This window comes from Aegilops tauschii, chromosome 2 (genome assembly GCF_002575655.3).
Source record: "Aegilops tauschii subsp. strangulata cultivar AL8/78 chromosome 2, Aet v6.0, whole genome shotgun sequence".
In the NCBI taxonomy this organism is placed as follows: Eukaryota; Viridiplantae; Streptophyta; class Magnoliopsida; order Poales; family Poaceae; genus Aegilops; species Aegilops tauschii.
In genome coordinates this window covers 628313307-628385395 of record NC_053036.3, presented here as the reverse complement: position 1 = coordinate 628385395, position 72089 = coordinate 628313307, and the positions used below count along the sequence as shown (strand labels likewise).

The 72089-nt window shown below is 49.5% G+C and overlaps 1 protein-coding gene across 1 annotated transcript; it reads right to left on the bottom strand.

The window, feature by feature from the left end:
• Positions 1-34612: 34612 nt before the first annotated feature.
• Positions 34613-35756, bottom strand: LOC109746053 (two-component response regulator ORR3). Its single transcript, XM_020305170.4, has 2 exons — positions 35394-35756; positions 34613-35275 (listed from the first exon to the last, which is right to left on the bottom strand). Exons 1-2 carry the CDS (start codon positions 35635-35637, stop codon positions 34989-34991), a joined length of 531 nt encoding a protein of 176 aa, XP_020160759.1. The 5' UTR covers positions 35638-35756; the 3' UTR covers positions 34613-34988.
• Between the last annotated feature and the right edge of the window lie 36333 nt (positions 35757-72089).

Here is a 72089-nt window from a genome sequence, read left to right as displayed (position 1 = left end):
CAGAACAACTTTGGAGAACTTCGTACCACCATGCGCCTGTTACTTTCGCCTAATGATGAAGACATGGTTTTGTTGAACTCTTTGACACTAGACAATTTTCTGCACATCCAGAATTTACCAAGTTAAAAGAGCGTTGTCGTCGAGGCCACCCCGAACCCTATAAGCGTTGCCGAGGCCACCCCAAACCCTAGAGAAGCGTCGAGGCCACTAATATGATTCCTTGTTGTGATTAGCTAGCTAGGTCTACGTTTGCCACTAATATATCCACCTGCTGTCATGTTTGTATAATAATTGCCATGTTGTAATATTTGCAGAAACAATGGAGCACAGACGAGATGAGGAAGCAGAACAGGTGTTGGGGGACATAATCGTAGCCGGAACTGATGTCTTGTCGTATCTTAACGACAGCGATGGTCTGGAAGGACAGGGTGAAGAAGCAGGCTACGGTGATCGAACAATGGAGGAGGAGGGACATGATTATGATGGCTCCGGTGACCGAATGCCGGTGGAAGAAGGAAATCGTGACGAAGGCTCCGGTGACCGAACAGAGGAGGGAGCTGTTGCAAAGTCCAGCAAGGTATATATATTAATTAAGCCTGTGCTGACTAGCTAATTGATGTATTAATTGTTTTGGTATGTACATATATTAACTCTTCTTTCTTCTTTTATAGCCCTCCGGATCGAGCCAAACTTCGGTAACGAGACGAGGCCCGAAGAAAAGGTTGCGCTAGGATGAAAGGTTCACGATCACAGAAATCGCGCGCGATGGCCAACCGATTGCACCCATCCGGACCAAGGAAGCATTTTCTGCTCAGTGCAGGGTTCTTGTTAGGGATATCATCCCGATCAGCATCCACCAATGGCATAAGCCTAAGGAGGAAGACCCTGAGGTGTCTTATGTCAACGATAGGCAGAAAGATGATCTTTGGGACGAGCTGAAGGCAAATTTCACCCTACCGCCAGAGGAGGATCCGGTGAAGCCAGATATAGAGCCGTTGGTCATGGCTCATGCTCTTAAGAAGATGGCGGATCTATTCAGGAGGTGGAAGACTGAGCTGAAAACAAAGTTTGTCGACAAAGACAAGACTCCGGAATTCACCGGACGGTTTGAGAAGATCAAAGATCACTGGGACGCATTTGTGGCCCACAAGACATCGGACAAGAGTAAGAAGATGTCAGCGACAAACAAGAAAAATGTTGTGAAGAAGGAACTTCACCATCGCACGGGGTCAGGTGGCTACCTCAAAGCCCGGCCGTTGTGGGCCAAGGCTGAGCATGACCTGCTTGATAAAGGGGTCGAACCAGAGACATTGAACTGGCCAGACCGTTCAAGGACTTGGCTCTTCAGGGTTGGCGGAACCTTGGACCCTGTAACAGGGAAGTGCATTTGGACGGGACGAGCAACTGCAAATACCCGTCACGAAGCTTCAGGACTATATCGTCGCAGCGCAGGAAGGGACGTTCATTCCAGACAGAGAGAACGACGAGCTCACAATGGCCCTCGGGAATCCTGAGCACCCTGGACGGACACGAGGCACGCCAGGCTCCGTTCCATGGAAGGCTGGGTTTCCGGCGAGTGATCAGGGCACTACGCCTCCTTCTCCGGCGCGTGGCGGCACTCCGCCTCCTTCTCCGCCTGCGCCGGCGCGCCCGAGCAGCCAACCTCCTCCTTCCCCGCCTCATCAGCAAAGGCGGAAGACACCCGCCGCCGCTCCGGCTACTCCGGCGCGTCGTAGTCCTTCTCCTTCCCCTCTTAAGCAAGGAAAGAAGACAGCCGCAGCTGCTCCGGCGTCTAGCAGTACAGCCAAAGGCGGGAGGCAATACAGATTCAGTCCATCTCTCAAGCCTCTAGAGAAGTTACCATACGAGATGACAGAACAGGAAAATGCGGAGATCGTGAAAGCCCAAGTGAAGGACTTCTTTGCAGTGGTGAAAGAAAGGAAACATCCACCTCCGGAGAAGATAGATCCGGTGAAAGCGAAGCGCACTATCGATGCCCTGAAGCGACCACCACCTTCTCCGCTGCAATCCAACTATGATCGCATTATTGAAAGGTCATTTATCGAAGCGGATCGGTCGTGTAACGCCCACGATGCGGCTATATCTCCCACGTGTCGAGGCACGACTTAGAGGCATAACCGCATTGTGGTTTTGTCGCAAGAAGGGTCATCTTCACACAATCCCATGTAATGAACAAGAGTGGGATAACGAGAGTTGGCTTACAATCGCCACTTCACACAATACATAATATAATTCATACATCATCCAAAATCCACACATAGACCGACTACGGCCAAAATCCAAATGAAAATAAGATAACCCCAAATGCTAGATCCCCGATCGTCCCAACTGGGCTCCACTACTGATCATCAGGAAAAGAAACATAGTAACGACCACGTTCCTCATCGAACTCCCACTTGAGCTCGGTTGCGTCACCTGCACTGGCATCGTCGGCACCTGCAACTGTTTTGATAGAATCTGTGAGTCACGAGGACTCAGCAATCTCACACCCGCGAGATCAAGACTATTTAAGATTATAGGAAAGGATGGTGTAATGAGGTGGAGCTGCAGCAAGCACTAAGCCTATATGGTGGCTAACATACGCAAATGAGAGCGAGAAGAGAAGTAACGCAACGGTCGCGAAGCTAGAAATGATCAATAAGTGATCCTGAAACTACTTACGTTCATGCATAACTCAAACCGTGTTCACTTCCCGGACTCCGCCGAGAAGAGACCATCACGGCTACACACACGGTTGATGTATTTTTAATTGGGTCAAGTGACAAGTTCTCTACAACCGGACATTAACAAATTCCCATCTGCCTCATAACCGCGGGCACGGCTTTCGAAAGATAATACCCTGCAGGGGTGTCCCAACTTAGCCCATCATAAGCTCTCACGGTCAACGAAGGATAAACCTTCTCCCGGGAAGACCCGATCAGTCTCGGAATCCCGGTTTACAAGACATCTCGACAATGGTAAAACAAGACCAGCAAGACCGCCCGACTGTGCCGACAAATACCGATAGGAGCTGCACATATCTCGTTCTCAGGGCACACCGGATGAGACAGGCTATGAGTAAAACCAGACTTCGAGTTTCCCCGAGGTGGCCCCGCAGGCGGCTCGGTTCAGACCAACACTCGAAGGACCACTGTCCCGGGGGGGTTAAAATAAAGATGACCCTTGGGCTCGCGAAAACCCAAGGGAAAAGGCTTAGGTGGCAAATGGTAAAACCAAGGTTGGGCCTTGCTGGAGGAGTTTTATTCAAGGAGAACTGTCAAGGGGGTCCCATAAATCACCCAACCGCCTAAGGAACGCAAACTCAAGGAACATAATACCGGTATGACGGAAACTAGGGCGGCAAGAGTGGAACAAAACACCAGGCATAAGGCCGAGCCTTCCACCCTTTACCAAATATATAGATGCATTAATATAATAAGAGATATTGTGATATTCCAAAATATCCATGTTTCAACATGGAACCAACTTCAACTTCACCTGCAATTAGCAACGCTATAAGAAGGGCTGAGCAAAAACGGTAACTTAGCCAAACAACGGTTTGCTAGGAAAGGATGGTTAGAGGCTTGACATGGCAATATGGGAGGCATGATATAGCAAGTGGTAGATAGCGCAGCATGGCAATAGAGCGAACAACTAGCAAATCAAAGATAGAAGTGATTTCGAGGGTATGGTCATCTTGCCTGCAAGGTTCTCAGAGTTGTCGAAAGCTTGATCCTCGTAAGCGTACTCAACAGGTTCCTCGTTCACAAACTCGTCTTCCGGCTCTACCCACAGCAAGAACACAAGCAATGGAACCACAATCAATCACGGGAAATGCAAAAGCAACATGATGCAAAACATGCATGATATGCGGGATATGATATGCGATGCATATGCGTGCTCCGGAGGAAAAATAATGAACAAGGCAGTAACTTGGCAAACCAAGTATTCCACTGGAAAGATGAGATGATTTCGGTCAAAATCGATATAAAGATCACCGGAAACGGATGCACGGTTTGCAAATGGCAAGCAAAACAAGAATGACACGATTCTGCGATTAACAGCAGGATAGCACTTAGAAAGCATAAAGTAACTTTGCTACAGCACTCCAACATAGCAACAAAGCATATGGCAGTAATCTACAGGAGATGTTTGAAAAAGATGAACACTGAGCTACGGCTAGATCACAAGATAACAGGTTCAAACAAGCATGGCAAAAGTGCAAAAGATAACAGGTTCACAGACTTGGTGAAATTACTGGACATGGCTGAAACAGCATCAGGTAGCAATGTTCAGAGCAAGCAATCAACATGCTACAGGAACTTATCATAGCAAAACAAGGCATGGAATGAATCTACTAAATGCATAAAACAAAAGTCCCTTACTGACTATAAGCCAAAAAGGACCATAAGATATGATGGCAACTATGTAAACATAGCAAGTTTCGTTAACAGGTTTCAGACTTAGCAGAAAACAGAGCATGGCAGAAACAGAATTATGAGGGCATCTTGGTGAGCTTGATTCACTCACCACGAAGCAACGCATGACAAAACAATCATACCTACAGCACGATGGAATGTTTATGAAGCTAACCATTGCAAGATAAAGTTCATAGCATGAAAGGATCAACTACAACAAGCTTGGAAAAATTCAATATCATGTTAGAAATCTGCCAGGAATATTTTATAGCAAAAGTAGAGCAAGATTAAGACATGCTATGGCACTCAATAATTGCAAACAAGGATATGGATGGCTAGATCACAACTATATCTACAAAACATTCTTACTGAACATCACCAAAAGGAGCATGGATCTCACTGTAGCCACATGGATACATAGCAACAAAATAACAGCAGAAACAGACTTGGTGAAAATACTAAGTCTCTGAAATCAGAAACATCTCGAAGCCTAGTTTGCATGCTTGTGCTAGTCACCACATAGATCACAAAAATACATGGCATACACCTCTGTAAATATGGCATGTCATAGATCAAAACACTTGTAGAGCTCATGCCCATAAGATGCACACATCAAATGCAACAAAAATAACAAATCCTCAAGTTCTGATAAGTAACAGCAGGTAACAGCATATAGCACACTTGCACCAGAGATTTGGGCATCAAGATGGACTCAAATGAACATGGCATAATGGAACAAAATGAAGAGCATCTCGAGGCAAACATTTCGATATATCATGCACGCAAAACAGAGCAGTATGCACGGAGTTATGATGCGATGAACAGAGCCATATATTGCAATAGTTTCAGGACTTGGAGAATTTTCGGGGGGGGGGGGGGGGGGGAGAAAGTCAACCGCACTGGATCCAGATCGGGGCCGAGGCTCGGGCTCGCCGGAGCTCTCGCGAGGGAGGAGGAGGAGGAGGAGGCGCCGGCGGGGAGACGGGGCGCGGTCGTCGGAGGCTGGGCGCGGAGCCCGGCGCGAAGGGCGACCGGAGGAGGCGCGGTCGGGCGAGGCGCCGGCGGGACGGGCGGCGGCGGCGTGCCGCGGCGGCGGCGTGCCGCGGCGGAGGCGGGACCGCGGCGGCGGACGGGACGACGAGGGCGGCGGCGCGGGTCGGAGGAGCCGCGGGCGGCGAGAGGCGCGCACGGGCCGGGAGGGCTTGCCCCGGGCCCGGGCGGGCCGGCGGCGGACGGCGGAGGAAGCCCATGTGGCAGGCGGCGATTGGGCAAGGGGCGGCGGCGGACGTGTCCGGCGGCTGAGGAAGAAACGTCCGGCGGCGCAGAGGGGAAATGATCTAGGGTTTGATCCGAAATTTCGGAGGGGTAGGTGTTTTTATAGGTAGAGGGAGCTAGGAGACTCCAAATGGAGTGCGGTTTTCGCCCACACGATCGTGATCGAACGACCGAGAGCATGGAGGTGACTTAGAGGGGTTTTGGGCTGTTAGGAGGGGGGTTTTGCTGCAACACACAAACGGCTTTTGCGGTTACCCGGTTAACCGTTTGAGCATCAAACGACCTCCAAATGGAACGAAACTTGACAGGTGGTCTACCGGTGGTATACCAAGGCCACTTGACAAGACTCGGTCCATTCCGAGAACGTTCAACACCCGCTCACGAAAAGAAACAAGAGGGGTGCGCCGGTGCATGTGGGAGTGCCGGATTGCAAAACGGACAACGGGGAAAATGCTCGGATGCATGAGACAAACACGTATGCAAATGAGATGCACATGATGACATGATATGAGATGCATAACATGAACAAAATGCAAAACAAAAAACAAAACCCAACCACGGAGGGAATATCATAACACATAGCCGAAAATGGCAAGAGTTGGAGTTACAAATAGGGAAAGTTACATCCAGGGTGTTACAACACTCCACCACTACGAGAGGATCTCGTCCCGAGATCTAGGACTAAAAGAACTCCGGATATTCGGAACGGAGATGGTCCTCGCGTTCTCAGGTGGCTTCTCGGTCGGACTGGTGCAACCACTTCACTTTCAGGAATTTGATTGACTTGTTGCGAGTCTTGCGCTCAGTTTCTTCAAGAATAGCAACGGGGTGCTCATGATAAGACAGATCTTCTTGGAGGTCAATCTCTTCGAAGTTGATGGTGCGCTCAGGAGTCTAGAAGCACTTGCGAAGCTGTGACACGTGGAACACGTCGTGCACGTTCGTGAAGTTGGAGGGAAGCTCAAGTTGATAGGCGAGGTCGCCTCTTTTGCCAATGACCTTGAAAGGACCCACGTATCTAGGGGCAAGCTTCCCTTTGATATCGAAGCGACGAGTGCCTTTCATTGGAGAGACGCGGAGGTAGACATGGTCTCCGATCTCGAAAGCCACATCACGGTGCTTGCTATCATAGTAACTCTTCTGGCGCGATTGCGCGGCTTTGAGATTTTCACGGATGACTTTACACATTTCTTCAGCCTCTGTGATTAAGTCATTGCCAAGAAGTTGGCGTTCACCAGTCTCTGACCAATTGAGAGGAGTGCGACACTTTCTGCCATAGAGAATCTCGAATGGGGTCTTGCCCGAACTCGCTTGGAAGCTGTTGTTGTAGGAGAATTCGGCATATGGAAGACAATCTTCCCATTTCATGCCAAAGGAAATGACACAAGCCCTGAGCATATCTTCAAGAATTTGATTGACTCGCTCGACTTGGCCACTAGTTTGAGGATGGAAAGCTGTGCTGAAGCGAATGTTGGTGCCCATGGCCTTCTGGAAGGAGTCCCAGAACTTAAAAGTGAAGATGCTTCCACGATCTGAAGAAATCAATTGTGGAATGCCGTGCAAGGAGACAATTCTGGAGGTGTATAGCTCTGCCAACTGAACTGCTGTGATAGATTCTTTGATTGGAAGGAAATGAGCCACTTTAGTAAGCTTGTCGATGACAACGAAGATAGCATCATTACCACGCTTGGACTTTGGAAATCCAGTCACGAAGTCCATTTCGATATGATCAAACTTCCATTCTGGGATAGCAAGAGGTTGGAGGAGACCAGCTGGTCGTTGGTGTTCTGCTTTCACCCTTCGACAGAGATCACATTCATTCACGAATTGCGCGATTTCTCGCTTCATTCGAGTCCACCAATACGACTGCTTGAGGTCATGGTACATCTTCGTACTTCCAGGATGAATGGAAAGAAGAGAATTGTGCGCCTCGTTCATAATGACTTTCCTTAGATCACCTTTAGGAACCACAATCCGGTCCTTGAAGAATAAAGTGTCTCTGTCATCAATGCGATAGCACTTGTATTTGGAAAGACCCTTGTCGATACCACGTTTCACCTTCTTCACCATGTTATCAAGAAGTTGTGCCTCACGAATTTGATCTTCCAAAGTAGGGGAGACTATGAGATTGGCAAGAAAGCCTTGAGGAACAACTTGGAGATTCAGCTTGCGGAAAGCTTCACAAAGATCCGGTTGGAATGGCTTGAGAATTAAGCTGTTGCAATAAGCCTTCCTGCTCAAAGCATCTGCAATGACATTGGCTTTGCCTGGTATATTCAATACTCGGATTGTACTCTTGAATCATTTCGACCCATCGAGTTTGCCTGAGGTTGAGGTTGGGCTGAGTGAAGATGTACTTGAGACACTTGTGATCGGTGAATATGTCCACTTTTCTTCCCAACAAGAGATGTCTCCACGTTATTAATGCATGGACAACTGCCGCCAACTCAAGATCGTGAGTGGGGTAGTTCTTTTCGTTGGGCTTTAATTGACGAGAGGTATAGGCCACAACTTTCTTCTCTTGCATTAACACAGCACCGAGACCTTGAAGAGAACTATCACAGAAAACTTTGAATGGCTTGGATTCGTCAGGAGGAGTCAAGACAGGAGCTAAGACGAGTTTCTCTTTGAGAGTGTTGAAAGCAACGTCACACTCAGGAGACCAGACATACTTCACATGCTTCTAGAAGATGTTGGAAAGAGGCTTTGCAATCTTAGAGAAATTCTCAACGAATATTCGGCAATAGCTTGCAAGACCAAGAAAACTGCGAAGCTGTTTGACATTCTGAGGAGGTTCCCAATTCACAATTGCAGACACCTTCTCGGGATTAACAGCGATGCCCTTGGCAGAGATGATATGACCAAGGTAAAGAACTTCATCAAGCCAAAACTCACATTTGGAAAACTTCGCATAAAATTGATATTCCCTGAGCTTGTCGAGCACCAATCGCAAATGTTTGGCAAGATCCTTCTTATTCTTGGAGAAGACCAAGATATCATCGACATACACCAGGACGAATTCATTGGTATAGGGGTTGAAGATGAAATTCATCATTCGAGAGAATGCTGGAGGAGCATTGACAAGCCCGAAAGAGATGACAGTATATTCATAAGAACCAAAGCTTGTTCTGAATGCTGTCTTGGGAATATCTTCTTCACGAATGCGAATCTGATGATAACCCATACGAAGGTCAAGCTTGGAGAATACTTTAGCACCTTTAAGTTGCTCGAATAACTCGTTGATGTTGGGAAGTGGATACTTGTTCTTGATTGTCTTCTTGTTTAATGGACGGTAATCGACACAAAGTCGGTCCGTGCCATCCTTCTTCTGGACAAAGAGAACACCACAACCCCATGGAAATGAACTCGGTCTGATCAAACCCAGACGCTCTTGTTCATCGAGTTGTTTCTTCAATTCCTTCAGCTCCTTGGGTCCAAGCTTGTATGGACGCTTGCAAACGGGTTCCGTGCCAGGCTCTAGATCGATAACGAACTCAACTGGCCGGTGAGGAGGCATACCCGGAAGCTCTTCTGGAAGGACGTCTTGGTACTCACAAACGACTGGAATTTGAGAGATGGCATTCAACTCGCCCTTCTCATTGAGAGAAAACAACCGAATGGTTTCATCACGAGTGGCATAAATGATAACATCCTCAGAAGAGTGTGTCAATTGAATTTCCCTGGCAGCACAATCAAGTTGAGCTTTGTGCTTAGAAAGCCAGTCCATCCCGAGAATTAGATCAATATCCGAGTCACCAAGAACAATTGGTTTGGCCAGAAATTTATAGTCGCCCATCTTGATACCGACATTCGGAACCAACATGGTAGATCTCAAACGCTTAGCCGAAGAAATAACTTGCATTGCTCTAGGTAATTCCTCTGTGTCAAAATTGTGCTTCGATGCAAATGGGTATGACATGAAAGAATGCGATGCACCAGTATCAAATAAGACTTTTGCAGGAATATCATTAACTGAGAGATTACCCATTATCACATCAGTAGATTCCTCCGCTTGAGTTGCATTCATCATGTTCACCTTAGCAAACTTGGGATTATGCTTGACCACTGCATTGCTGGAAGATCTCACAGGAGGAGGAGGCGGAAGACGCCTTTGGTTGAAGCACTTGTTAGCATAGTGACCTTTCTGCTGACACTTGTTGCAAGTCACCTCTGAGAGTGGACGATGATAAGGAGCATTCGACTTTGGAGCTTGATTCTGAGACTTGTTCTGATAGCCAGGGTTGGATGAGTGGGAAGATCCATGGTCACCTTTGTTCTTCTGCTGGTAAGGCTGACGAAACGGAGGAGGAGGAGGCAACCAGAACTTCTGTTGCTTAGCAGCCACTAGTGAGGAAGAAGAAGACTGAACTGCGTCCCTGACTCTCTTCTTAGAAGCCTCACACTTGAGCTGAGCAGCCTCTTGCTTCAATGCCATATGGTAGGATTCATCATACTTGGTCAGCTCAAAAAGCACGAGAGGTAATTGCAGATCTTCTCTGAGGCCACCTCTGAATTGATAGATCATGATCTTTTCATCAGGAACGTCTTGCTTAGCGAAGCGAGCGAGTTTCTGAAACTGAGTATTGTATTGATACACGGACATGCTGCCTTGCTTGAGGTTGCGGAACTCCTCACGCTTACTCTCAACAACACTTTGTGGAATGTGGTGAGCTTTGAAGTCTCGACGGAAATCATCCCAGGTAATCACACGACCTCCTCTGGAATCATTGTATTGTTGATACCACTCGGCAGCTTGATCCTTGAGTTGAAAAGAAGCGAACTTGACAAAGTCCTCAGGCCTGACATTGCTACATTCAAAATGCTTGTTGATGTCCACGAGCCAATCATCGGCATCTATGGCCTCGGCACAGTAGCTGAAAGACTTGGGCTAATTTGCGAGAAACTGGTTGAGGGTAGTGAAGTGAGGCTGATTGTTGCCTTGGCCTTGATTTCCTTGATTGCCTTGCCCCTAGGTGCGTTCTTGCAAGAGTTGCAAAATCATCTGAGCATTGGCGTTGGTGGCTGCCATGATAGCTTGCCATGCGTCCGGAGGCGGAGGTGGTGGCGGAGGGTCCGCCTGACTCCCTTCATTGCGTTCCGGATTCTGACGCGTTGGCGGAGCCATCCTGAAGAGGGTGACATCCGTTAGCATCTTGATAGACAAATAGACAAGTTGAATCAACGGATTGAAATTGCAACATATAGTCTTCACAAAAAACATTCGAACGAGGATGAACGAATGAATTCCATAGTAAATCATCACACTTCCATTAAGGTGAGAAGCCACTTGATAAAGGATTGATGAATAAAATAAAAAGGTACGAGTGGAACAAATAAGTGGTAAGGATTACCCAATCACAAACCAAATATCTGCGGGAAGAAATGCTAAGAGCTACTTGAATCCCACCTATAAACTCCCGAAACTTTCTGGTTATGCAATCTGGTGTTGGGGATACAGGGGACACAAAATATATCACCCAAACTAGCAATCCCTAGATCCAGCTGTATCCATCCGTCAACACATAACCAAGAAACCTTCGGAAATCATGTACCTCAACCTTCGAAAAGCATCCGTTATACGAGTTATGGCAATACTCCCGAACTCCCGCCCCAGTACTGGGTGGCGTCGAGGTGATCTCACCAACAACTGCATAAAAGAGATTTTCGATGTCGGCGAAACTCAGGTATTCCAGAACTGCAACGATAAAATTGTGACGACGACACCTCGGAGCTCAACTCCCCGGGACACTGCCACAGCCCCTAAATGTCAGGAGGCACCAAGAACAATGTTCTCGTCACAAAAACATCGGAACGATTCTAAGATACCCGCGTGATCCTAATTTTTTTTTTGTGAAATTTGAGAAGAGAAGAGTCAAAACTTCTACATCAGGAGGCCTCACCAGAGCGACGAAGGGACTGAGGAGTAAAAGAATCCTACTATCCGATATATATAATCCTAAGACTCAAAACATTTTTGTTCTAGACTCAACAACGCTAGCGATTCGATCAAGCAGGGGGCTCCTAAGTCGGGGATGTCTCTGATTACCAACTTGTAACGCCCACGATGCGGCTATATCTCCCACGTGTCGAGGCACGACTTAGATGCATAACCGCATTGTGGTTTTGTCGCAAGAAGGGTCATCTTCACACAATCCCATGTAATGAACAAGAATGGGATAACGAGAGTTGGCTTACAATCGCCACTTCACACAATACATAATATAATTCATACATCATCCAAAATCCACACATAGACCGACTACGGCCAAAATCCAAATGAAAATAAGATAACCCCAAATGCTAGATCCCGATCGTCCCAACTGGGCTCCACCACTGATCATCAGGAAAAGAAACATAGTAACGACCACGTTCCTCATCGAACTCCCACTTGAGCTCGGTTGCGTCACCTGCACTGGCATCGTCGGCACCTGCAACTGTTTTGGTAGAATCTGTGAGTCACGAGGACTCAGCAATCTCACACCCGCGAGATCAAGACTATTTAAGCTTATAGGAAAGGATGGTGTAATGAGGTGGAGCTGCAGCAAGCACTAAGCCTATATGGTGGCTAACATATGCAAATGAGAGCGAGAAGAGAAGCAACGCAACGGTCGCGAAGCTAGAAATGATCAATAAGTGATCCTGAAACTACTTACGTTCATGCATAACTAAAACCGTGTTCACTTCCCGGACTCCGCCGAGAAGAGACCATCACGGCTACACACATGGTTGATGTATTTTTAATTGGGTCAAGTGACAAGTTCTCTACAACCGGACATTAACAAATTCCCATCTGCCTCATAACCGCGGGCACGGCTTTCCGGTTTACAAGACATCTCGACAATGGTAAAACAAGACCAGCAAGACCGCCCGACTGTGCTGACAAATCCCGATAGGAGCTGCACATATCTCGTTCTCAGGGCACACCGGATGAGACAGGCTACGAGTAAAACCAGACTTCGAGTTTCCCCGAGGTGGCCCCGCAGGCGGCTCGGTTCGGACCAACACTCGAAGGAGCACTGGCCCGGGGGGGTTAAAATAAAGATGACCCTCGGGCTCGCGAAAACCCAAGGGAAAAGGCTTAGGTGGCAAATGGTAAAACCAAGGTTGGGCCTTGCTGGAGGAGTTTTATTCAAGGCGAACTGTCAAGGGGGTCCCATAAATCACCCAACCGCGTAAGGAACGCAAACTCAAGGAACATAATACCGGTATGATGGAAACTAGGGCGGCAAGAGTGGAACAAAACACTAGGCATAAGGCCGAGCCTTCCACCCTTTACCAAATATATAGATGCATTAATATAATAAGAGATATTGTGATATTCCAAAATATCCATGTTCCAACATGGAACCAACTTCAACTTCACCTGCAACTAGCAACGCTATAAGAAGGGCTGAGCAAAAACGGTAACTTAGCCAAACAACGGTTTGCTAGGAAAGGATGGTTAGAGGCTTGACATGGCAATATGGGAGGCATGATATAGCAAGTGGTAGATAGCGCAGCATGGCAATAGAGCGAACAACTAGCAAATCAAAGATAGAAGTGATTTCGAGGGTATGGTCATCTTGCCTGCAAGGTTCTCAGAGTTGTCGAAAGCTTGATCCTCGTAAGCGTACTCAACAGGTTCCTCGTTCACAAACTCGTCTTCCGGCTCTACCCACAGCAAGAACACAAGCAATGGAACCACAATCAATCACGGGAAATGCAAAAGCAACATGATGCAAAACATGCATGATATGCGGGATATGATATGCGATGCATATGCGTGCTCCGGAGGAAAAATAATGAACAAGGCAGTAACTTGGCAAACCAAGTATTCCACTGGAAAGATGAGATGATTTCGGTCAAAATCGATATAAAGATCACCGGAAACGGATGCACGGTTTGCAAATGGCAAGCAAAACAAGAATGACACGATTCTGCGATTAACAGCAGGATAGCACTTAGAAAGCATAAAGTAACTTTGCTACAGCACTCCAACATAGCAACAAAGCATATGGCAGTAATCTACAGGAGATGTTTGAAAAAGATGAACACTGAGCTACGGCTAGATCACAAGATAACAGGTTCAAACAAGCATGGCAAAAGTGCAAAAGATAACAGGTTCACAGACTTGGTGAAATTACTGGACATGGCTGAAACAGCATCAGGTAGCAATGTTCAGAGCAAGCAATCAACATGCTACAGGAACTTATCATAGCAAAACAAGGCATGGCATGAATCTACTAAATGCATAAAACAAAAGTCCCTTACTGACCATAAGCCAAAAAGGACCATAAGATATGATGGCAACTATGTAAACATAGCAAGTTTCGTTAACAGGTTTCAGACTTAGCAGAAAACAGAGCATGGCAGAAACAGAATTATGAGGGCATCTTGGTGAGCTTGATTCACTCACCACAAAGCAACGCATGACAAAACAAGCATACTTACAGCAAGATGTCATGTTTATGAAGCTAACCATGGCAAGATCAAGTTCATAGCATGAAAGGATCAACTACAACAAGCTTGGCAAAATTGAATATCATGTTAGGAATCTGCCAGGAATATTTTATAGCAAAAGTAGAGCAAGATTAAGACATTCTATGGCACTCCATAATTGCAAACAAGGACATGGATGGATAGATCACAACTATATCTACAAAACATTCTTACTGAACATCACCAAAAGGAGCATGGATCTCACTGTAGCCACATGGATACATGGCAACAAAATAACAGCAGAAACAGACGGTGAAAATACTAATCTCTGAAATCAGAAACATCTCGAAGCCTAGTTGCATGCTTGTGCTAGTCACCACATAGATCACAACAATACATGGCATACACCTCTGTAAATATGGTATGGCATAGATCAAAACACGTGTAGAGCTCATGCCCATAAGATGCACACATCAAATGCAACAAAAATAACAAATCCTCAAGTTCTGATAAGTAACAGCAGGTAACAGCATATAGCACACTTGCACCAGAGATTTGGACATCAAGATGGACTCAAATGAACATGGCATAATGGAACAAAATGAAGAGCATCTCGAGGCGAACATTTCGATATATCATGCACGCAAAACAGAGCAGTATGCACGGAGTTATGATGCGATGAACAGAGCCATATATTGCAATAGTTTCAGGACTTGGAGAATTTTCGGGGGGGGAGAAAGTCAACCGCACTGGATCCAGATCGGGGCCGAGGCTCGGGCTCGCCGGAGCTCGCGCGAGGGAGGAGGAGGAGGAGGCGCCGGCGGGGAGACGGGGCGCGGTCGTCGGAGGCTGGGCGCGGAGCCCGGCGCGAAGGGCGACCGGAGGAGGCGCGGTCGGGCGAGGCGCCGGCGGGACAGGCGGCGGCGGCGTGCCGCGGCGGAGGCGGCGACCGGCACGAAGGCGGGACCGCGGCGGCGGACGGGAGGACGAGGGCGGCGGCGCGGGTCGGAGGAGCCGCGGGCGGCGAGAGGCGCGCACGGGCCGGGAGGGCTTGCCCCGGGCCCGGGCGGGCCGGCGGCGGACGGCGGAGGAAGCCCATGTGGCAGGCGGCGATTGGGCAAGGGGCGGCGGCGGACGTGTCCGGCGGCTGAGGAAGAAACGTCCGGTGGCGCAGAGGGGAAATGATCTAGGGTTTGATCCGAAATTTCGGAGGGGGAGGTGTTTTTATAGGTAGAGGGAGCTAGTAGACTCCAAAAGGAGTGCAGTTTTCGCCCACACAATCGTGATCGAACGACCGAGAGCATGGAGGTGACTTAGAGGGGTTTTGGGCTGTTAGGAGGGGGGTTTTGCTGCAACACACAAACGGCTTTTGCGGTTACCCGGTTAACCGTTGGAGCATCAAACGACCTCCAAATGGAACGAAACTTGACAGGTGGTCTACCGGTGGTATACCAAGGCCACTTGACAAGACTCGGTCCATTCCGAGAACGTTCAACACCCGCTCACGAAAAAAAACAAGAGGGGTGCGCCGGTGCATGTGGGAGTGCCGGATTGCAAAACGGACAACGGGGAAAATGCTCGGGTGCATGAGACAAACACGTATGCAAATGAGATGCACATGATGACATGATATGAGATGCATAACATGAACAAAATGCAAAACGAAAAACAAAACCCAACCACGGAGGGAATATCATAATACATAGCCGAAAATGGCAAGAGTTGGAGTTACAAATAGGGAAAATTACATCCGGGGTGTTACAGGTCGGGAAGTACTATCAATGATCGAAGGTTAGCAGAACGACGAGCTCGGAAAAAATTGCCCAGCTCAGCGAACAAGCGAACCAATCGTGCCCCCGCTCAAGGTGTCTTGCGATATCATCGCTAATCATCCGGAGATTTTGCCCGGTACCAATCTTGAAGATTACCTGCCCGAGGATGTACATTATGATACAATGGAGGTGGACAAACACAAATACCATTACGGGAAGCCTCTCATCAAAGATGAAAGATCTCTAACAACGATGATGCGAAGATTCCATGATTGGTACATGGAAACCTGCAGAGAGTCTGGGGGGAAGGATACTTTGACGCTGGGAGTTAAAGAGGAGCATGAACTCGTTGGAATTGAGCTGTTGTCTGTACCATTTGAGGAGTTCTTCCAGTTTTTTCAATCAAAAGGCCCTCGATAAATTAACGGTCACTTGCTACTGTCTGTAAGCACTACTTCTGTCATTAAGTCTATATATAGGTCAGCTCTTTCATTGCATGTATATATATAATTATCCTCACTATATTATGCAGATTGAAGATCGCCGAATTGAAGAAAAGACAAATCGGTGATATTGGGTTCATTAACACAAATCTCATAGATGCACATACTGTTGAATTTCATGCCAAAGATACCGAGGCCAACTTGCTACGATCGTTGGTAAAAAATCAAAACAAAACTATAATACTCTTTCCTTACAACTTCAAGTGAGTGTTACTGTCTTGTGCATATTCGGATTGCCTTATTAGTCGAGGTTATAGTAATGTAATTGATGAGTTATGCATGCGTGCGCAGCTTCCACTATATTCTCCTAGAGATTAAGCTTGAGCAAGGACTAGTAATCGTCTTAGACTCGAGACGAAAAGATCCCCAGGAGTATGCGGACATGACTGAAATGCTCGAGAAGTAAGTTAAATCGATCATTATCGCACCATATCGGCAACTTTGTTCATTTCCTGATATCAAGTAATTGTTTTCTTTGTCTGGCAGGGTTTGGAAAAAATTCACCGCAAAAGCTCCGAGACTGTCGGGGAAGCTGCGATTTGCACACCCGAAAGTAAGTACTACTAGCTAGTTCCGCGCATCTCCTAGTGATTCAAGCGCTAGTTTCATCAATACCATTTAGCATGCTTGCTTATCAGTTTGATTGACCTCTATTTCTTGTAAAGTGGTTGTGGCAGGAAGCCGGGAATGATTACTGTGGATACTACGTTTGCGAGTCCATCCGCCACACGACCTGTTAGCGGGGCTACTCTAACAAACAATATGAAGTGCGTAAGCAATAATATTCACAATTTTATTTTATTACCATCATTTGTGTTGAGTTTCATTCATTCATATATATGTATTGACCCCCTTCTTCAAATTAGATGTTTCGATGCGGGATGTACTCCTAGCACCAGATCGCATGCGAGCAATTCAAGAGGAATTGGCGGCATTCTTCCTTGACCACGTGATCGCTGAAGACGGAGAATACCATGTGGACCTTGACTTCGTATATAATTAGGAGATTATATTGTAAGCGATAATTATTGTATATATGTAGCCAGTAGTGTCAGATAGATATACAAAAACTTGTTGTTCGACCAATCTCTCAGAGAAGGAGAGGTCGATATCACTTCTCTCTGTATGCATATGTTCATGACGATCTTCTGTACTTAATGATTTCCTTCATTTGCTTACTAGCTAGTGTGTCGAGTCCTCTCTATACATATAGTACGTAGCGTCGACCAAGCACGGAGATAAGAGAGGACACTTCTCTCTATTAATTAGCTAGCTAACACAATATATGAAACACCTAAATTAACCCTACAAAACCCCCCAAAACCCCCGAACCACCCCTCCCCCCTTTCAGAAAAAAAACACAAACCCCAGCCCCTGAACTGCTGACGCGTGGTACCTTATTGGTCCCGGTTGGTGCTACCAACCGGGACCAAAGGCCCTCCTGCATGGGCTCGCCGCAGCGACCATGTGGAGGCCCATCTGTCCCGGTTGGTATAAGAACTGGGACTAAAGGTGTAGGGCTTTAGTACCGACCCTTTAGTCCCAGTTCCCCAACTGGGACAAATGGGCCTTACGAACCGGGACAAATGGCCCTTTTTCTACTAGTGTTCGGGGGTTATATCTTGCTAAATAGTTTTCATTTTTTTTCTGAGTATTGAGGGGACACCAAACCAACTCACATGCCAAGAAAGGTTGGGAGCAGTTCACATATGCCTTCATCAAGACAATGTCACAGAAGAAATCAAGATTAGTCTTTCTTCTCCGGGGAAACTTAGCTCAAGCGGAGATAAGGTAAGCACTTTCATCTGACACTCTAAAGACTGTAACAAAGTCATAATGAAACAATACACAGACATTCAGAGTACATACTTGTTATCTTTGGTCATTAGGAAAGAAGAAGCATTCAGAGTACACGCTTGTTATCTTTCTTCTTTAGAAACACAGAGAAATTCTGGGTACATACATGCTCGGTCTTTTTTGCAGATTGATTGATGAAACAAAACATCACATTCTGAAATCCGCCCATCCATCAGGCTTGTCTGCAAACAGATGATTCTTTGGATGCAGGTTCGTCTTCCTTTCAGTTTTGGTGAATCTTGTTCAATGTCTTTTTCCCGGGTATAAATGAAATCTCAAATCCACCCTCGAAGGAGTAAGTTGCAAAAAACCACCACAATTGGGGACCCTAATTCACAAAACCGCCACCATTCGATTTTTTTTAGAATACCACCAACATTGTGCTGACAGTTTTCACAAAACGTTGATAGCTCGATTAAAACCATTTAAGTGAAAACCTGATGAGTGGGCCCCAACGACAGGTCCACGTGGTGGAGGAAAGACGGCGCAACTACTCAACCCCGTTGATACGTCTCCACCTTATCTATAATTTTTTTATTGTTCCATGCTGTTATATTATCATTCTTGGATGTTTTACAATCATTTTATAGCAACTTTATATCATTTTTTGGGACTAACCTATTGACATAGTGCACAGTGCCAGTTGCTGTTTTTGCTTTTTTTTACTTAGCAGGAAATCAATATCAAACGGAGTCCAAACGCAGCGAAATTTTTTGGTCATTTTTTCTGGACCAGAAGACACCTGTTGGGCCAAAGAAGTACCAGAGGGGGGCTCCGAGGGGAGCACAACCCACCTGGGCGCGCCTGGGGGCCCAGGCGCGCCCTGGTGGGTTGTGCCCACCTCGGCTGCCTCCCGCACCGCCTCTTTGCTCTATAAATACCCCAATATTCCAGAAACCCTAGGGGAGTCGACAAAAATCAATTCCAGCCGCCGCAAGTTCTAGAACCACCAGATGCAATCTAGACACCATCACAGAGGTGTTCATCATCCTCATTGGTGCCTCTCCGATGATGCGTGAGTAGTTCATTGTAGACCTACGGGTCCGTAGTTAGTAGCTCGATGGCTTCCCCTCTCTCTCTCTCTTTTGATTCTCAATACAATGGTCTCTTGGAGATCTATTTGATGTAACTCTTTTTGCGGTGTGTTTGTTGGGATCCAATGAACTTTGAGTTTATGATCAGATCTATGTTTTTATCCATGAAAGTTATTTGAGTCTTTTGATCTCTTATATGCATGATTGCTTATAGCCTTGTATTTCTTCTTCGAATCTTTGGTTTATTTAGGCTGACTAGATCGATTTTTCTTGCCATGGGAAGAGGTGCTTTGTGATGGGTTCGATCTTACGTTGCTTGATCCCAGTGACAGAAGGGGAACCGACACGTATGTATCGTTGCCATTAAGGATAACAAGATGGGGTCTATTTCTACATAAATAGATCTTGTCTACATCATGTCATCGTTCTTATTGCATTACTCTGTTTCTCCATGAACTTAATACACTAGATGCATGCTGGATAGCGATCGATGTGTGGAGTAATAGTAGTAGATGCAGGCAGGAGTCGGTCTACTAATCTTGGACGTGATGCCTATATAATGATCATTGCCTGGATATCGTCATGATTATTTGAAGTTCTATCAATTGCCCAACAGTAATTTGTTTACCCACCGTATGCTATTTTTCTCAAGAGAAGCCACTAGTGAAATCTACGGCCCCCGGGTCTCTTCTTTATTATATTTTCCTTCGAGATCTATTTTCATTCACTTTTATTTTCAGATCTATATTTCCAAAAACCCAAAAATACCTTGCTGCAATTTTTATTTATTTAATCTTGCGTTCCCGCGAGATCTGTTTACCCAATCTACTACAATTTTACCTATCTTTTTACCCGTGAGGGATTGACAACCCCTCTCTTACGTCGGGTTGCAAGTATTTGTTCTTTGTGTGCAGGAACTGTTTATGTGGTGTTGCGTGGTTCTCCTACTGGTTCGATAACCTTGGTCTCATCACGGAGGGAAATACCTACCGTTGTTGTGCTGCATCATCTCTTCCTCTTTGGGGAAATACCGACGTAGTTCAAGCAAACATCACCCATCTCCTCGTGACTTTTCTCCACACGCTTTCGCGCCTCCGTACACGCGTGGGGGCCCACGGCTCCGACCAGGCAAGCTGCCGGCTGACGAGCCTCCTAGCACCACCGGCTTTTGCGCCACACAACACCACGCTCGGCCGCCTGCCATGGCTTCCGGCCACAAGCCAAACACGGATGGAGGACAGGCCTAGGAGGTCCCGTGCCGACCTCTGGGTGGTGAAGCGGCCTTCGCCGGAGTGCACGAGGGCGTCGGGACCAGACCACGGTGGGTGGTGCCGGACTGCAGGGGGTCGTCGGGAGAAGACTATGACGGGGATTCACCGCTTGCTACTGGACTAGGCAGGGGAGCACGAACTGCTTGAGTTCGTCGGGCATGGCGGAGGCCATGCTCGGAGCTCGCGGGGGATGGCGCTATAGTGTAAAATAGAGCAGGAGAGATGGGGAGAAATCGAGAGGAGCTCACTCGATGCAGCTGGGGAGCTCAGTGGGCTCGGGGCAGGCTTGCAGACGGCGAATCAAGGGCGAGGAGCGGCCGGTGCAAGCGGCAGAGAAAGACTCGATTCGTCCATCTCCAGGTGTCCTTGCTCGAACCCGTCGGCGAGGGATACTAGCGTGAAAAGATGAGCTTAGGAACATAGTCTGGCAGCGGTTCGTCGGCGGTGGCTACGCTGGCTACGACCGGTGGCGAGGCAGTGCTCTCGGGCGGCTCAGAGGAGACCCGCGGCAGCGTGCATGACGCAGCCTAGATGAGGCGACAAGGTAGAAGAGAAGATGGAGGAGAAATAAGGGCGAGGGGGCGACGGCTTGGCTTGCCGGCGGCGACCAGCGGTTCGACGTGGGATCCTTCCGGATAGGGGCGGCGGCGGCGGCTGTGCACACTACGTGCACAGTGGATCGAGAGGAGGAGGACACATAGATGTGTTTATTTATTATAGGTGAGATATCACACTGACATGCGGGTCCCACGTCTATTTTGACGGTTAGTCAAACGTCCTTAGTTTTGTTTGCCACGTCATCACTTATGATGGGACCTATATGTCAGTTTTAGCGTTAGCAAGTGCTTATACGTGCGATCAGTGGTTTTTGAAAACTGTCGGCCCAATGCTGATGGTTTTTTGAAAGAAAAAAAAATGAATGATGATGGTTTTATGAATTAGGGTCCCCAGTTGTAGTGGATTTTTGCAATTTATTCCCCTCGAAGCTAAAAACTGAAAAGGATGGAAAGATAAGAGAGAAACGATAAAGATTTCCCAGTTGCATGCCAGTATGCCAACTAGGGGAGATTTGGGTGGCCACAGGAATACAAAGGACGATTACCACTGACAATATTGAATTGCTATATGATATTTATCGCCGCTTGTTTGAGTGAGGCTAGGCAGTACGAAACCCCACTAATAGCTCGCATATGTCTCACCGTACATGTTCTTTACTAGTGGGTAATAATGATTTATCCTGTGAGCGAACAAACCTTTAACTCTACCTGCACCATTATCTAATGCTACTGTCCGTCCACGCCCCATGAACTCCCGTCGCTTTCGCCTTAAACTTTCCCAACTCGATGTTACTTTCGCCTTTTCACTCACTGCTGTTAATGGCTCTGCATAATACGGAAGATCGGATTAGATGGTGGTATCTGATGCCCTGTTTGTTCATGGGGCCTGCCGATCCGAGCAAGTCAAATCCTGTTCCCCCACCCCTTGGTGGTTATCTTTCAAGGATCCTCTGGACGCTAGAGCACTAAATATCCACACATTATGATTTGTCCTGTTTGTGTGTATATGTTGAACAGGCACTTTTCGAAGACGAATCAGATCCTGGAGAGGCTCGGGCTATCCGCCATCGACTGGCAGCTCTGAGGAACCATCGGAAGGCACCATGTGACATGTGTGCCCGACTGACTTGATAACCACCATTATGATTTTGTGGAAGCTGCCTGTCGTCGTCTTCGGCCATCGTTTTGGAGGCAGCTTGAACTCGATGCTGCTGCTGCTGGAAGTGAAGTGCCGCTCCGCTTGCTGTTGCACGTACTCCGGTCATACCCTATGATGATCATATACTAGTAGTTACGTTATGTACTCGTCGTGCCAAATGCTGGCTCCCGGAAAATGGTTTGGCCGTTTCGGTTGTCGTGTCTGAGTACGTGCAACTGCTCTGTCAGGCAGGCACTACTAGGTCGCCTCTGACGTAGTATCATTGTATAACAACTCGGCCGTGCTGTCCTTTTTAGGTGCTTATAATTAATTAACTTCTACTCCATTTGGGAACGATCCCTCGTAGATTTGCTCTCATAGACACGGCACCAACTCGTGGATCCGACGAAATCAGACTCCACTAATCGAGAGGTTGTCTGGTCCTTGGCATGCCGACAAGTACCTCTCCCGCGTGGTTAGCTGCACGTAATATGTGTAGTACTGTACTTTCATGGCGCCTACCTAACGTATCCGTTTCTCTGTACAGTACAGTGCAGAGGGTAAGTTTTGCATTCCGGAAAGTAGGATGGTGGAAACATTGATCCTGTAAATAAACATAAGATGGTGGAAACATTGATTGGTGCAACAGCATAAGCATTGGTTCTAAGGTCGGCCTATTCCTTGCACAGAAAAAGGGTTGCAAGCGTTTTGTCGTTAAGTCTGAAAATATGAATATGATTGACACAATGAAGAATGAAGGACATTAGGCAGAAGCGGCGGCACCAGTGGTTGACGATTGTTATTTCCTAGGTTGTGGTTTTTCTCTTGTTAGGCTGGAACTTGCTAGGCTAGCAAAAAAAATCCGTCACTAGGGACTGGTTTGAGGAGCCTATGAGTGATATTGTATCTTTACTTATTGATGATGTGACAATTATTTGTAATTAATAAAGTTGATGTTCATTTAAAAAGTAATCATAAGACGTGTTTAGATCAATCTTGAGAGAGATCTCCGCGTGAAAACTACAGTACATAGGACCGGGCCCGTCTCGTCTGGCTATATACTACTCTATTATCAGCGACTACGTACTGTCACGCGGTTCAGACTTGAAATAATCGTCACTGTCAAGAGCAGCGACCGAGTCAGTCTCCGTTCTAGAAGAAAAAAACCAGCTACCGAGTCAGTCTGCGTAGTGTCTCCCACTGCGCGCCCGCCAGCCAAATCTTTCAGGATTCAGCCGGACAAGAATCGGATCAGCGCCATTGAAAACGAACACGTACTGCCACCTGCTGCTGGTGGTGCTGGTGCCGGCCGCCATTAACGATCGATTTGGTCCATCAGCTCAGCAGCTACGCTACCCGTCCAATGCATGCATGGTGGCACGTGCGTGCGTGCGTGCTTGCTACCAAACGTACATACGTGTCACGTCGGCACCGATACGGCGCATGTACAGGCAGGCACACCCGTGAGCGATCTGAGTACGACGGCACGGTAGCATTCAGCAGTAAGTACAACAGTAGTGTCTTGTGCATTAGTCGCGGTCCTGTTAGCTCTGTGTCATACTTATATCTCGTTAACGAACCGAATCTTTAGTCATGGCGGCGTGGGGCAATCCGCCGGGACGGAGCCAACCTGCCAGCGCCGAGCGGCCGGCGGGGTCGGGTCGAGTCGGGTCAGGTCAGGTCGCTGCCGTCCACACCGTGACATCGATCGACGTGCAAGCTAGCTGCCCGTGCCTTCTCCAATATCGTGGGCGGGCCTGGCGGAAGGGATCGGGCTCGTGCTGCCGGTATCGTTGGCCCGCCGCCGGATTAATGCATGGGTACGGGGGGATCCCGCAGCGGGTCAAGTCCGGCGACCCTGAGCCCCACCCGCCCAGACCAAACGAACAGCGACTGCAGCATTGGCCTTGCACAGTTCGGCCCAGACATGGCACATGCCCGTGGGATCCGTCGCGCACAGACGCGCACTCGCGTCTTCCAACTTGGACCGCCGAGGGTTCGAGGTAAACCTCAGTCGATCCGACATTAAAAACCAAGCAACAACATAAAGTTACAGCTACAATCGAAGACGATAGAAGGAAAACACGAACAACTAAAGATTACCAACCAAATTAAAATTTGCATATTCTCGGGAAAAAAGTTACATCAAGGTCACTCAGAACCATCATGTTTTAGTTCTGCTCCTACTAGCATTGTATAGTCGTTGCACGTTCTAGTCTTGGTGACAACCGGTGGTGGTTACGTGAGCTCCTTTGTAGCCACACACCGAGGCGTAACGGTAACACAAACTACACCTTGCATGCATGGCCGCCATGAGAGCCTGTGAACGAGCCCAAACAACCCGAGCATGCAAAATATCGGCTTAATGATGGGCCCATCAGCTACCCCAAAGCTCCAACGCACTAAGAACAAAACATACCTAGGGAATTTGGAATTTAAGAACAATTTTCAATGCATAACTTTTTTAATTCACAAACATTTTTGGACCAAATAAAGTGGCACATCGAACCAGTGGTCGTCGTAGCCTCCGGTTAGACAGCACCTAGAACCTAATTTTGACCCGATCAGACTCTTCCAGACGGGGTCCAAAACATTGAAGCTCTCCTAGACCTTTATTCTTAGAAAGATTAGTAATTGTAAGGACTAGCAGTAAACTAGTAATCAAATAGGGAATGACTATGCGTCACTGGACTGAATCGTTTTTGTGACCAATCGATGCTACCTGAACAGTTGGATCTTCATCCGACGCACACTGTTCATCTTCTTCCTTGGGCTACCCTTCAGCCCAGGCCGAACCGCTAGCCTCCGCCGCCCGCCTCGCCGCCCCGTCCTCGCCTTGACCTCCCCCCACTGCCATGCTTGCCGCCGCCCATCCCTCTAGCCCCGCCCCCATCTAGTTTTCTTCTCCGGCGAAGCCACACCACCGCCCCACCACCGTTGTCGCCCACCATCGTCCCCACCCTGAATCCTAAGATAGATAGTGGGGTGATGACCGCGAGCCCCTTCCTTCTCTCCAGCGAGGCCATTCCTTCTCCTTCCTTCACTCAAAATCGACTGACCCAAAACTAAAAAGTCAGCTGACTGAAATGTAGCTAAACTAAATCACATAACAATCGGGCTTCTTTAACTGTATAACAACTACAGTAAAGTGAGATTGAGTGCTTTCTGTCCAGCAACTCGCCCCCATCTGATCCTTGCTAGATCTGCTCCTGGACTCGCTACCAACTTGAAGATCTACGAAATCAAACTCCACTGATCACGAAAACGTGTAGTCCTTGGCAGCAAGACAACCACATCACCAATCAACACACATCTCATCTCCTTCGTTGAACTTAGTAGCTGTGGCTAAGCTGGCAATGGCGTACACGTCTCGCCCCTACCTAATTAATGTACGTGCGTGTTTGTGTTTTCGTACAGCCGTTGGTTGCATGCTGGACAGGCAAGTCCATGAACCAAGCCTGCTTCTAGAGGACAGGCAGGACACGTACGTGAGCTCCATTTCCACACTGACATAGTTGCACGTAACACTTTTGATCCTTCTTTTTACCCTAACAAACAAAAAGTTAGCTTTACTGACGAAACTTCAACGAATCGCACCCCGACTCGATCGATGCAAACCGGTGCATGCATGCACGCCTTTGGTCCCGATCGACGTCCCCATCGCCTCCGATCTCTTCCGACGTCCGCCGTGCCTCGTCTTAATCATGAGATCTCGGCGTGAAACCTGCATTTGCACGGCGATCACGCGGTCCTGACTTGAAAGTGTCAGCACTCTGCAGAGCCGAGCACCCGGCCTCCGATCTGTAAGGAAAATTCGCCGCGGTTGAAACTTCCAAGGTGTGCCGCAGCAGCCAGCCATGGACCGGTTTCTGTCTCCCCCACTGTGCGTACGTATCCCGTGAGGACGACGGGTGTGGGTGACGACGGCGATGAGTACCTCCCCCCTCGTCTGGCTGGCGTCCTCGCCGAATCTTCCAAGATTTTGAGCCGGACAATCGGATCAGCGTCATTGAAAACACGCACCTGCTCTCCGGTGTGGGCTACGTCCGGCCGGTCGATAGATCGGCCGCTAGCGGCACAGGCCGCGCACCAGGCCAATGCACGAACGGTTCGGTGGGTGGGTGCGTGGTTGCCAGCAAAGGTACGACGTCCCACGTCGGCACCGGTGCAGGTCACATTTGCATGCACGCCCGTGAGCGAGCGAGTACGTGACATGATCGACGTGATCGGATCATTTTTCCAATAACGTGGGCGGGCGTGGCGGGATCGGCCTCGCGCTGCCGCTATCCGTAGGCCCGCCGCCGGAGGGACGGGCGGTGGATCCCGCCGCGATCTCGACCGCGGGTCAAGTCCGGCGAACCTGGCGGCCCGATCGAACCAGCCCAGTGGCCACCCAGCCAGCTAACGACCGGACCCCCACCCGGCATGCCATGGGCGCCGGCCGTGGTTCCCACGCCGCCACGTTCCCATCGTGACTAGCTGGCGTTTCCCGGCGGCGGGCCAGCTCCGGATGCATGATCCAAACCGAAACTCCCTGTCTGTCCCCTGGCCGTGGCCCGCCGGCGTCACGCGCACCTGATGGCCGATGGCCGCTCTATCCAATCCACTACGCCCTCGTCATGACTGGCTTTGATTCTCCTCGAGATTTGGGTGTCGACCGATCCGCTCCGCTCTACACATGGATGGATGGGATCGTGGGACAGCAACTACGTCGGCCTTGGATACGTGCATGCATGCAACAGGCAGTAGTGTAGTACGAATACCGGCAGTAAAATGTATGTGAAGACCGAGGCAAGCAGTAATGTCCGGAGCATAATCTGCAGTCCAACCTTGCATCACTCGACTGAGTACAGTAGTTTTTATTTTCGGCAGAAACAGCGTTGCGTGGTGGTGTACGTACACTGTACCTTTTCTTTCTTTCTTAAGCAAATGTACCATGTACACAATTGAAACCTGCCCTTAATACTGCCGCCCCTAGGACGCAGTAGTACCTGACCTGCGAGTCCATGTACAAATGCCGTACCCATAAATCCGGTTGCTTTCGGTGGCCTGCCTTTGCCTTTGGAGGATCACGGCGGAAGTACGTACAGTACTAGCTAGTAGACTGAAGCAACCACCGGCCGGCGAACCATTTGGAGTAAATTGCATAGAAGTACCACAATTGGCGCATTGGAAGCAGATTGATACCAAAATTGCTAATTTTTACGTGTCAGTACCAACTTTGGGGCGAGGTGTTGAAAAAGAGGCTAAAACAGCTATTTATACGTATTGACACGGAAACTGACCGGTTGGGCCCGCCTGTCAGGTGCTGACGTGGCATGTTTTTTGCAGAAAACTCCCTTGCTTTGTGCGTAATCCCATAAATGCTCAATTATTTCAGGAAAAAAGGCTCAAATGAGAGGGTTTTTTTTCGTTCGTAATTTCCACCACCGATTCAGACTCGTTTGAAAATTTAAGTCGGTCCCACTGGGTTATGAACTAATCTAAACAGAAAATTAAACTAAACTAAACAGGCGTAGGGCCCACATGGCAGTGGCACTAAGGGTATTTAGCCGGGTCATTAGTGCTAACTAATCCGGCGGCGCCATGTCAGCAGTTGACGCCGGCGACCAAAGGCACGGCGGTGGCACGCCGGAGTTGCTCGGGACGGCGCTACAGGCGGTGATTTGCAGCGCGGTTTGGAGCTACGGCGAGCTGGCGTCTGCGCGCATCTAGTGGAGCAATCAGTTTCACTGGGGGCGACCTAAATCGACGGCGGCGAGCTCGAAGGTGGCGGCCGGAGTTCGGACATCGATGGAAACGGGGCTACGGAGCACCAGGGGAGGAGCTGGTGAGTGCATCGTGCTCCTAGGGGTGCGCTGAGCGTGCTGATGAGCTCGGACGCGGGTGGCAGCAGCTGTGGCCGCGGCGGCGCCATGGACGGCGGCAGCGAGCTTCGGCCGAGGTGGAAAACACGGCTAGAGGACGAACGCGTCGACGGGGAGAGGGGCGAGGGCGTAGGAGCTCACAGCGGTTCCGCAGGGTTGGTCAGTGGGCTCGGGGAGGGGCCGGAGCAAGCGGGGCGGCGATGGAGATCTCCGGCGTCGGGTGGTTGAAGAAGACGGCGTGGAGGCGCTCGGGGGCATCCGGCGTTGCACAGCTCGACGAGGAGGAAGAGGGGTACTAGGAGGAGCTCTTGGGCATCTCAGGGCGTCGCCGGGATGGCGGTGTCCGCGGTGGTGGCGAGCGGCGGCGACGGAGGCGTTCGGGCGGGAAGAACAGTGGAGGGGGAGAGCGTTCGGGGGAGAGAGAGGAGATTCCAGGGAGTTTTTTTGCAAAAGACATGCTATGTCAGCAGCCGACAGGCGGGCCCAACCGGTCAGTTTCCGTGTCAATACGTATAAACAGCTGTTTTAGCCTCTTTTGCAACGCCTCGTCCCAAAATTGGTACTGACACGTAAAAATTACCAATCTTAGTACCAATCTGTTTCCAATGCCCCAATTGTGTTACTTCTATGCAATTTACTCAACCATTTGCCGCCCGTACGTGCGTACAGCGTGTGGGTGGCATCAGTGCAGTGGTATGGCGGCACGCGGTACGGGGATGCTACGTACGTAGCAGCACGAGCGTACGCGACGTACCCGCGATGCCTTAACTCGGCCACGGTCCGCGCGATGATCTTCTCCTTGTCCGAAGATCACACTGGGCCAGTGACCAGTCGTACTCGTCTCCTGGTCATGGGTTTTTATTATACACTTCTAATCAGGAATTTATGGCCCTGCTTAGCGTAGCGGTCTTGACTATTCTACGCTGTTTAGTGCCGACAGGAGTTCCAAAAAAAGAATAATGGGCAACGCGATTTCCGTTCCAAAACAATGGGTTTATATGGAGGCAATCTCTTCAACATTCTTCGTCTCAAACCTGGTGAAAATGTTCACGCGTCAAAAGTCCGTCATGCTCGCCCGGCACCTGAGGACGAGGATTGTTCCGAGAATCACGGTAGGCTCGCCCTGGCCTGTGGGACTTTTCTTCTCAGCAAGACAGAAACCAAACGAACTGTTCCAACAAAACTGGAGCACTGTTACTACTACGACCTCTTCTCCACAAACCAATCAATTCAACATATCCGACCATGACGGATGACACTCCAGAAGATCGGCACAGAATCAGATAAAATCAGTGACCTAGCCTAAACAGCCGCAGCATTCCACACGCCAATCTGCCAGTCCAATCTGAAAACTCTCTCCCTGATCATCTGCGTGTTTGTTTCTTCCAATTTAATCCAGTAGTGCGTGTCAATTCACACTGTCATGAACAGTAACCGTTTTGCATCACTAGTCATCCCCGGTCGAGGCGGGCTATGGTGGTAGGGAGGGGAAGCTTCTTTCTCCTCCGATTGGTGGTGACCATGCGTCCTTGCGGTGGCGTGGAGGTCCGGTTGGGTGGTCGTAGGTGGTTGCACGGGTCACCGGTGTGGTCGTGGCTGCTCTGGCAGCGGTGGGTTGTGTTCGGTAGCGGGGTGCGGTTGGTGCTAGTGTCCTCCCGTTTCTTGGGTCTGAACCGGCGGCTGCGGGATGCTCGCACGACGGAGGTGGCTGCGACCTAGGGCTCGTGCTCATGCGGGCCAAATTTGGGGAGTTTTTGCTTGGGGTAGGTTCGGTCCGGGTGGTGCGGTTGCTCTCCTCGCGGGCACGGTGGGGTGTTGTGGTGGTCATAACATCGTTGCATCATCGGACCGGTCGACGTCGGTGGCCATGGACATGGCGTCGTTCGAGCTTGCCGGGCCATGGTAGGGGCTTGCTCGGCGGCGGCCGTCGACAATCACGGAGTTGTGTCCCCCGTCCATCGATATTGGATGGGGACACAGGCGTGGCTGCCACTTTCGACGGAGGCGCTCACCCAAACTCGGTGGCTGATGCCAGGCTAGGAATAGAGGGGGTGTCTCTACTCGTCCTACCTTGGTTGGGTGCGCTATGAAGTGTGAGGTGTACGGTGTCTCACGATAAGGAAACCGAGGCGGTGGTTTTGTATGGCGGGCTTCACGGTTGGCTTACATGTAGGCTCCGTGTTGTTGCGGTGGTGACTTCACCTTTTGCCCGTGTGGGCGGAAAGTGGTGTAGTGGCGGGAGGCTCTGGTATGCTCTAGCAATGCCCATATCTGGTGGGGATGGGTTCAGCCCTCGATGCGGCGGTGAACGGGACTGCCCTCGGTGGTGGTGGCGAGTGTTAGAGCGAAAGCTCGTGTTTCTGCCGCCGACGGCGGTGGCGCCCATGTATGAAGCTTCCTTCTTGAAGACATCGTCGTAGGTATCGCCCTTGTGCCAGGGCTCCGGGTGAAAATCTCTGTCTGGTCGGACCCGATAGCGGCAATGCTTTGCGCCGTCACCTCTTAGGGGCATTGTTATAGAGCTCAAGAGTCTTCGATCAGGCTATGGAGAGGTGTTAGGCTTCTTCCAGGTCTATTTGTATTTGTAACCTACTTTGTAAGGGGGCACCCCACCATATTGTATCATTCATCCATGTATTTTATTGTGTTGCTTTATATATAAAGCGGAGCGATGCCTATTTTGAGTCATCCCCAGTTCACCAGTTATCCCTCTTCGCTTGACACAGACACTGGCATGGTTGTGATATTTTCTTCCTCCTTTTTTCCAATAATGTGGGATCGACGGCCGAGCTCCCGCTGCCCGTTGGTCCACTGCCGGAATTTTTTTTTTAGGTGATCCACTGACGGATAAGTGGATCCCGTGGTCAACTCCAACGAGCCTGGCGACCCCAAGTCCAGCTCAGAGAAAGCCGACCAACTGGCTTTCTGGCCGACGAACTGAACCCTGAATTGAACTTGGCCCGGGTGAAACATTAAAAGTTTAATAAATTGAAGGCACAAATGCAATTTCGTTCAACTAAAAATCAAGATACTAATAAAACATCAAAGAGCAAAAAATTCTTAGAAAGTGCTCCTTCCGTTCCAAAGTATAAGACGTTTTTATATTTTGATATAGAGGAAGTACTAACATAGACTGCAACTTAAAATGCTTATTTGATTCTCACCCGCTGCCTGTTGGACCTTTTCTTCTCAGCAACCAACGGAACTATTTCCACAAAACTAGAGTACTGTTACGAGTAGTACCACCTCTCCCTAAACCAATCAATTCAACATACCCGACTTTGACACTCGAGAAGATCAGCACAGAATCAGATAAAATCAAGGACCCGAACTGACCTGACCTGACCTGACCAAACAGCCGGAGCGTTCCACACACACACACCAATCTGTCAATCCAGGGGATCTCTCCCTGATCTGCACGTTTTCTCCGATTTAGTCCAGCTGCGTTCCACACACAGTTACATGTCACGTCGACGATGACACGCCATTTGCAGCAACAGTCTTGCATCTGTGGTTCGCCGGAAGGATCCGGCCCCGCGACCAAAGTCCGGCGAGCCTGGCGACCCCGAGTCCGGCCGGCCCGGACCAAAGCCAGCCAAGCGGCCACGCCCACGTTTCCCTCATGAACAGAACCGCCAGCGGGTGGCCGGCGTTTCCCGGCGGGCCATTTTCGGATGATCGATGCCCTGTCTGTCCATGCCGACCGTCCCGTCGCCTGGCCCCGCGGTGTCACACGCACCTGATGGCTCGACCCCCACTGGCCTATCCACCTCCTCCCTTTCATGATCGAGACTTTGATTCTGCCCGAGATCTGGATGTCGTCTAGGCACATGGATCGTGGAACAGCGACTGCATTGGCTTTTTTTTTTTAGAATCAACTGCATTGGCATTTGCATTAGTAGCTACACACATGCATGTACGATTGATGGTTCGCGTGGAGATGCTCGTGACTTGCAACGAAGGTCACCGGCGTCTTCCATTTTGGACCACCGAGAACATCTACGATATTAAAATATGTCAGATGAAAACGTATTTTTTTGCGGGTATATATGAAAACGGATTGATATATCTCTATATAACATGATCAAAATTGACAAAGCTTGGCTTCTAAAAAAGAGAAAAAAAAAACTGTCCTCAGTTTTCTCTCTCCTCCAGCTGCGTAATCTACTTGCGCCTGCCGCCGAGGAAAACCGGACACCTACCTGCGTTGCCGCCGACACCCTACACACCATCGATATGGCCATCAGCGGCACGCCACAAAACTATCCACCTGCCCAAACCCCCGGCGCACCGTCGCGTACCCCGCATCGCACCGCCCCGCCACACCCAACCACATCGCTCTGGCACACCCCGCCCACACCCTCCTCCCCCCTCCCCTCATCACTTCCCTCCACCGCATCCCTTCTACGGTGAGCATCTTAGATCGCTCAGATCCATCGAAGACCAGGGTGTCATCGGACCCTACGTCGACGCGAGGCACCGATGTTGGCCGTGCTCCTCCCGATGGTGGCAGATCCGTTCTGTCGATGCCCGTGTTGATCAATGCTGACGAGCCCAGAGGGGTTCGCGCCACTGCCCCCTCCCCCTTGATCTGCAGCACCGTAGGTGACACAGAGGTGAGAGCCGCTGCCCCTCCCCTTCCCTCGACTCGACCGGCGTGGCCCCACTCGGCGACAGGAACCCGTCGGCGTCGCCATCACCTCCCCTTGTGTCTACTTCGTCGACGAACCCACCACCGTTCGTGTGCAGTGCACTTTCTGATTTTGGACACAAGAAAATAGATGTCACGTGGCCAGTTTTCTGCTCAAATCTAGGTTCAGATGAACTTTACCTGGTTCTGAGACTTGAGGGACCAAATGTTATCCACAAGTTGTTGAGGGATCGAATGTTAAATTTCAGCAAACTTAAGGATGGAAAACATACCTTCTCTCTTTAAAAAAAAAACTTTGTGCACTATTAATTTGGCAAGGAAGACATTGCTTAACGCAGAAACACGCACGGAGATGTACCATGTACTCGAATCTCCCCATCCTGACATAGGCAGTACTACCACCCCGTACGCAGTACACGTACACAGCAAATTACTCCAGATGAGGTGTGGTCCAAACAATAAATCGGGTACATTTTGGTGGACTACCTTTAGAGCATGACGCCGGAATCAAGCAGCATCAAAGTAGATAATCGGCTGTACCCCGTACATACGTACGTATGTACGCATCGATCGACCAGTGAGACGCAGTTACTGTACGTAGGAAGCAGTACGCTACGTACGCGAGACGCGACACCCGCCGTGCGCCCCACGGAGTAGGTACGTGCCGCTCTCATAACTCGGGTCCGGCCCGGCCACGGGCATCAGTCAGTCCGTGCGATCTTCTCCGACTTTTCCTTCCTTCTTCCCCGAAGATCACGGTGGGCCAGTACCCACACTAATGGTAGTGGTCATGAGTTCATACAGTTCCAATCAGAACTTTATGACTCTGCCCCACGCAGTGATCTTGAATTCTTGACATTTCTCCGCTAGCTGTTTAATGCCAGAGCAGGAGTTACTGCTACCTTTTACCTGCTGCCGGTGCCCTATCTCTGAATTCCAACAGTTTAAGCCATGTGGTTTCACTTCCAAAACAGTGTTCAGATCTAATCACTCCAACATTTTTTACTCACCAGGTGAAACGTTTACCAGTGATAAATAAACAAACGTAGATAAACTGATTCTAGTAAACAATGTGAAGTCAAGGCCAGGAATGCTCACCCAGCAGCACAGGGTCTCGGTGGACTTTTCTTCTTGCAAAGTGCAAACCAACGGAACCACTATTCCAACAAACAACTGCTGCAACTACTTGTCCACAACTCAACCAAAGATAACATATATAGACGCACATACATATCCGACTTTGACATTCCACGAGACAGGACACGGAATCAGATAAAAATCAGAACCCGACCTAATAACAAACACACAGCTGCACGCACCAATCCGCCATATCTTCTCCCTGATCCGCATGTTTATTCCCAGTTTAATCCATCCAGGCAGCCACATGGTGGCCACATACAGCGCTCCCACACCTCACCTCGCCTCGCCTTGTGCGGAAGCAGAATCTGGCACCAGGTAAGCAGATCTCCGGGGAGATCCTTCCACAGCGCCCCCATTCATTACCATATCCTTCCATATATGCTCCGGCCTTTGGACCTTTTCAGTTTTTTATACGCCGCGTATAACAACAGCTCACCTAAGACAACCCACAGCCATTTGTATATGTACAATTACGAGATACGCACGTACGATCAAGATTGTGCTTCTGCTAGTATATTAGCTCGTCGACATCAGCATCAGAGCAAGTAATTATTAACAATCAATCATGGAAAATTGTATCGCGTGGCAGACAAAGCATGATTAGGGGCAGACACATGTATGAACAGCCGTGAGCATGTGGAGATTGATCAAGGAGATAGGAACCAGATGATGATAGTTAATTGCTGATTCATGCCAAAAGACTAACTCTGATTATGAAACTGTCAACATGTTGCTCTGATCCGATGCCATTTCATCAAAGCTTTCGACATGTAGCCAAGAGGGCAAAGTTCTCTGAACAACATTCATTCAGAAGATATCCTTCCTTTTGGTAGAAGGAATACTCTGTTTCGGTTTGTTCTTCTTGGCATCTCTGAAGAAGCAGAGCACACAAGGGGACGAACGAACTAACATCCTAATCTAAATCATCATCATCTCCTAGGACCCCAAAAAGTCAAGCTGTTGTTTGAGGCGGCAGCGAGCGGCGGATCTATGTCCATGGGAAAGAAGACCGAAGAAAAAAGAATTGAAAAATCCTGCTCTACTTAAGAATTAATCCTCCTCCGTTGTCTGAGGCTTGGACGGCTGATCACCGGATGCGGTTGCAGAGGCGGGAGACGTCGGAGGGGCGGACGGGCTTGAGGAGGAAGTCCTCGGCGCCCTCCTCGAGGCAGCGGGTGATGCGGTTGGGCACGTTCTCCGACGACATGATCACCACGGGGATCTCCCGGAGCTCCGACGACTCCTTGACGCGCTTCAGCAGCTCGTACCCGGTCATGCCGGGCATCCAGTAGTCGGTGATGATCATGTTCACGTCCGTGATGAGCCCCAGGCCCAGCAGCTCCAGCGCCCTCGTCGCAGAGTCCACGGTAGTCACTGCAACACAGAACAAGGCAGGTTAGGACATGTACCAAACAAGGATCGATCGAGTAGCCGTCCAGTTTCTTGAAGAATCGCCGGAGCTCGGCTCGATTGGATTGATTCGATTTCTCACCTCTGTATTTGGAGCTGCGGAGGATCTTGGCGATGACGGCGCGGTCGACGACGCTGTCGTCGACGGCGAGCACGTGCAGCTCGGCCTGGACCTGGACCTGGACGACGACCTCGTCGGCGTCGGTCATCACCGGCACCACCTTGCGGTCGCCGGCGGGGGCGGGCTTCGGGGAGGGCGCCACCTTGGCGGCCATGGCGGCCGGCAGGGTCATGGCCGGAGCCTGGGTGGGAGAAGCGGCGGCCATCAGTAGATCAAACTCGCCGGAGCAGCAGGAGCAGAAGTATGGAACGGCGAAGAACTCGTCTGAAGGATTGATGTGTTGATGCGTTTGGGTGTGTGTTGGTTGGGTTGGCCGCGACGCGCGGCGGTATATATACAGGCGCGGGGGGAAGCGGAAAATAAATGCGGGGGAAATCCTGCGAGATCTCGAAAGGGATCCTAGGCTCGCGGATCGAGTGAAACCCAGCCCCCGGTGGGTCCCGGGCCCGATCCGGGCGCGGATCCGCGGGCCCCGCGGCCCAGCCCGGGAGATCCCCGCCGGGATTTTCCTGCCGAGCCCCTCGCTTTCGCTCCGTCACCTCCTCTATCGCTCACGCACACCGTATGTTGTTTGCGTATCTTCTCCTCCCTTTTTCTTTTCTCTCCATCCGTTGGGGTGTGGGCAAGTGGGGAGGAGAGGAGATTTGCGTGCATGGGGCACGCACAAGCTGCATCGCTTTTTTTCTTTTTAGGTTTTTCTTTCTGTATGCATCTGTGTATCGGGCCGGCTGGCTAGGATTTGATTTGGTCTTCCCGGGCGGCAGCAGGTGATCCGTACCGGGTGGGCTCGCGGATTTGCTTGAAAATTGTGGATCTTTTTTGGGTGAGCGGCGGCAGGACACGTCTTGATTTCGGAGATTCACCCGTGATTCGTGAGATCATTCATCGGCTGGTTTGGTTTGGTTTGGTTTCCTTCCGTGCGTGGAAGGGTCACTTGCCCCTTGGATACCAGGAGCCTCTCCTCCTGCATCACAGCTGTTGGTGATCGATCTCACACGCGATCTCTTTCTTTCTTCCTTTCACTCCGAGCCCAGCCCACGTACGTAACGCACCATCAACGTCCCCGGATTTCATTCCGGAGCCGGGCCCGTGATCGTTCAATCCATCGGTGGAGAATCGAGGCCCGCACCGTGACATATCACCTCTGGATGGCAGCTGTACTGATCCCTTCTCATGCACGGCTGTAACTGATCTCACACGCGATCTTCTTATTTCTTTCACTGGGTACGTAACGCACCATCAACGTCGTGGCCCCTTCCGCGTGCGTGCATGGCAGGATCCCCGGATTTTATTCGCGATCGCTCGGGCGGGACGGGCCATTTACGCCGGCCGGGCGCCACCGACCGGTCGCTCGAAAGAATCGCGTCGCGTGATCTTCCATCGGCGGGACGAGGGGGACCAACAACGGCAGTCGAGCGACCCGGCCAGCACGCGTCCACGCGTCCCGTGATACGTTGCAGATCTTGGGTGCGGGGATCGACGACGACATCGACCGGACGGACGTCGGTGGCGTGGAGTCGACTAGAGGAGTACTGGTACGGCTCGTAGGCAGCGGCGGATGATGGTAGGGGTTCAGAGTGAGTGAATGTCCGTGGCAGAGTACCACCAGATTTGGATTCCGGATGCTGCTGTACTCGAAAAGGTGATCGCAGAATCGGTTGCGGCAGGCCGTGCGTCTGCGCCGGGATATGAATGCTGGTGAGGTACGTACGTGCCGGGCAGGACCGGATACAGGAACCTTCCTCGCTACGCAAACCGTGATCGCAGACGCCAGCTAGCTGCATCCTGCATTCGTGGGTGCAGATCTTTCTGTTTTTCGCAAGAGGAAACGTAGGCACGATTTTGGCGACGATCTCATCGACCAGTGGACTGGTACGTATTGGTTTTGTGATGAGATCGTATTAACTTCACCGTTTCAACTCAAACGACTTTTCTATCTTTGTCAAGGAGCAATAGCCGAGAGCTTTGACTGTTGCTTTAGGGGGTGTTTGATTCCAGGGACTTTTTTGTGTTGGGCCTAAAAAAAGTCCCTAAAAGTCTTTTAGGGACTAGAAAAAGTCTTAGGACTAGAGAACCAAACACCACCTTAGTACTTTCTCCGTCTCACATTAACTGCCGCTCAAAGGATATATCTAATCTTTGTCTAATATTAATTATCACTCAAACGGATGTATCTAACCATATGTCAGTTGAGTAAAATTCGGTGTATTAGATCAAGCGGTGGAGTATTCATATATTGGGGGCGTTATTAAATGGTTTCAACTAACACTACTTTTTACCCTGCAAAAAAACTAACACTACTTTTCTATTTTTGACATCGCGCAAACGCCAAGAGCTTTGGCTATTTCTTTATTTATTTTTGCGAGATTAATAGTAGTTTATTCCATCATGTTAGAGATACAAATCTTCGGCAAGATTTCCTCAATACATGGGGGGCCTCTAACGAGCCACACAGTCGTGGCTCGCTTAGAGCGACTGTACTTTGTCAGACAATCCGCAACAATAACTTTAGTACTAGTTGAATACCCATGTGTTGCCACGGGATGACATGTAAAATCTAGAACATAACTTATTGATTCAATGTGTTTTACTTGGACGGACAGGTTGGCAACTATGGAACAAAAATTGTAATGCATAGATCAAGAAATATATATTACAATATATTTTTCTGGGCAAAGGTGTGCGTGCAATTTTTGGTCATAACACGGGAAGACTTCATCATTTATACCATGCTTCCTCATCCGCCCCCTCCTGTTCTCTCATTCAACGTCATCTCATTACACGTCTGATGCTTCATCATCATCCATGAGCTTGTTCTAGTTCTGAAGATTACCATCTAGTGTCCATCCCCATAGATGGATAATAACAACAAATGTGCGGCTGGCCTCAGCTTCACCTCAAGCTCCACAGCACACACAAACCAAGGCTCTGCACTATGATAAGGTGCTCCATAACAGTGGACGATCTCGAGCTCTACATCACCTACAATGAAACCTCCTATATCATTGTATGTGTGAAACAGAAATGGTAACTGAGAACCTATCTAAGGAAGTTCCTTCGAACAATATTGCAGGCCATGGTGAACTTGTGTGATTAAGGTCCTTGAAAACATATTGTAGTTGGCCGCGCTGCTAACCTTCTTAAGGAAACTTAAGTAGTGCCTAGTTCATGATTCCCATTCAGTATTCGAGTTCATACGATTCAATAGAAGCTGACTAAAAGAAAATGCCATCTTCAAACCATATGAGCTACAAAATACATTTTAGCTACAAATTATGAAAATAGATTAACATCGATGTACAACCATCTAAAAGCTTTATGTAGTTTAATGATGAGCAAGAGTGCTAGACAAGTTCCCTAAAAAAAGAGTGCTAGACAAGTTCCATATCTTCATTGCATGACTATAAATTGGATACCCTCCCAGACTATAGCCTGGGAACCATCCCTAACTAAGAAAATGCTAATCTGGAAATTCTTTGGCTTTCATCACCCCTAATAAAAAAAAGTGAATCAGCGGGGTTTTTAATGGATTTGAGAAGTGGTTTTGGAACCCACGTGCATGTTACGAATGATTTTCCGCCATACTTTGTTCTCACTGAGTAGTTCGTATACCCATTTATTGAGAAGGGTGATGTTATTAATCTCAATTTTTGGGAATCCAACAACCACCCTCCCCCCACTCTGACATTTTTAAGCCGGCATAACCCATTTCACCTAGCTAGTCGATATTTCTTTGATCCATTATCGCACTACCAGAAAAATCAAAATCTAAAGTAGTTCAATATCCGCAGAACTCCTTTCGGTAAGTGGATGAATGGCAACAGATATAAATCCATATTGCTTAGGACGGAATATATCAAAACCAATCGCCCCCGTCAGACAAGAGGTTGGCCTTCCAACTGTCTAGATGTTTCTCAAGTCTCTCTTCCACATGCTTCCATTAGCAAAAATTGAACGTCAATAGTGAACTAGAGTACCCGGGCACCAAACTGGAAACTTCTCGAGCTGGCAGCCGAAAATCTCAGCATACTCATGTGCCGATTCAATGGGCCCACCAAAGCAGAAAAATCCACTCTTATGAAAAATAATTTGAAGACCAGAAAGCTCCTCATAGGCACATAATCTGAGCTTTATGTTTTTTTTTCAATGATTTAGTATTCGTTATACTAGCTGAACTCAAATTTGTAAGAAATTGAAACCAAAACTTGAGAAAATAACCGTGAAAAATCAAAGTCAAAACAAAAATGATGAGGTATCCGCTCCACGCGATTGACCAGCTAGCTAGCCATCAACCGGCCAATAGTTTTTTTCCTTCCTTTTTCTCTTGTTTTCCCCCGGTGAGAATATCGCTTAGTAGAAACGGTCACTGTCGTCCTCCTCGTTTTTGCTCCTGTTTTTCGTTGCTGAGAATACGTTTTTCTCCTTTTCTCCGGGCGCGCTGTCGACCGCTGCGGCTTGTGCGTGCGTGGCGTACGTCAACCACGAACTGACGTATACATATCTGATGGGATTCCCGCGTCGTAGAAACTTCTCACCCGTATCGTTGAAAAATCAAGCCGAAGCCCAACCACCGTCTAGATGTAAACCTGCATTGACCATGCTCTCTTCTCCTTCTCCAGACGAGACCAGTCAGGTGTGGAGCTGCCTTTATTAGTCAAAGGTTAAAGAAGAATAACGGAATGGAAAACAGCTTAGAATGATATGATTAGGCGGCATAATATAATTAGGCGCGGCCAATCAGTGAAGTCCACTGTTTTGCCTGTGCGCATCTCGCTCACATGGGACGGGATCATCCGATCATGCTCTGCTCTGCTCTGTGTGGCCATATGAGCTGCGATGCAGGTGTTTTTTTTTTCTTCAGAAAATGGGCATCGCTGCACGCGGCACGCAGCTTCGGGTGACACCCAAATCTCTTGCCTGATCCATTTGGTGAGTACGTACGGTACGGGACTACTACACGCCAGATCGTGAGCAGAATGCTACTGTGATTAAACATGGGACGGGCGCACAGGACAGGAGGATATCTGTGTTGACGCCGGAGATGATATCATCAGGTAGGTATTCAGGATGGCCATGATCTTTGGCATGTGGACGAACGTGCAGTCCTCCAGCCTTGTCATCTGCGGAAGAACAATAAAATAAACGGGAAGAATGCTACGGCTCCTACCGTTCTACAGTAGGTACTAGACTGTATCTTGTGATGGCCATCTGAACTGAAACTGTATGGAAATGTGAAAGATGAACATTGCGCTTGCAATGGCCATGGGCAACAGCTGCGGCTGCCGCCGCCGCCAAATCTATCGCTGTGTACAAATAGATTCGTGATGGATGTGAACGTAGCGTAGCACGTTTGGCCACCCCACCCCGTCTAGAAGGGCAGGCAGTGCGTAGGTGTGTACCACTTGCCAGCCAGACTTGAGCGGAGCACGGACAAGCCGTACTTATTCTAGTGTAGTATGCGGCAACATGCATGTCACGCATTCGTTCCCGAATCAACAGTGTACAAAAGCACACAGTAGTCAATAGAAAAAGCGGTTTGGTGACAAACGGGGAATCGTATCGTATCCTTTACTGGCCTAGCCGGGCCTCGTTCGGCTCGACGATCCCCCGTGCGCGCACGAGCAAGGCGATGACTACAGATGCGCTGAGCTGGGAGGGGCTGCCAAGTTGCCATGGAAAGCGATAAAGATTCTACTCCTTCTAGGAGCAAGTACAATAGAGCTGGGTCAGCGTGCTATAAGGAATAAACTAGTATATTTCTGCTTAGTTGGAGGACAGAGAAGAAGAGAGAGAAGGTAAGCGGGCTTTTCGTGAAGAGCCAGCTCTAGCACGTGCTCCTAGGCACTTTGTGAGAATGAAATATGGGCCACATAATAAAAAAGTAGTACACTCTTTTGATGTACTATTATACATGTTGGCTGTAAGATGGGTTGTAGATGACATGTCACTGGATTATAGCCAGCAGCTGGCTATACTATTAACCATGCTCTAAAGCAGGGGCGCGGCGCCCGGTACGAGTTCGGCGATGTTTGCCGGAGGAGGATCGGATCAGAAGAGCATAATCGTGCTCGTGGTGCGCATGTAGTAGCGCTTTGGAGTCTGAGGATGCATGCCTTGCCTGCGTGGCAGGTCAGTGCTCCCGGCCGGCCAGAGCGTCCAGCCTTGATGATAGACCACGCAGCGCGGGCGCAGCATGGCACGGAGGAGCGGGGCAGCGCGGCGCGGTCACGGGCGTGTCAGTATCGTCGCCGACGCCAGCCAGACGCGGGCCTGACCTGCCGACCGGAATCACCGATCTAAGAGCATCTCCAGCCGTTCGGCCCCCCAGGGCTCCTAAAAAGAGAGGCCTGGGGGCGAACCGGCGCTAGCTCGGCCCCTGGGGGCGACCTAGCTCCCAGTCACGCCCCCAGGATGCGGAAAATTCGAACTTGGTCGTTCCCGCTCACAAAAGACGTCACAAGTCCAGCGATCACAAGTCACAGTTCGGCAATCGGATGTAGTCTCGCGTACAAAAAATAGAGCGCCACAAGTTCGCGTGCGCAACGCATCACTCGGCGGGGTCGGCCTCAGGCGTCGATGGAGTCGGCGTGCGCGGGCTCGGCGGTGTCGGAGCTGCTTTGGTGCTGCTGGGCGTCGTGGAGGCGTCATCACTCGGGCTTGGCGTCGGCGTGGGTGTGCGCACGGGATTTGGCGTCGCCGTCGTCGGCAGCTGGTTCAGGATGAGGCCGCGCTCCGCCATGTACCACGCCTTGAGCTTCTCGTCGGTGCTCTGGAGCATGTCCGCCCCGCCCATCAGAAAAGTCAGGTCGGTGTTCCTCTTCTTCGCGGCGACGTTGGTCCGGAGCAGGTCGAGATTGATGGCGTTGTTCGTCATCAACGACGACCACCGCGCCGCGGTTTTCTCTTCACGCAGGACGGCCCGGGCCTATGCGTCGCCGAGGCAATGCTCGATGGACTCCTGCACTCGCGCGGTAGCGGCGTCGGCGTGTTTCCCCTTCTTGGCCCCTTTGTTGCCGTCCGGCCGCCCCTCTGACGCGCCCGGCGTCGACGCGTCCGGCTTGTATGTGTCCTTGGCCTTGTCGAGGGTGCGCCGGACTTCCGCCCACTTCTCACACATGTCAATGCGCTTGTAAACGTGGAGGTACTTGAACTCGGCGTCGTTGTTGCCCTGCCGATACAAGGCGAACATGCGCAGCAACTGCGCGGAGGAACAAACAGTTGGCGGGCGCACACGGCGAAGAGAGGCGGGAGATTGGCGTGCCATACCAGATCCTCAACGCTGGCGCCGCTCTCCGGGCGAGCCGCGACCTCCTCGACGATCCCATGCCATTTGTTGCACGCCCCCTGGATACGCCCCCAATCGTTCACCATCGCCTTCGCCCCGCGCTGCATGTAGACGCCTTGATGCGCTCCCAGTACGTCTCGATGCTCTGGTTCGTGCCGGTGGTCAGGTCGAGGCAGACGATTTTCCATGCTTCGGCGAGGCATTCCTCCTCCTTGGACGCCCACTTGATGCGCGGCCCGCTTCTTCTTCTTGCGCCTCCTCGCCGGAACAGTCGCCTGCTCCTCCTCCTCCTCCTCCTCCTCTTCGTCCTCCTCCTCCCGCTCCTCCTCGCCGTAGACGTAGCCGAGCTCGCCGTCCATGCCGCCGCTGAGATCCACCGTGTCGTCCGGGGTGACGAACCCGGGAGACGTTGCGGCCGCGGTCGAGCCAGTCGCGATGATGTTCTCCATGTCGGCCTCGGTCTCGTCGGCGTCGCCGAGGAGCGAGAAGGGAAGCGCACCACGGCGGAAAGGTGGCGTCGGGGAGGACGCGTAGGCGGGCGGCGAGTAGTTGTATGGAGGGTACTGCACGCCGGCAAAGGCAGGTGAGGGCGTGCGCTGGGCCGGGTGTGCATGGGGGAAGGTGACGTTGGGGTTGAACCCACCGTGCGCGTCCCCGTCGGCGTAGCCCTGCGAGGGCGATCCCCATGGCTGCGGCGACGGAGAGCCGACGCCTTGCTGGCCCCAGGGCACGTACTGGGCGTGGTTGCCGGGTGGATTCATCATCCCCGCGCGAGCCGCCTCGGCCTCGGCTTGCTCCGCCGAAGCCGCAGCCGCACGCGCCGCGTTGTCACGGGCCTTCTTGGCGATCGCCCTATTCCGCCGGTCGGCGGTGACAGCCTCCCGTCGCTGAACTTCCACCCTCCAGTCGGCGTTTGACATGCCCGGTGGCTTGGACGGCGGCGTCCTCGGCTTCCTCTGCTTCGGCTGGGCGACGGAGGCGGTCGCGGTTGCCGCGGCGAGGGGGACGACGTACTTCTTCGATGGCATGGCGGCGGGCTGGGAGGCGAGCGGGAGGGAGATTGGCGGGAGGAAGGGAGAGATTGGAGGAAAGTGGGGGGAAAAGCGGGAAGAAATGGCGGGAAGAGGCGCTCGACTCGCCGACAGGGCGGACCCACGCGCCCTTTTCGTTCGTGCCGGCGCCCCAGGCGCCTCCAGGGCGCCGGGTTCGGCCTGGGTCAGCCGACACCAGTTTCGGCCCGAGCCGGCGAAAAACGGGCTTCTGAGACGCGATTGGGCCATTTTTTGGCGCCGGCACGGTAAAAACATCTGAGGAGGGCATGTTGAGGACGCGCCTGAAGATGCTCTAACAATCCTCGGTTTTTACACCACCACCGTTCGTCTTGTCGGCATCAAAGGTTCATCGGGCGGCAGAAGGAAAAATCACGTGCGTATGATACCTCCTACTGGCCACAGTAGCCAGTAGAGGCTACACATGCTACGTACTGTCGCAGGCCGGTCGCTTCCAGATTTCCGGTGCGGAGATCGCCAGATCGGTGATGATTTCGACCGGGACATCGATGGCCTGTAGGCAGCGGCGGTTGATCGTACCGCGCGTGCTCGAGTGAATGCCCGTTGGGTACACTGTCACTGACAGCAGTACCACCGGATTCGGTTGATGCGGTGCTCCGGAAAGGTGGATCGACCGGAGAATCGGGTCCTGTGCGGCTGGCCATGCACTCGCGTCGCGTCACGACATGAATGCCGCCCATGTAGGTACTCCTACGTGCTACTGTATCACTAGTGGAAAAAACGTTCTTATATTATGAAACGGAGGGAGTAGCTAGTACCGGCTGCAAAAAGCTTTGCCGGCTAAACTGAAACCACGACCACAGCCTGCTTAACTAATTTACGGCCTCCACTTGGCTAATTTTCTAATAACTCTCTGCTACTCTGAGCTGTTTGCGTAGTCTGTCACTAGGATTTTTATTCTCTCGAGAAAGGATGTCAACAGGGGAGGAAAGGATGAGATCGATCGAAATCCGCTCCACGCCATGGACCGGCTAGAGCTTAGCTAGAATATCTCGTTAAATATCTGCAGGGATTCCCCTAGTACGTACGACAATCCATATCGTGGCGTCACACCCGATAGCAGCACAGATTCTTCTCCTTTTCCCTGTGAGTGTTCCTTGAGAACATCTTCCACGGAACAAATACTTTCTTCTTCTTGTTTTCCCTGTTGCTGAGAATACATATGTCCAAGTGCAATGTCTAAAAAAAATGTCCATGTGCATTCTAAAATGTCAGCATCCACGTAGTTGCCTCACACTCTTGCGTCAACCACGTATCCCAGCGGATTCGATCGATCTCGGCGTAGAAACTTGTCACCTGCCTCGTTGAAAAGCTCAAGCCCGGCAACGGTGTGGGCGTGCGCCCTGATGTGAACCTGCATTGACCATGAACCTTTCTCCCCTCTCGTTCACTGCGCAGTCTGGCGGTCAGGTGTGCTGCGTTTAGTCAAAGGTTAAAGAAAAGCAATCAGTGAGCGAGCTCCATCGTTTTGTGCAAATCTTGCTCACATGGGAGGGACTGATGACAGAGAGGGAGGGAAGGTAGCCTACTGTCATGTGCACGCAACACGCAGCTTCCAATGACACTCTAAATCTCTCTTCTTTCGTCTGCTCCATTTGGAGTAGCTTTGTTCCTTATCCGAGTAGTGTGGTGTGCGTTTGTATCAGCCCCTGGGTGTCGGTGGGTGCCTATGGTTAGTCGTTTCCAGAATCTCTCTTTCCTTTTTTGAAATGTGCAAGGGCCTGGGGATTGCGACAAGTGCGACCTCGTTCGTAACTCCCTATCCTCGGCCGCCCCCTCTTTTGCATGTTTGCAAGAAACCAAACTTGCGACGCTCGGCGCTCCGAAAGCCCGATCTTTCCTTCCTAGTCCCCTCTCTGATTTCGTCGCTAAGGATGCGGATGGCACTCGCGGTGGCATCGTTACTGCTTGGGATCCCCGGCTCCTGTCTCGGGTCACTTCTACCGAGTCGCGCTTCTCCCTCACCGTCTCTCTCGCGTCTACCGTTTTGGATTTGGCTTTCTCTATCACCAACGTGTACGCCCCTGCTGATCACTCGCACACTGCGGCGTTCGTTGCCGACATGCTTGCCCTGGCTCCGTCCGTCCACGGGCCATGGCTCGTGGTGGGCGATTTTAATCTCATCCGTCTCCCACGGAAGAAAAACAACGACCGCTTCGACGTCGGGCGCGCGGACACGTTCAACTCCATGATCAATGCCTTGGCTTGGCATGAGCTGCCTCTCTCTGACCGTCTGTTCACTTGGTCTAGCAAACGTGTTCCCCCATGCTCGCACGGCTGGACCGCGCGTTTTTCAATGCTGCCTGGGACGTGTTGTTTCCCGACTCGTCTCTCGCGTCCCGTCCCCGCATTACCTCCGATCACTTCCCCCTCTTAGTCTCCGTCTCGACCCGCCTCCCTCTTACCGGTCGTTTCTTCTTTGAAACATCGTGGCTTCTGGACCCTGGGTTCCTTCCGTCGGTTTTGCCCTCCTGGACCCGCGCCCCCCGCTCCCCCTGCGCCGCGACCTGCCTTGCTCGTCAGAAGAAACGCCTCAGGTTTGCTGCCAAGGTATGGAAACGACAGCACAAATTCATTCTTGTTTTCGATAACAACTGCAAGTTTCTGATTGACCTGATAGACTTCTGGGAGGAGTGCCGGCGGCTTTCCATGGCCGAAGAGGGGCTGCGGCGTGACGCCCGGCTCCAGCTGGCGACCTCGGTTGCGCGGCAAGAGGCCTACTGGCGTCAGCGTGGGAAGTGCCGGGCGGTGGCCGAGGGGGATGAGAACACCGGCTACTTCCACGCCCGCGCTTCGCACCGTCGTCGGTGCAACGCCATCCGGGTGCTCGAGGTGGATGGCGTCGAGCTCGTGGCGCACCAGGCCAAGGAGACGGCGCTGCGTCGCTTCTACTCCGCCCTGCTGGGTCGAGCCCCGGTTACAACCTGGGGGTTCGATCTGGCTGCCCTCTACGCCGCGGCGCCACGGGTGGACGGCACTCCCCTGGTGGCTCCCTTCTCCCGGGCGGAGATCAGAGCTGCCGTTTTCGCCCTGGACCGAACGAGCGCCCCGGGGCCGGACGGGCTCGGCCCCGCCTTCTACCAGGCCGCGTGGCCAGCGGTTGCGAAAGACCTGCAGCGCCTCTTCGACGACGTCCACCGCGGCGTGGCGTCCCTCGACGGGATCAACCGCGCTCTCATTGCCCTGCTACCAAAAAAGGATAGGGTGCCGGGCCCGGGCGATTTCCGTCCCGTTTCACTTCAGAACGGGGATGTGAAAATCCTCTGCCGGGGGCTGACCTCACGGCTTCAGCCGCAGATCGGGGGCATCATCGATGAGGACCAGTCAGGGTTCCTGTCCGGGCGCAGCATCTCGGAAAACTTTGTTTATGCGGCGGAGTTGGTGCAGTGCTACCACCGGAGGGGGGCGCCCGCGCTTGTCTTCAAGCTGGATTTCGCTAAGGCGTTCGACTCCATCGCCTGGCCGAGCCTTCGACGGATCATGGAGGTCCGGGGGTTCCCGGCTCTCTGGTGTGATTGGATGGACCTCATCCTCCGTTCCTCCAAGGCCGCGGTCCTCCTCAACGGCGTGCCGGGGCGCTGGTTCAGGGTTCGGAAAGGGATGCGCCAGGGAGACCCCATCTCTCCGTACCTGTTCCTCTTGGTCGCGGACGTTCTCCAACGCATGATCAGGGGCGACGGGGCTCTCTGTCACCCCTGGTGGCGGGGGCGCCGGCGGTGGTCCTCCAGTACGCGGACGACACGCTGATCATCATGTGTGCCGACCCCGGGGTGCGGCGCGGCTTCGGGTCATCCTCGACCTCTTCGCGGCAGCTGCCGGCCTCGTCATCAACTTCTCCAAAAGCACGCTCGTCCCGATGAACGTCAAGCACGGGGCTCTCGCCACTGTCCGGCGTCCTTTGGATGCACAGTGGGGTCCTTCCCTCAGTCGTACCTTGGCTTACCTCTCTCGTCCGACAAGCTCAAGCTCGAAGACTTCCCCCCTATGATTGCTAAGGTTGACCGTTACCTGGCCGGGTGGCGGGCACGGCTGCTCTCGCCGGCTGGCCGGTTGGTGCTGATCAATGCCGTCATCGACTCCATCCCCACGTACGCCATGGCGGCCATGCGTCTTCCGCAGGCGGTCCTGGCTCGTCTGGACGCGCTGCGTCGGGCGTTTCTCTGGAACGTGGCGGACCGGGCGTCGGGAGCTCAGTGTCTGGTCGCCTGGGAGCGCGTCTGCCGATCCAAGGACGAGGGAGGGCTCGGTGTCCGGTCTCTCCGGGATCAGAACGACCGCCTCCTGCTCAAGCTGCTTCACAGGCTGCACTCCGAGTCGCCGTCTCGGTGGGCCTGTTGGGTCTGGTGCCTGACGGGAGGAGGGTCTCTCTTGGCTACCGGACGTTCCCCCCTGCCGGGCGAGCACTGCAGTCCCTCCTCGAGCTGTTGCCGGCTTACCGCCCCTGGATGGACCTGATTCCCGGGTGGCTGTCCTTCGCACGGGGCCAAAAGGGAAGATCTCGTCGCGGGGGGTCTACGCCCTGGTCCGCTTCGGGGGCGTCGCGTGGTCGCCGGCGCCTTTCCTCTGGTCGTCCCGAGCTCCGTCGCGCGTCGCGTTCTTCGGTTGGCTGCTGTCGCTGGCTCGCATTCATACGAGGGATGTGCTCCTGTGAAAAAACATTCTGACGGTGGCGGAGGCTAGGTGTCCTTGCTGCTCGGCCGCGCTTGAGACTGCGAACCACCTCATCTTCGGGTGCCCTTTCGCGGCACAGTTCTGGCGATGTCTCGGCATTTCGACGGATGGGAGAACGGTGCAGTCCATCCACTGCATGGACGCATCCCCTGCTGGGGGGGGGGGGGGGGCGTCGCCCGCTGCCTTCATCCTCCTCTGTTGCTGGAGGCTTTGGAAACGCCGGAATGCGGTCGTCTTCCACAATGCCCTGCGGTCCCTTGCGGCCACCTTCAAAGCCTGCCGCGACGATGCCGTACTCTGGCGCGCGAGGCTGCCCCTTGGCGACCGTGCTCATATTGATGTCTGGCTATCTGTTCTTAGGGTTTGAGTAGTTCAGGCCCTCCCCTCTCTCTCGCTTGGTACATCTGTGTATTTTGGGCCTTGGTCCATTTTTTTGGGTAATATATTCAGGTGGTGGAGGGGCACCCCTCCGCCCCCCCCCCCCCCCCCCCCCCCCCCCTGAAAATTCAAAAAAAAAAACTCTCTCGTGTTTATCCAAGCTGCCAAACGCCTCGAAGAGCAACTCGAGCGATGCGCTTTCTCCCAAAGGCAATGTGAGAAAGCCAGCCTCTCACGCTGCATTGCATTGCCGGTTTTGGAAGCCGAGAACCATATCCATCTGCTTTTCCTCCAGCTACTCCTCCTACAGGGAAAGGTTTATATACTGTAGTACTCGATCTATAAGCAAGTTGCGGCATCAGAATAATCGTCGGGGAAAGAGCACGCGATCGAACGTGAACGGATCATAACAGGAAGTATATTGTACCGTACACGAAAACACAAAAAGAAAGCGGTTTGGTGATTGACGGGACGGGGAATCGTATCGTATCCTCTGCTGGCCTAGAGTAGAGAGCCTCGTTTGGCGGGAGAATTGGAGCACGTTTTAGACATGGGATTTATGTAGGCCGTAGAAACTTTTTTTTATATTATGTTGGCAGGGTCTTGAACTCAAGACCTCTTGAAGAGAGACGGCCAATATTTCAACAGTCCGAAAATAAGTTTAGTAAATTTAAGATGTATCTTTGTGCTGGTCATCTGAACTCAAACTGTAAATGTAAAAGATGGACATTGCGCTTGTAATGGTCATGGGCGATTCTATGGCTGTGTGCAAATAGATTCGTGATGGATGTGAACGTAGCGTAGCACGTTTGGACACGCCCGCTTCCCCAGTGCATGGGTGGGTGGTGTGTGTACACATGCATCGCTTGATAGCTAGTTTCCGCGCCATTTTCCGACTCGGATACTCAGGATCCTTGGCCCTGTGGTAGCACGTACAGTACGTGTAAAGCTGCAACTTGCTCTAGTTCCTTGCCTCGAAGGACAAGACGAACAATTCGCTTTCTCCAAAAGCCAGAGGCATTCACTCACTCACACAACTTTGAACGGATCACGCACATGTGCTACTACAGGCCGCGCGTGTGTGAATAATCCTCGAGAGAGACGAGCACGCACAACTTTGAACGGATCACGGACATGGGGTATGCATTCTATCGCCTGCAACTGCAACATGCATCTTCCTCACGCTTTCGTTTCCGAATCAACGTAGTAAAGCATGCAGTAAACAAAAGCGGTCTGGTGACTGACGGGGAATCGTATTGTATGCTTTTGCTGGCATGTACTGTAGGAGCCTCGTTTGGCTGGAGGATGTCCCGAATATATCCTGGGTTTGGCAGGAGCAATGCGAGGACATGACTGCTGCCCACCTGACCTGGAGATACGCTGCCAATTTGCCACGGAAAGCCAGAAAGATTCTTTCTTTCCCAAAGCTGGCCGCGGCGCCCGGTTTAAGATGGGTGATATTTCCCGGAGCAGGATCACATCAGAACAGCCCACCGTCAAGGGATCGGGAGCTCTGATATTTGTGGTGCGTAGCATACTGCATAGTTCTTTCGTCTTGTCGGCATCAAGCTTCTTCGGGCAAAAGAACAAAAAATCACATGCGTAGCGCACGATACGCCCTACCGGCTACACATGCTACGTACTACCGTGTCAGGCCGGCCGCTTCCAGATTTCCGGTGCGGGAGATCGACGGTGATGCCGACCGGACGTCGGCAGCGGCGGTGGATGGTACCGCGCGTGCTCGAGTGCATGCCCACGGGACGGGTACAATGGCAGTGGTACCACCGGGATTTGGTTGATGCGGTCCTGGCAAAAGGTGCATCGACCGGAGAATCGGTGGCGCCAGGCCGTGCACTCGCGTCGCGCCACCACATGAATGCTGGACATGTACGTACGTGCCAGTAGTTGTAGAAATCTCTGCCTGCTAAATTGAGACGACGATCTCAGACTGCTTAATTAATTCATTCACGACCTCCACTCAGCCGTGCTGTAGAAATCTCTGAGCTGTTCATATGCTGTTCTGAACAAATCAGGTCATTAGTTTTCGAAATGGGACTGGGTCACCAGGATTTTTATTCCCTCAAGAAAAGGATGTCAACAGCGAAGTAGGGAAAGGGCGAGATGAATATCCGCTCCACGCCATTGACCAGTTACAAGATCTTTTTAAATATCTTGAGAGAATCTGCGTAGTGCAATCCATATCGTGCTCCTCTTCTTTTTTCTTCGTTTCCCTGTGGTTGCAGAGAATACTTACTCCTCCGTTCGGAATTACTTGTCTCGGAAATGGTTGTATCTAGAACTAAAATACGTCTAGATAAATCTTTTTTTCTTCTTCGAATGTTGGCAGTTGATTGCTTTTGTGCAAATCTTGGTAGCCGTGCCTGGTCCTGCCGCCTATTTGGTCAGTATCGTCCAGGCTGCTGTACACGCCAGGGAAATGGATTGCAATTGCATTGGTAGCCGGCTCTGCTTGCCTGCGAACGGAGTGCCACTGTAGAAGGATTTGTGTGGACATCATCGGCCATGATCTCCGGGATTCCCCGCTGGCTGGGATTCGTTCGTTTCTTGACAGCGGCAGGCCGGGAATTGGCCTGCGGACAACCGCGCCCAGTGCAGTCCGTATCGTACTGGAATTGTCGCCTCCAGAAACAAAGAGAATGGAACGCTTGCCGGGTTAGTTTTTCACACTAGCATTGTTTGGTCGTCCGAGCACGATGTGCAGCCAATCTTGCTCACATGCATGTTCTTGTGTGAAGATAGGCGCTAGCATTTCCACGGCTTGTCTGACCGTCGTCAAGACTCAGAGATCCTTGCGCATGCACTAGTCGCTTTCTCCCAAAGGCAATGCGAAAACCAACCTTGCAAGTTTGGCTTTGGAAGTCGAGGACCATATCTATCCGCTTTACTCGAGCTACTCTTCTTGCAGGGAAAGGGTTAAATACTGTACTAGTATGAGATATACTGTATCGGCTAGTTGCGCGTCAGAATAATCATCGGGGAAAGAGCACGCACGCAATCAAACATGCACGGATCAGGGACGGGGAGTATATTGTGCCGTTCCAGAAAGCACACAAGGCGACTGGCGCGGGAATCGTATCTTATCCTTCTGCTGGCCTAGGACTAGGAGCCTCGTTTGGCGAGAGGAGAGGATCGGATCCTCGGTGGCACGAGCAAGGCGATGACTGGAATGACCAGCTCCAACCCCCACCTGACCTGCAATCTGCAGATACGCTGAGCTGGGAAAGGGCCGAGCTGCCATGGAAAGCGGGCAAGATTCTTTCCTTTTCCTTTCCTAAAAAGCGGGCCGCGGCGCCCAGGAAGAGGAGGAGGAGAATGAGATCATACGCGATCGAATCTCCACTCCATCCATTCACTGCTCAGGAGCAGAAGCACCTCGCTGCGCGTGCCCGCCCTAGTCCTGGAGGCGGAGGAACCTTGCCGACCCTCGCCCACCATGGTTCACAACTCTGCACTAGTGGAGTATCGTTTCATATATATTTTTTGACAAGGAGTATCAGTTCATTTCAATCCGGAGATAACAGCGCGAATATGACACCGGCCGGCAGTGTCAACGGGAGCGTGCGAAGAAAACTATGCAAGTAAACTACAGCTAGGAGCAGCCCTCGCACGACCTGGATGAATTTTATTTACAACTTGGGGGGTCGATCAGTCAGATAGTATAGACATATAAAACTCTGTTGTCAGGGACATGAAGTTTCTCCTTGCGAGCTCATATCCACCATCGCCGAATAGTAAAATCGAAAACAATAGTGGATAAAATATTAAAAAACTAATATGTTTTTCTGAACAAACATTAACGAATTCTGAACATGCGTGAAAATTTTCTTGAAGAAATAATATTAGAAAAATGCTATCCAAAAACAATAAAATTGATACTCCAAAAAGTCTGTTTCTTGGAGCATTAATTTTGTTTTTTTGGGAAGCATATTGAAATCATGTTTCTTCATGAAAATTTGCACGCATGTTGAGAATTTGTTGATGTTCTTTCTAAAAAAATATTTTGTGTGCGTGCATTTTTTACAATCTTTTTGATTTTACTGTTCACGTGGAAGCATATGAGCTCGCAAGCAGAAGGGTACTTTGGTGTTGTCAGCTATGTTCCTCTCGTGTAGTGCTTCTTCTACGAGAGATCGCCTTGCTCCTTTAACCAAGTATTTAACAAAAACTATCACATTTGGGGTTCCGATCCAGAGAACTACCACTTTTAAACAGTCAACAAAAAACTACCTGTTGAACCTTTTTTTCCCTAAAAACCACCACTTTCGGATAGTGGATGGTTTAGATGATTTAAAAGTTTAGAGAGGAGGAGGAAGAAGGTTGGTGCTGACATGTGAGTCCCACCTATAATAACGGTAAATATAACAGTCAAAATAAATGGTGTTGACTTTCCTGCCACATCAGCCCTGACAAGTGGGTCCCGCTTGTTGTTATAAACGCGTCCAAATCATCTAAACCGGTCACTATCTGAAAGTGATTGTTTTTAGCAAAACAATTAAGGTTCAACTGTTAGTTTTTTGTTGACGATTTAAAAGTGGTAGTTCTTTGGGACCGAAACCTCCAATGTGGTAGTTCTTTGTTAAATAGTATACTCTCTTTAACAAAAGGCAATGTCAACTGTTGAAATAGTCATTCGAGTGGAATACGGGAACGTCACAAGCATGGTGAGTATTCAAAGCATGGCAGCTGTAGGGTACATATTTAGCATATCGCCTGTGATTCCATCGTTAGGCTTAAGCACGTCACACCATATGCCCAAAAGCTCGAAACACACTTCTCACTTGTTCTAGACTCTCTGTACAACTTTAATGCTCGGACGATTTTCCTTCTAAAATAATTATTGTGACTTTCAATGCACAATATGCTCATGCCACAAAAGACAACCACCTCTTCTTCATTTTAGATTTTCCATACTTCAAAATTTCTAAGTTATTCCGTTGTAAACTATTGCTATTCATTTTACTTTATGACTTCTATTTTGCTTCAACTTTATGAAATTACCTTCATGAAGTTCATCTATCTTTGGAGATGCAGTGTAGCAATTCTTACAAAATAAACAACAATAAAAAAATACTTACAAGGGAAATGTGCTGGATATATTTCACATGAGTCCTATGTATTATATACCATGAAATAGTTTATTTTTCTCTATATACAATTTGATCGTCAATGCAATGCACTATGGGAAATATGTAACTATGAATTACCTGTCTTTATGATACGGCCTTTCACTAGCAAACAAAAGGGCATTAGCAATGGCAAACCAAAGCTGTTACTTCACCATGTGACAAAGCCGCCTCTAATGATCCAATGGAGGCAGTTGTATTTTTGAAACCTCTCCAAATTCACATTTGATACTTTTATCACAGAATTGAACATTCTCCGAGCATGTCGTGTTCTTACTACCTAAAGTCAATACCTCTCCATGACCACTTTCTTTATAATTTATATTTAATACCACCAACTAAATTAGTAAGTTTGTCCACCGAAGAAATTTCAACGCTACTTAAAGTTTTGACCTTTCAATACCCCTATTCTCATAAATTTCAGCATATGTTCTCTTTATCATGTCTAGCCCTAAGCATGGCAATCATTATACCATTATTGTCAAAAACTAATTGTATAGCTTTGAGAAGTTCTAACATATCATATTTAGGCAAGGCTTTAATCTTGAGTGTTTCTCTTTTTCGAGAGGATAATCTTGAGTATTTCAACATCATGGACTAAGGTATCAACTTTAAGCATTACGTTGTCTAGTTTCTCCAATATTTTGCTAACCATAGTACTGAAATTCTTTTGAGTGGCAAAAGCTTATCTAAACGCACTCGCGTGTTCAGAAGAAATATTTTATTGCCATAAGAATTTCATCAAGTATTTCGAGGATACGGTCTAGCGTAGTTATTATTTTCAAAATTTTCTTATAAGCATTGTTACCAAGAAAACGAAGATGGATATATTCTACATAGTTGGGACTTGACATTATCATCACCGGGTGCTGGAGCATTTGGACTAACGGAAAAAAATAGTCAGAAATTCTATAACTTTTATTAATGGTTGGTGTCTGTCGTGGTTTTGTCACGGCAGATGTCCTAGAGAAAGGACTTAGTCGTGGAGCCATCGCTACGTGTTAGCTTAAAGGGGTTAAAGCGGACAAGGGACGCAAGAGAGTTTTATACTAGTTCGGCCCCTTACGATGAAGGTAAAAGCCTGCGTCTAGTTGTGATGGAATTGATGGGGTTTCGATGACCAGGGAGCGAATACGCTTTGCTTGAGTCTCGAGGTGTTGACTGTTGTCCCCGAACCGCCGCCGGGTCGTCCCCTTATATACATGGGTTGACGCCCGTCGGTTTACAGACTCCAAGGCCGGCTCATAATCATGTCCGGCTCGGTCTCTGCTACCTCTATCTTACAACACAAGTTTACATATAAATGCCGGTTTGTGTCCACAGGCCTTAAACCGGCTTTGGGCCCTAGGCCTTCATGAAGCGTCACCGGCTGTCTTCATAGGCTTCAGATACAGATGAACTACTTATGGGGTTAACCCGGCCTCTCCTGGCCGGTTTACGCCCAGTGGTAATATCCCCAACATTAGGCCCCAGATTGATTTGAACTGGTTCATGTTAATCCTCAATACTTAAGAAATTTGCTTCTTCAACATCTTCATATAATCTTGTAAACCATCGTGATGTCATCTTCTAGGATCATGGTAAACCGCCATGACGTCACCTGCTATTTAAAACTCTGTATAATCCACCTTCATTAATGAGCCTCCGACAATCGAGGCGACAGCTCCGCCTCATATCCAAAAAATTCGGCTCCTCGATTTCGTGCCTGTCGTTTATCTCCCTTATAAATAGGGCCTGGGGGTCTTTCCATTTTCCCCCTCGTACCTCTTCGCATCATCGTCATCCTCGCGACGCTCGAGCCTTCGACCTCAGCCGCCGCCGTCGACCTTCGACTGCTGCACCAACCTTGGCCGCTGCATCGACCTGAACATACCAGAGTTCCTCCGCGCGCCGCCGCTGCTCGACAGCCTCCGTAAGTCTCCCCTTCTCTTACCATAGATCTGCACTTAGGGTTTCTATTGTTCATCAGTGTTCTTCGCCCGAACCTTCTTTATCCTTACTTATATCCATGGATTAGATACAAGAACCACATAGATCTCGCGCGGTGGTAGTTTTAGCACCTGTTTGATATCCAACTCATCTCGTTTAAGTAGAAAATCCCATCTGAATCTTCATCAACTGCTTCGGTACCAATATTTAGGTCTGAATATATTTTCATTTTCTGACATGCGGTAGATCCAAAATTACAATGCCAACTTGTGAAACCTGTTTTTCTCTTCACTTATACAAATGGAACACCAGATTGGGCGGTTTAACTTTATGTACAAAATGATGACCCAGTAGATACCATTAGTCCCCTGTTGAACCGCCAATGCATTACACTGTTTCCATTGTCAGACTCCGGTTTACGAATAACCAAATCCGGTTTGTCAATATGCTTGTATCCTCATACCACTGTATAGTTGTCCACTGTAATTCTTAAACCGGCAATAATCATGTTTCAGATTTCCCTTGTCATGGCCAAGCAAGTCTATGAATGCAATTGGGCTCCCTCTCGAGTAACCGAGGAGCAGTTAAGCAACCTTGTAAAAACGGGCGCTTTAGCTAAAAAAGATGTCATCCACTGGAGGGTCCCTGGCCCAGAAAATCCTCCTACACCCAAGGATGGAGAGGTAGTCGTATTCGCTGATCATCTCGGACGAGGTTTTAGCCCTCCCGGTTCAAAAAAATTTCGGGATGTACTGGCCAATTTTCAGCTGCGTCCTCAAGACATCGGTCCCAATTCTGTGACCAACATCTGCCACTTCCAAGTCTTTTGTGAGGTTTATCTGCAAGAGGAACCTTCAGTCGAACTGTTTAGGGATTTCTTTCACTTAAACCGTCGCACAGAATTCTCAGATGGGCCCAATACGGAATTGGGCGGAATGGCGGTTCAAAAAAGGAAGGAAGTCACCTTCCCTCATCCCAAACTCGGTAGTCACCCCAAAGAGTGGAACCAGACTTGGTTTTACTGCATGGATGCATCTCCATCTGATGAGAACCCCCTACCGGGTTACCGCCCTGAACGCCTTAGCAATACACATCCTTTACCTCAAAGGTTGACAGCAAGAGAAAGGGCCAACTATGCTCCCCAATTATCAAAGCTCAGAGCCTTCATGGCGAACGGTTTGACAGGAGTGGATCTTGCTCGTTGCTGGATAAGCTGGAGTATTCTGCCCTTAAGCCGGCGCCCCGGTTTGATGTGTGAGTACCCGGGGAGTTTGAAGGATGCTCAGCGGCACATTGACATTCAGCTTACAGATGCAGAAGTCACTGAAGCTGTAAAAAAGATACTGAACGAACCGGAGGCTGTCTGTGCCCAAACCGGACTACTCCCTTTCTGCACCTTCAACAAACCGCCAGCTGTAAGAATCATATAATCTTTTTATCTGACGTTGCTTCTATCCAAATATTCTCTGAAAGTGTGATTATTTTCTGACAGGGTGACGATCCGTTCTGGCACAAGAAACTGTCACAAGACAAACCGGGGAAGCGGCAAGACAAACCGGTCAAGCCAGTTCGTCCAAAGACCAAGGTTATTAAAAAAACCTGCCAAGAGAAGGACTACTGCATCCTCTGATCCACCAGCTGATGATGATGTGGGTAATCCGGAACCAGAGGTAGAACTTGACTCTCTTGGTTCATTTTTCGTACATCTCATTGACAATGATTATTATCAGGACGACGCTGAAGGCAGTCATGCTGAGGGCGTAGAGGTAACCATTCTTTCCTCCGATTCAGATCCTCTGCCAACATCAAAAATCCGTCAAGCAAACCGAAAAGTAAAATTTTCTCACCCTCTTGCTTATTTGGACCCAAACTTTCTTTTGAAGACGCAGCAGCACGAGGCTCGCCGTACAACCCGGCACAGGGGCCAGGTAGTTACCTCCGCCGGTTTACCGAACAGTCCGGTTCGGAAACGCCGATCAGAGGTCTCTTATCCCATTGATACGTCATGCCCAAAAGCAGGTTGTTTTCGCCATCCTCTTAACCCGTCTGATTCAAATTATCAGGGTACTTCTCACTCTTCCTCTGGCGAGTCATCGGCCACACAGCTTCCACCCCTCAAAACAGTTCCTGGGTGAGCTATGCACATGTGTTTATTCTTGATGTGTTATCTTTACATACTGTACTGATCCTTATGTCTATCTTTTCTCAGCGCCAAGCCAAGACCCAGCAAAAAGGCTCGGTTAAACAAACCGGCTGATGATAATGTAGCTGCTGAACCGGAAGCAGCTCTAGATCCGGAAGAAACCGAAGCTGACGACATGCTTAATGATCCGCCACCTCAAGACCATGACTTCCTTGCCGAACAAGTGCAAGTTGACACATACCAGCCATGCAGACCGGCCAACCAGCCCTGTCCGAACTGATGACAAACCGGCCAGCCCGGTTAAAGGTACTGATAAACCGCCAACTCCAGCAAAGGCTGCTGATGACCAAGATGATGACGTTATGATTACTGGCACTGGCCACACCACTCCTGGCAACCCTGTCGCTTTGTCAAAGCATACCGCCAAGGAGGAGCTTTCTGCTATCGGCAAAGGCAAGTGGAATGCCTATTTATCAAGCTACGCCAATCTCAATGCTCAAGACATTCACTCTGGCTTCTTGAACCGTCTGTATACCAGCCGTGATTATGAAGCTAGTTTGGTAAACTTGATGAAGGAGCGATATGAGGTAACTACTATTTTCTCTTTTGTCCAATTGCAGTTTATCAACTCCTAGTAGCCCCCAAGTGACGGTTTATGATACCAATCTAAACCGGGACTTTTGTCATAAATTAACTTTGCATGTTTAGCCTCCAGGGACCGGATTACCTTTTTAAGATGAACCGGTTCCTTAAAATTTGCCATACTGCTCTTTCACCGGTATAGCCCCCAAGGGCCGGTTTAATTTTATAAAGATGAACCGGGACTGTAGAAGAATTCCCATACCAACAGTTTTTGAGCAAACACACATTAGCCCCCAAGTGCCAAGATTAATACTTGTATTGTGCTTGGGACTTGTAGAAATGTCTGATAAGGAGCAAATATGCATTAGCCCCCAAGTATCAAGGGGATAACTTGTTATGTGTTTGGTACTTCAAATATGTACTGTCAACTCATTATGTATCTGTCTCTTTATAGGCTGAGCTGAACAAGAAGGAAAGCCAAACCGCTGATATACAAGAGAACCTCAAGTCCCAACAGGCCGAAACTTCCAAAGCAAAAAAATGAACTGACGAGCGCCTTAGCCGCTATGGAAAAGCTAAAGGAGAGCTTTGCCAAGGAACGGGCGGATTGGAACACAAAGAAATCCGCTTTGCGGAAAAGAGCTGAGGACGCAGAAGCAGCTCTCAAACCGGTGGTAGACGAGCTGACTGGTGTAAAGCGGCAAGTACATGCGATGACCGCTGCTGTGTTTGGTAAGCATCTTTTCCTTAATACTTTCAACATATCTTCCCATGCGTTGCCGGTTTACTGATGTTTGCAATGATGCAGGAACTCGCATTAGTCATCTGGGCTCTGATGTTCAGAAGAAGCTGAAGGCTGCCTACACGCTGATAGAACAACTGTATACCAGTGCTCAACGAATTATCTGCACCGCTTCTCACAATAGGCCGCCCCTGAATTTAATCAAGGATACCTTAGACAGGCTATCTATGCTGCCTGCCCGGGAAGAAGAGCTAAAGAGGTCTGCTGCAAGGGCTGGCGCTCTGACCGCTCTAACTCGGGCAAAGGTGCGGGTGCCTGATCTTGATCCGGTGGACGTGGCTAAAGGCTTCCCATGCTTAAAAGAAGATGGATCAGAATTTGGCCAGGAGGATCTCCGCGCCATAAAACGGGAAGTACGTCCACTGGCTTGTCAATTGGCTGAAGAAGTTGATCTCTCACACTATCAGGCAAGCTATGATGAAAAGAACAGACGGGTTGCGGCGCCAATTCCAGAAGCGCAGAATCTGATCCCTCCAATCCGTAAGCACACTTATGCCCCTGATATTGAACCGTCAAACCTTATAAGCGACGAAGCTGTGTTCCAAGCTTTAACTGGGATCGACTGGACAACTGTTGACTTCCAGCCGCTGGGTAGAGACGAAGAAGATGAACCGGTGCAAGATGATCCGCAGCCGTCAGGTCAAGCTGACAAGCAATCGTAATCCGGGGGCCGTTTTAGTCTTTCACTTGCTGCAATGCTTACCAAGAAATAATTATTCTTTTGGGCACTGAAACGCCTTGTAATAGGCTAGTTAAAACACTTTGTCTGTTATGCCTTCGTGCATATTTATCTGCAACTGTTGCGTGTTAATCCGCCATGCTTAAGATATGATGTTCATAATCCATAGCTATTTATTCAAGCTGTTCCTGCAGATAAGAAGCTTAAAGCGCCCTGGCGGTTTACCACCGGGCGGGTCATGATACCCAAATATATATATGACCAAGGTTTATAACCAAGGTTGTAAAAGATAGTCAAATATGGAAATATATGATACCTGTGACCTTTAGACATAGTGTTGGCTGACCAACCTTGTAATGAGGGTAATAACCCTAATCCAGAGTAAAAGTAACTCCTGTTATATGATGCCGGTTTACAATAAAACCGTTCCGGATTGTGATAAACACCAGTTTATTCCATACTGGTGACTATGAGTCAAAACCAGACCGGGCTGATAGTCTCCGGATTATAACTTGATCATATACTGACAACTTGTAGTTGACAGCCTAACCGGGTTGATAAACGCCGGTTTGAAAATGTCACAAATGTTATGAAAATGAAGAAAAAACTCAGCAAAAGGCAAATAAAAACCGTTGTAGTCGAGGCTTTTCACGGGATGCCAGGCCCCAAATTTGATCAAGAGGTGTAGCTATGGTTCTGGTTCGACCAAGCCCCCAAGTGATGCGGTGGCATTACGCCGATGAAGAGGTGTAGCTATGGTTCGGGTTCGACCAAGCCCCCAAGTGATGCTGTGGCATTACGCCGATCAAGAGGTGTAGCTATGGTTCGGGTTCGACCAAGCCCCCAAGTGATGCTGTGGCATTACGCCGATCAAGAGGTGTAGCTATGGTTCGGATACGACCAAGCCCCCAAGTGATGCTGTGGGATTACGCCGATCAAGAGGTGTAGCTATGGTTCGGATACGACCAAGCCCCCAAGTGATGCTGTGGCATTACGCCGATCAAGAGGTGTAACTATGGTTCGGATACGACCAAGCCCCCAAGTGATGCTGTGGCATTACGTCGATCAAGAGGTTTAGCTATGGTTCGGATACGACCAAGCCCCCAAGTGACCTAATATTAAGCTTTGAGAAGCTAAATCAAGGGGTAAACCGAACGCCGCTTTGTAAGCTCCATGTAACCACACATGATATAAGAAAACAACAGATACCCCGCTTTAGCTGAGGTTCCGGTTTATTATATTGATCATAATATATACAATGTCATAATATGTACATAAGCAGAGCCTGTAGCTCAAGCATAGTAGGGCCGAAGATGAGCAATATTCCACGACCGGTTGGTCTCCTCCTCCGATTTACGTGAGTCTTTGCGCTCTCGAACATCCATTAGGTAATATGACCCGTTGTGCAGATTCTTGCTGACCACAAAAGGTCCTTCCCAAGGGGGGGATAGCTTGTGCATATCCGTCTGATCCTGGATGAGTCGAAGCACCAAATCTCCTTCTTGAAAGGTTCTGGGTCTAACCCGGCGGCTATGATAACGACGCAGATCTTGCTGATAAATCGCCGAACGGGCTGCCGCCCTGTCACGCTCCTCATCTAACAGGTCAAGAGCTTCCTGCCGTGCCTTCTCGTTGTCAGCTTCAACGTATGCCGCTACACGAGGTGAGTCATGACGGATGTCACTAGGAAGAACCGCTTCCACTCCATAAACCATGAAGAACGGTGTGTATCCTGTCGATCTGTTGGGTGTGGTATTAATGCTCCATAACACTGAAGGTAGCTCCTCAACCCAACAACTCGGCGTCCGTTGCAAAGGAACCATAAGCCGGGGTTTGATGCCTCGCAAGATCTCTTGATTGGCCCTCTCTGCTTGACCGTTGGACTGAGGGTGAGCCACTGATGACACGTCCAGCCGGATGTGCTCACGTTGACATAAATCCTTCATGGCACCCTTTGACAGATTGGTACCATTGTCTGTTATAATGCTGTGTGAAAATCCAAACCGGAAGATCACCTTTTTGATGAATGGAACCGTCGTGGCTGCGTCACACTTACTAACTGGCTCTGCCTCCACCCACTTCGTGAACTTATCAACTGCCACCAAAAGGTGGGTCTTCTTGTCCTTGGACCTCCTGAAAGGCCCAACCATATCCAGCCCCCAAGTTGCAAATGGCCAGGTGATTGGAATCATCCTCAATTCTTGAGCTGGTACATGAGCGCGCCTTGAGAACTTCTGACAACCATCACATCTTTTGACCAAGTCCTCGACATCAGCATGAGCTGTCAACCAATAGAAACCGTGACGAAACGCCTTGGCAACCAAAGATTTTGAACCGGCGTGGTGACCACAATCTCCTTCGTGAATCTCACGCAAAATTTCACGGCCTTCCTCAGGAGACACACAGCATTGAAACGCCCCTGTCACACTGCAATGATGTAACTCTCCATTGATAATAGTCATGGACTTGGACCGCCGGGTTATCTGCCTGGCCAAAGTTTCATCCTCTGGTAACTTGCCCCGGTTTATATATGCCAGATATGGAACCGTCCAGTCCAGGATAACATGAAGAGCCGCCACCAACCGTCCTCCGGATCAGGAACAGCCAAATCCTCTTCACCAGGGAGCTTGACGGACGGATTATGCAAAACATCCAGGAAGACATTAGGTGGAACCGGTTTACGTTGGTAACCCAGGCGGCTTAAAGCGTCCGTCGCTTCATTCTTCCGCCGGTCCACATGATCCACCTGATAACCCTTAAAGTGACCTGCAACAATATCCACCTCACGACGATATGCTGCCACTAGTGGGTCCTTGGAATCCCAAGTGCCGGACACTTGTTGAGCCACCAGATCCGAGTCACCAAAGCACTTAACTCGGCTTAGGTTCATCTCCTTAGCCATCCGAAGACCATGGAGTAAGGCCTCATATTTAGCTGCATTGTTAGTGCAAGGGAACATTAAACGGAGAACATAACAAAACTTATCACCTCGTGGGGAAGTTAACACGACTCCAGCCCCCGAGCCCTCCAATTGCGTGGACCCATCAAAATGAATAGTCCAATAAGTGTGATCCGGCTTCTCCTCTGGCGCTTGTAATTCTGTCCAATCATTAATGAAATCCACAAGTGCCTGAGATTTGATCGCCGTTCGGGGTATGTATTTCAACCCGTGAGGCCCGAGCTCGATAGCCCACTTAGCAATTCGACCAGTTGCTTCCCTGTTCTGGATGATATCCCCCAAAGGAGCAGAGCTGACAACCGTGATGGGATGACCTTGGAAATACTGCTTAAGCTTCCGGCTTGCCATGAAAACCCCATACACTAATTTTTGCCAATGCGGGTACCTCTGCTTGGACTCAATAAGTACCTCACTGGTATAGTAAACCGGCCGCTGAACCGGATATTCCTTTCCTGCCTCCTTGCGCTCCACCACAATAGCCACACTAACAGCCCGAGCATTAGCTGCCACATATATCAACAATGGTTCTTTGTCCATTGGAGCAGCGAGAATCGGCGGATTAGCCTGCTGCCGCTTTAGGTCCACAAATGCTTCATTAGCAGCGTCACTCCAGACGAAGTTATCCGTTTTCTTCAGCATCTGATATAAAGGGATGGCCTTCTCGCCAAGGCGACTGACAAACCGGCTCAATGCGGCAATCCGGCCTGCCAGGCGTTGAACATCATTGATACACTTCGGTTTAGCCAAGGAGGTGATGGCTTTGATTTTTTTCGGATTAGCTTCAATGCCCCTGTTAGACACCAAAAAACCCAAGAGCTTGCCTGCGGGTACACCAAAGACGCACTTGGCCGGATTAAGCATCATTTTATAAACCCGCAGGTTATCCAAGGTTTCCTTCAAGTCATCAATCAATGTCTCCTTCTTCCTTGATTTTACCACAATATCATCCACATAGGCGTGAACATTGCGGCCGATCTGTTCATGCAGACAATTCCGCACACACCTTTGATAAGTCGCCTGGGCACTCTTGAGCCCAAAGGGCATGGATACATAGCAGAAGGCTCCAAAGGGAGTTATGAAAGTTGTCTTCTCCTGGTCCTTAACTGCCATTTTGATCTGATGATAACCAGAATATGTTGGAAATATGCCCTAGAGGCAATAATAAATGGTTATTATTATATTTCTGTGTTCATGATAATAGTCTATTATTCGTGCTATAATTGTATTGTCCGGAAATCATAATACATGTGTGAATACATAGACCACAACCTGTCCCTAGTAAGCCTCTAGTTGACTAGCTCGTTGATCAACAGATAGTCATGGTTTCCTGACTATGGACATTGGATGTCATTGATAACGGGATCACATCATTAGGAGAATGATGTGATGGTCAAGACCCAACTTAAGCATAGCATAAAAGATCGTGTAGTTTCGTTTGCTAGAGCTTTTCCAATGTCAAGTATCTTTTCCTTAGACAATGAGATCGTGCAACTCCCGGATATCGTATGAGTGCTTTGGGTGTGCCAAACGTCACAACGTAACTGGGTGACTATAAAGGTGCATTACGGGTATCTCCGAAAGTGTCTGTTGGGTTGGCACGGATCGAGACTGGGATTTGTCACTCCGTGTAAACGGAGAGGTATCTCTGGGCCCACTCGGTAATGCATCATCATAATGAGCTCAATGTGACTAAGGCGTTAGTCACGGGATCATGCATTGCGGTACGAGTAAAGAGACTTGCCGGTAACGAGATTGAACTAGGTATTGGGATACCGACGATCGAATCTCGGGCAAGTAACATACCGATTGACAAAGGGAATTGCATACGGATTGATTGAATCCTCGACACCGTGGTTCACCCGATGATATCATCGTGGAACATGTGGGAGCCAACATGGGTATCCAGATCCCGCTGTTGGTTATTGACCGGAGAGGCGTCTCGGTCATGTCTGCATGTCTCCCGAACCCGTAGGGTCTACACACTTAAGGTCCGGTGACGCTAGGGTTGTAGAGATATATGTATGCGGAAACCCGAAAGTTGTTCGGAGTCCCGGATGAGATCCCGGACGTCACGAGAGGTTCCGGAATGGTCCGGAGGTAAAGATTTATATATGGGAAGTCTTATTTTGGTCGCCGGAAAAGTTTCGCGCTTTATCGGTATTGTACCGGGAGTGCCGAAAGGGGTCCGGGGGTCCACCAAGGGGGTCCACCAGCCCCGGGGGGCCACATGGGCTGTAAGGGGTGCGCCTTGGCCTATATGGGCCAAGGGCACCAGCCCCAAGAGGCCCATGCGCAAGAGATAAGAAAGAAGGGAGAGTCCTAAAGGGGGAAGGCACCTCCGAGGTGCCTTGGGGGGGAAGGACTCCCCCCTGGCCGCACCCTTCCTTGAAGGAAGGGGCAAGGCTGCGCCCCCCCCTCTCCCTTGGCCCTATATATAGTGGGGGGAAGGGAGGGCAGCAAGATCTAAGCCTTGGGCGCCTCCCTCCTCCCCTGCAACACCTCTCTCTCTCTCGCAGAAGCTCGGCGAAGCCCTGCCGGAGACCCGCTACATCCACCACCACGCCGTCGTGCTGTTGGATCTCCATCAACCTCTCCTTCCCCCTTGCTGGATCAAGAAGGAGGAGACGTTGCTGCACCGTACGTGTGTTGAACGCGGAGGTGCCGTCCGTTCGGCACTCGGTCATCGGTGATTTGGATCACGGCGAGTACGACTCCGTCATCCACGTTCATTGGAACGCTTCCGCTCGCGATCTACAAGGGTATGTAGATCCACTCCTTTCCCCTCGTTGCTAGTAGACTCCATAGATGCATCTTGGTGAGCGTAGGAAAATTTTAAATTATGCTACGATTCCCAACAGTGGCATCATGAGCCAGGCCTATGCGTAGTTACTATGCACGAGTAGAACACAAAGAAGTTGTGGGCGTTGATGTTGCCAATTCTTCTTGCCGCTACTAGTCGTTTCTTTTTCGGCGGCATTGTAGGATGAAGCGGCCCGGACCGACCTTACACGTACGCTTACGTGAGACAGGTTCCACCGATTGACATGCACTAGTTGCATAAGGTGGCTAGCGGGTGTCTGTCTCTCCTACTTTAGTCGGAACGGATTCGATGAAAAGGGTCCTTATGAAGGGTAAATAGAAATTGGCAAATCACGTTGTGGTCATACGTAGGTAAGAAAACGTTCTTGTTAGAAACCTACAAACCACGTAAAACTTGCAACAACAATTAGAGGACGTCTAACTTGTTTTTGCAGCAAGTGATATATGTGATATGATATGGCCAGAAGATGTGATGAATGATATATGTGATGTATGAGATTGATCATATTCTTGTAATAGGAATCACGACTTGCATGTCGATGAGTATGACAACCGGCAGGAGCCATAGGAGTTGTCTTTATTATTTTGCATGACCTGCGTGTCATTGAATAACGCCATGTAATTTACTTTACTTTGTTGCTAAACGGTTAGCCATAGAAGTAGAAGTAATCGTTGGCGTGACAACTTCATGAAGACACAATGATGGAGATCATGATGATGGAGATCATGGTGTCATGCCGGTGACGAAGATGATCATGGTGCCCCGAAGATGGAGATCAAAGGAGCATGATGATATTGGCCATATCATGTCACTATTTGATTGCATGTGATGTTTATCATGTTTTTGCATCTTATTTGCTTAGAACGACGGTAGCAAATAGGATGATCCCTTATAATAATTTCAAGAAAGTGTTCACCCTAACTGTGCACCGTTGCGAAGGTTCGTCGTTTCGAAGCACCACGTGATGATCGGGTGTGATAGATTCTTACGTTCGAATACAACGGGTGTTGATGAGCCTAGCATGTACAGACATGGCCTCGGAACACACGCAATACACTTAGGTTGACTTGACGAGCCTAGCATGTACAGACATGGCCTCGGAACACGGAGGACCGAAAGGTCGAGCATGAGTCGTATAGAAGATACGATCAACATGGAGATGTTCACCGATCTTGACTAGTCCGTCTCACGTGATGATCGGACACGGCCTAGTTGAGTTCGGATCATGTTTCACTTAGATAACTAGAGGGATGTCTATCTGAGTGGGAGTTCATTAAATAATTTGATTATATGAACTTAATTATCATGAACTTAGTCTAAAAAATCTTTACACTATGTATTGTAGATCAAATGGCCCACGTTGTCCTCAATTTCAACGCGTTCCTAGAGAAAACCAAGCTGAAAGATGATGGCAGCAACTATACGGACTGGGTCCGGAACCTGAGGATCATCCTCATAGCAGCCAAGAAAGATTATGTCTTAGAAGCACCGCTAGGTGAAGCACCAATCCCTGAGAACCAAGACGTTATGAACGCTTGGCAGCAGCGTGCTGATGATTACTCCCTCGTTCAGTGCGGCATGCTTTACAGCTTAGAACCGGGTCTCCAAAAGCGTTTTGAGAAACATGGAGCATATGAGATGTTCGAGGAGCTGAAACTGGTTTTTCAAGCTCATGCCCGGGTCGAGAGATATGATGTCTCCGACAAGTTCTTCAGCTGTAAAATGGAGGAGAACAGTTCTGTTAGTGAGCACATACTCAGAATGTCTGGGTTGCACAACCGCTTGTCTCAGCTGGGAGTTAATCTCCCGGATGACACGGTCATTGACAGAATCCTCCAGTCGCTTCCACCAAGCTACAAGAGCTTTGTGATGAACTACAATATGCAGGGGATGGAAAAGACCATTCCCGAGGTGTATTCAATGCTGAAATCAGCTGAGGTAGAGATCAGAAAAGAACATCAAGTGTTGATGGTGAATAAAACCACTAAGTTCAAGAAGGGCAAGGGTAAGAAGAACTTCAAGAAGGACGGCAAGGCGGTTGCCACGCCCGGTAAGCCAGTTACCGGGAAGAAGTCAAAGAATGGACCCAAGCCCGAGACTGAGTGCTTTTATTGCAAGGGAAGTGGTCACTGGAAGCGGAACTGCCCCAAATATTTAGCGGACAAGAAGAAGGCCGGCAACACCCAAGGTATATGTGATATACAAGTAATTGATGTGTACCTTACCAGTACTCGTAGTAGCTCCTGGGTATTTGATACCGGTGCGGTTGCTCATATTTGTAACTCAAATCAGGAACTACGGAATAAACGGAGACTGGCAAAAGACGAGGTGACGATGCGCGTCGGGAATGGTTCCAAGGTCGATGTGATCGCCGTCGGCACGCTACCTCTACATCTACCCACGGGATTAGTTATAAACCTCAATAATTGTTATTTAGTGCCAGCTTTGAGCATGAACATTGTATCTGGATCTCGTTTAATTCGAGATGGCTACTCATTTAAATCTGAGAATAATGGTTGTTCTATTTATTTGAGAGATATGTTTTATGGTCATGCCCCGCTGGTCAATGGTTTATTTTTGATGAATCTCGAACATGATGCTACACATGTTCATAGTGTGAATACCAAAAGATGTAAAGTTGATAACGATAGTCCCACATACTTGTGGCACTGCCGCCTTGGTCACATTGGTGTCAAGCGCATGAAGAAGCTCCATGCAGATGGACTTTTGGAGTCTCTTGATTACGAATCATTTGACACGTGCGAACCATACCTCATGGGTAAGATGACCAAGACTCCGTTCTCCGGAACAATGGAGCGAGCAACCAACTTATTGGAAATCATACATACCGATGTGTGCGGTCCAATGAGTGTTGAGGCTCGCGGAGGATATCGTTATGTTCTCACTCTCACTGATGATTTCAGTAGATATGGGTATGTCTACCTAATGAAACACAAGTCTGAAACCTTTGAAAAGTTCAAGGAATTTCAGAGTGAGGTTGAGAATCAACATGACAGGAAAATAAAATTCTTACGATCAGATCGTGGTGGAGAATATTTAAGTCACGAATTTGGTACACACTTAAGGAAATGTGGAATAGTTTCACAACTCACGCCGCCTGGAACACCTCAGAGAAATGGTGTGTCCGAACGTCGTAATCGCACTCTATTGGATATGGTGCGATCTATGATGTCTCTTACCGATTTACCGCTCTCATTTTGGGGTTATGCTTTAGAGACTGCCGCATTCACTTTAAATAGGGCACCGTCTAAATCCGTTGAGACGACACCGTATGAATTATGGTTTGGGAAGAAACCTAAGCTGTCGTTTCTAAAAGTTTGGGGAGGCGATGCTTATGTCAAGAAACTTCAACCTGAAAAGCTCGAACCCAAATCGGAAAAATGCGTCTTCATAGGATACCCTAAGGAAACTATTGGGTACACCTTCTACCTCAGATCCGAAGGCAAGATCTTCGTTTCCAAGAACGGGTCCTTTCTAGAGAAGGAGTTTCTCTCGAAAGAATTGAGTGGGAGGAAAGTGGAACTTGATGAGGTGATAGTCACCCCTTCCGAGTCGGAAAATAGCGCAGCGCGGGAAAATGTTCCTGTGGTGCCTACACCGACGGGGGAGGAAGTTAATGATGATGATCATGAAGCTTCGGATCAAGTTGCCACTGAACTTCGTAGGTCCACAAGGACACGTTCCGCACCAGAGTGGTACGGCAACCCTGTCCTTGAAATCATGTTGTTAGACAACGGTGAACCTTCGAACTATGAAGAAGCGATGGCGGGCCCGGATTCCGACAAATGGCTAGAAGCCATGAAATCCGAGATAGAATCCATGTATGAAAACAAAGTATGGACTTTGACTGACTTGCCCGATGAGCGGCGAGCCATAGAAAACAAATGGATCTTTAAGAAGAAGACGGACGCAGATGGTAATGTGACCATCTACAAAGCTCGACTTGTCGCTAAGGGTTATCGACAAGTTCAAGGGGTTGACTACGATGAGACTTTCTCACCCGTAGCGAAGCTGAAGTCCGTCCGAATCATGTTAGCAATTGCCGCATACTATGATTATGAGATATGGCAGATGGACGTCAAAACGGCATTCCTTAACGGCTTCCTTAAGGAAGAGTTGTATATGATGCAGCCGGAAGGTTTTGTCGATCCTAAGAATGCTAACAAAGTATGCAAGCTCCAACGCTCAATCTATGGGCTGGTGCAAGCATCTCGGAGTTGGAACATTCGCTTTGATGAGATGATCAAAGCGTTTGGGTTTACACAGACTTATGGAGAAGCCTGTGTTTACAAGAAAGTGAGTGGGAGCTCTGTAGCATTTCTCATATTATATGTGGATGACATACTATTGATGGGAAATGATATAGAATTCTTGGAAAGTATAAAGGCCTATTTGAATAAGTGTTTTTCAATGAAGGACCTTGGAGAAGCTGCTTATATATTAGGCATCAAGATCTATAGAGATAGATCAAGACGCCTCATTGGTCTTTCACAGAGTACATACCTTGACAAGATATTGAAGAAGTTCAGTATGGATCAGTCCAAGAAGGGGTTCTTGCCTGTATTGCAAGGTGTGCAATTGAGCACGGCTCAATGCCCGACCACGGCAGAAGATATAGAAGAGATGAGTGTCATCCCCTATGCCTCGGCCATAGGGTCTATTATGTATGCCATGCTGTGTACCAGACCTGATGTAAACCTTGCCGTAAGTTTGGTAGGAAGGTACCAAAGTAATCCCGGCAAGGAACACTGGACAGCGGTCAAGAATATCCTGAAGTACCTGAAAAGGACTAAGGATATGTTTCTCGTTTATGGAGGTGACGAAGAGCTCGTCGTAAAGGGTTACGTCGACGCTAGCTTCGACACAGATCTGGATGACTCGAAGTCACAGACCGGATACGTGTATATATTGAATAGAGGAGCAGTAAGCTGGTGCAGTTGCAAGCAAAGCGTCGTGGCGGGATCTACATGTGAAGCGGAGTACATGGCAGCCTCGGAGGCAGCACAGGAAGCAGTCTGGATGAAGGAGTTCATTACCGACCTAGGGGTGATTCCCAATGCGTCGGGCCCAATGACTCTCTTTTGTGACAACACTGGAGCTATTGCCCTTGCGAAGGAGCCCAGGTTTCACAGGAAGACCAGACATATCAAGCGTCGCTTCAACTCCATTCGTGAAAGTGTTCAAAATGGAGACATAGATATTTGTAAAGTGCACACGGACCTGAATGTAGCAGATCCGTTGACTAAACCTCTCCCTAGGGCAAAACATGATCAACACCAGGACGCAATGGGTGTTCGATTCATCACAATGTAACTAGATTATTGACTCTAGTGCAAGTGGGAGACTGTTGGAAATATGCCCTAGAGGCAATAATAAATGGTTATTATTATATTTCTGTGTTCATGATAATAGTCTATTATTCGTGCTATAATTGTATTGTCCGGAAATCATAATACATGTGTGAATACATAGACCACAACCTGTCCCTAGTAAGCCTCTAGTTGACTAGCTCGTTGATCAATAGATAGTCATGGTTTCCTGACTATGGACATTGGATGTCATTGATAACGGGATCACATCATTAGGAGAATGATGTGATGGACAAGACCCAACTTAAGCATAGCATAAAAGATCGTGTAGTTTCGTTTGCTAGAGCTTTTCCAATGTCAAGTATCTTTTCCTTAGACCATGAGATCGTGCAACTCCCGGATATCGTATGAGTGCTTTGGGTGTGCCAAACGTCACAACGTAACTGGGTGACTATAAAGGTGCATTACGGGTATCTCCGAAAGTGTCTGTTGGGTTGGCACGGATCGAGACTGGGATTTGTCACTCCGTGTAAACGGAGAGGTATCTCTGGGCCCACTCGGTAATGCATCATCATAATGAGCTCAATGTGACTAAGGCGTTAGTCACAGGATCATGCATTGCGGTACGAGTAAAGAGACTTGCCGGTAACGAGATTGAACTAGGTATTGGGATACCGACGATCGAATCTCGGGCAAGTAACATACCGATTGACAAAGGGAATTGCATACGGATTGATTGAATCCTCGACACCGTGGTTCACCCGATGATATCATCGTGGAACATGTGGGAGCCAACATGGGTATCCAGATCCCGCTGTTGGTTATTGACCGGAGAGGCGTCTCGGTCATGTCTGCATGTCTCCC

Bases quoted from the DNA above. Each gene is read 5' to 3' on its own strand.
- LOC109746053 (XM_020305170.4), bottom strand. From the start codon at position 35,637: ATGGCCGCCGCTTCTCCCACCCAGGCTCCGGCCATGACCCTGCCGGCC. The intron at 35,276-35,393 runs GTGAGAAATCGA...TCTGTGTTGCAG, and splicing joins CCGCAGCTCCAAATACAGAG to TGACTACCGTGGACTCTGCG.